We start from the raw sequence: 72,089 nt of genomic DNA, 5'->3' as shown, positions 1-72,089 counted from the left end.
CGCTAAAGGATTTCATCAAAGACCTGGCATTGATTTTGCTGAGACATTCAGTCCCGTAGTAAAACCAGTCACTGTTCGATTAATTTTGACAATTGCTATCACTAACGGTTGGCCTCTACGTCAGCTAGATGTCAATAATGCTTTTTTGCAGGGAACTCTTACAGATGATGTTTATATGGCACAACCTCCTGGCTTTGTCAATTCCCAATTTCCATCTCATGTATGCAAACTTCGGAAAGCAATTTATGGTCTTCGACAAGCACCACGAGCTTGGTACACTGAGTTACGTAATTTTTTACTTCAGACCAGATTCAACAATTCCATCTGTGATTCGTCCTTATTTATTCGACGGCAGTCGGGCCATACTATCTATCTACTTGTCTATGTTGATGACATTATAGTCACTGGGTCCTCCTCAAGTGAAGTACATAAGTTTATCACAAGTCTTGCTCACAGATTTTCCATCAAAGATCTTGGCCAGCTCTCTTATTTTCTTGGGGTTGAAGCATGTTCCTTTGCCAATGGTCTTCATCTTTCTCAGCAAAAATATATCAGTGATCTTCTTCACAAGACCAACATGTATGATGCCAAACCTGTTTCTACGCCACTTTCCACTTCCGAAACATTAAAACTCAATGACGGCAGTGCTCCAACTGATGCTACCCAATATCGTCAAGTTCTTGGCTCCCTTCAATATCTATCCTTGACTCGTCCAGATGTTTCTTTTGCCATTAACAAGCTGTCCCAGTTTATGCACAGACCCACGGTCACTCATTGGAATGCTACTAAGCGTGTTCTCCGATATCTTAAAGGCACTCTTAATTATGGCCTTTTAATTAAAAGACAGTCCCAAATTCCACTCCATGCCTTTGCCGATGCAGACTGGGCAAGTGACCCCGATGACAGACGCTCTACCACAGCATACATTGTCTTCCTTGGTTCTACTCCTATAAGTTGGAGCTCTAAGAAACAGAATACAGTCGCTCGCTCCTCCACTGAAGCCGAATATAGAGCCATTGCTTCATCTGCTGCTGAACTTACTTGGATTCGTCAACTTCTTTCTGAGCTTCATGTTCAGACGTCCACCGCTCCAGTTATCTTCTGTGACAATGTTGGTGCTACATATGTTTGTGCCAATCCCATCTTTCATAGTCGGATGAAGCATGTAGCTATTGATTTTTTCTTTGTCCGAGATCAAGTAGCGAGAAATCAGCTTCGAGTTTCTCATATTCATACTAAAGACCAGCTAGCAGACTCACTGACCAAAGCTCTTTCTCGTCAGCAGTTTCACAATCTTCGATTCAAGATAGGCATTCGAGAACGATGCTCTATCTTGCGGGGGAATGATAACCATTATAGGAAAGAATCCCACTAATTCAGCCATACACCAAGGAATAGAAATCACAGTCAACTACCTTATGTATTCAGTATAGCAACGGCTAGATATTTCCTCTTTCACATTTTGTAATATCTGTATATATACATGTTAAACAATGGAATATAATTATCTCTTTACAGCCATAAATTCTTCATGCTCAACATTTGTCATATGAATTGTTGTTATGCTCTACCGTGCAATTCTATTTTCAGTTGCTTCCCTAGAGGCAGCTTCACTCTTTGGGAATTGGATCCATTTCATTGGTTAAAATGTATGAGGTACTATTATTTTATCACACGTTTTATTTACCGATACTCAAAATATGACTAAACTAATGAAATAGAACCTTTCTTTAAGTGAATTGATTTGTTCTTGCCAGAAGCATAAGTGAAGTTCACAAACCGATAATTAAATGACGCCATTTAGATGAACACAAGCTCATATCTACAAATAAGAAAGATCATTAAATTATATTTTTGATACCATCGACATGCAGATGCACAAAAATTACCCTTGACTATTTTGCCAGATTAAGTACCTTTTAGAATGGTTTCATCAGTATTAGTATCATAATAAAGACTTAAAAATTCATCGATAATGGAGATGAATGAATGACGAGTAACATCCAATAAACTTAATTAGTTGGGAAAAAATTAACTTTTAAAATTAATGAATTTGATTTTTTTGTTCTAAATTTAAAATAAATTAATTTTTTTACCAATAGAATCAAACTAAACAACAGTTTTTTATAATTTCAAATTTAATTAAATCAAATTAAAGAGTTTCATTTTGTTAATCAATTTTGACATTGTAACCTCCATGTAAAATCAAATAAAAATATTATACGATATTTGATATTTGTAACACTTATGATGCAATTGAATAACCTATTTGTATATAAGGAAGTTAACTGCTTGGAATTTTCAAGAATTCTCAACTTACATAAAATATTAATTTATTTAGATTGTTGTTACTAGATAATCATTGATATATATAATATATGAATTTGATAATTTATATAAGGCAGATTTAAAGAGTATTTTCATGAGTTTTCAATTTAGAAAAATATTTATTTAATTTAATAAAGTTATTATTAATAGATAATTATTATTAGCTTACAATAATAAAGTTTATTTTGCTCGTCTAAAAGATCAATTTATTTAAGTATTTTTTAAATAATAAATAATTAATAAGTGTTTAATTTTAGTAGGATTACAATTTAAATAAAAGTTAGTTGAATAAGGAAGAGTTTCATAAAATATGTAATTGTTCAAAGTTCAAACTATAAAATTATATAGTTTTACAATCTTTTTTTAATTCTATTCTAATCCTTATTTTCTCCACATAAATGCAGATCATGTATAAAAATCACTATAATATTATGCACACACAATAATTATTATTAGAATGGTATAATTACTTAAAGCATATTAATTAGACACATAATATAATATAGGTATACTACACAATTATTGTGTCTGAATGTGATAGCTTTTCAATATACTAGGTTCATCACAATTAACATATAGCATAAAGCAACATAACAGATAATGTCGTGAAAATGGGTCAAAGGTTTTGGTTAATTTGAATCAATTGATAAAATATTTTGATTCGATTAAGTGGTTAAACTTTTTTTAAAAAAATTGATCAAATTATGGATATCAATTTTAAATATATTTATTTTTATTTATTAACTTTTTAATGATCACCCAATAGTTTTTATCTTTAGGGACTAAAATTTCTACTATGAGTCATTTATTTTGTCTTGAATGTGTCTAATGAATATGAATTTTTAGATTGCAAAACTTATCATTGTTTAATTTCTTTTACATTAATTGTTTTTTATAATTAAATTTAAGTATATACTATTTATTTATAAAACATATCATAATAGTAAAGTAAATTTATTTATGTATCTATATCTATATACTTATGTAATTAAAAGAATCAAACGAGCATTTTCATGAGTTATCAATTTAAATAAAACACTTATTTAATTTTTTAAAGTTGTGATTTATAGATAATTCTAATTAGTTTCCAATTTGAATAATACTAAATAAGTATTTTTTTTAAATTTAAATTTAGATAAAATGTTTATTTTCTTTTAAAAAAATTATGATTACTAAGTAATTGTCATTAGTTTTTTAAAAGTGAATAAAATATTTATGTATTATTTTATAAGTTATAAAATACTGAATTTAAGTCATTTTATATGAATAAATTTTTAAAATATTAATACTAATTTGTTCCGTGCAAATGCACGGGCTTACGACTAGTGTTACTAATAATAATAAAGAAAATTCGGCAATATCCTTCGATCAAAAATTAATTTTAAGTCTGTAACTTTTAGCAGTAATTAGTAATTAAAACTGACTGTATATTCTATCCCAAAAGAAAAAACTTTAATCATGGACTACATATTTTAAAAATTAGATATCAGATTCTATATAATCTAAAAAAAATATTTTTGAATTAGAAAAAATTATTGTTTTATGACAAGGGTTTTATCATTTATTGAAAATTTCAAAAACAATTACTAAACTACAGTTAAAGAAAGATAAAAAAAATGATTGATTTATTTTTATAAGAAAAAAATGATTGATTGAATACATCATTGATAATGAAAACGTTTTTTGATTAATATATTTTATAGCTTAATTTTTCCAATAAATACTTAAATTTATATTTAACATTTAATTTACTTTTATTAAATATGAATTAATTAAAAAAAATGCGATTAATTGCTAAATGTATCAAAATATATTTTTTTTTTTGAAATTCAACAAACAACTATATTTTATCCTGGCACTAGTACTCTCTTCATTCCATTTAATAAGTCTTATTGTCATTTTTATAATATTATAATTAAAAGATTATAATTTAATGTTTTGATATTTTTTTTATATTTGAATACAACTCACAAAATAATAATAAACAGAACTTAAATAATTAATAAAAATAAATTTATTTATATTTAAAAGTTATGTGTGAAATAAAATGAGATTTTAAATGAAATGAAGGAACATATTAGGGTAAATTACTAAAAATCCCATGTGTTTTAGTGGATTCACTAAGACACCTCTCATGTTCAAATATATTCTACTATCACACCCATCTGGTAACTTTTCCATTAGTCAATTCGGTCAAAGGGTTAGATTTAACCCTTAATTATTTATTGTCCAGTTTCATCGGAAAATTATCAATTTTATTTTTAAAAAATTAAACTAATCATTTATTTTTTATTAATCAAAATATTTTGTAAAATTTCAATAAAAACATATTTGTATATTTGTTAAAAAAAATTCTAAAAAAATTCTAAAAACATTATAGAACATGTCAATAAATAAATTATCAACTAAGTATATTGATATTGAAAATATTAATTTTTCTATAAGGATCGTTTATTAATTATATTTATATATAAAAATCGTTAAAATATGATGATTTATATAATATATTCATGTTCAATAAGATTTATTAACAATCACATTTTAATATTTATAATTTTTAAATATATCGTTATTTTAGAAAAATGAATAAATAATTAATTTTAGTTTTTTGACAAATTTTGGATAAAACTGGATAAAAAAATAAGTCTAATGGTTAAATTTAACTCCTTAATTAGGTTGACTAATGAAAAAATTATCATGTGAGCGTGATAATACAATAAATCTAAACATGAGAAATGTCATAGTGAATTTATAAAAAGTAAAGGATAAGTTAATATATTCCACTAAAACAAAAGAGGGGTTCTAATAATTTACCTAGAGTTGGCCACGGTTCATAATCCGCCGGTTCTGTTTCGGAACCGCCAAGTTGTGGTTCAAGAAAAAATAGAACCGGTCAGGACCCGTCTAAGTGACGGTTTCGGGCCGGTTCGAACCCGTCCGGTTCCGGGTTTAGGGCAGTTCGAAAAAAATTAAATTTAAAATAAAAATTAAAATTAAAATTTAATTACTAAAAACTAAAAAGTATAATTTAAAAATAAAATAACATGCAGAGATAATATTACAAAAAAATAATAAAATAAAATAAATTTCTTAAATATTATATTGACCAGAAAAATAATTAAGAATTATTTTAATTATATAATTCCAAAATAATATATATATATATATATATATATATATATATATATATATATATATATATATATATATATATATATATTATAATTTTATATAGCAATAAAACAATGTTTAAAATATAGAGATTTTAAAAATAAGAAAGCATATATAATTTGACTGAAACTTTATAACAAATAGATTATTATTGTGTTAAAAATAATACTCTAATTTTTATAACATACTAACTTCAATATATTTCTCATTTGTAGATACATTAACTTAATATTATACATAATAAATAATATAATAATATATATTTATATAAATATAAAATATAATATAAAATATAATATAATATGATATATACATATATATATACATATATATATATATATATATATATATATATATATATATATATATATATATATATATATATTAAAATTAAATAACTTTTATCGATGAGTTCGACCTTTGAATCGCGGTTCCGATCCGGAAACGCTGGTTTACGGTTCAAAAAATTTAAAACCGTCTTTCGACAGTTCCGAGGTGGTTTTAGTCCGGATCCGGATTTAACCGGTTTCAAGCCGAGTTTGACCGGACCGATATATATATATATATATATATTAAAATTAAATAACTTTTATCGATGAGTTCGACCTTTGAATCGCGGTTCCGATCCGGAAACGCTGGTTTACGGTTCAAAAAATTTGAAACCGTCTTTCGACAGTTCCGGGGTGGTTTTAGTCCGGATCCGGATTTATCCGGTTTCAAGCCGAATTTGACCGGACCGATATACAGGTTGATCCGGCCGATGGCCAGCTCTAAATTTACCCAACAAATTATTATAGGATAGAGACAAAAAAATAATATGGAAAAAGCATTAAGCATGTAGGCCATGCATCGATCATTGATCGATATGAACATAGCATTAAAGATTTTGACCTAAACAATGAAAATACAGCTAAGCAAAGCGACTTTGTTTAAAAAAAATGTAGGTATCAAATAATCTCTCTAGGGCAAATATATGATTTTAAAAAGTTAAAAAATAATAATTAAATTAACTAATATTTTTAATTAATTTTAAATATATAGTTATTTAAATTATTAATTACATATCTTAAAAATATGAATTACTTTTCGAAATTAAAAATAAACTTTAAAATTAAAAATTAAATATAATATTGTTTGTAATATTTTTAATTTTTATATTAAATAAATTAATAACTAATGTTGATCAAGATAATAAAATTAAAACAATTGAATTAATAAAGGATAAAAATAATATTTTAATGTCATTATTTAAACTAAAACAAATTAAATAATAATTTATTTGTAGTTGTGGTAAAAGGAGGGTAATAAACTTACTTGAAACTTTTCAAGTTTTACTTATTTTGTGTTGATTTTAGAGTTTTACCTTCTCTCTAGAGTTAAAGAGAGAAAAATTCATAAAGAGCCAAAGTTTGGATTTTTTTTTCCGATTTGGAACATAGGAGATGGTGATTTTTAATTTTTATCTGAAAATCATTGTCGCTTAACTTGTTTTTTGCTATTTTTGTGTTATTTTCAATAAATTTCTCAGTTTCTTGGAGAATTATGTGTTTTTGTGGGTGTTTTTGTTCAGTTTCAGTTTTGTTTTTATAGATTTTGACTCGTTCAAAACTTTTCGGCGTTGTTCAAATTTTAGCTCCTCATTCTTGAAGATTTTAGGTTATCTTATTATCATTCGAAGTACCTTAATAGTAGAACAAATGGTTTGTAAAAATTATGGGATACAATTAGTGTCATGAAATTTTTTACACTTAAATTCATTCTGTTTTTAGTCATTTGTCAAATGTGTATCTTTGAATCTCTATTATTGTTTCATTTTTTTTATTGTAAGTCGATTATAGGGTTCTGTTGTTTTTAATTTTTTATAATTTTAATCTATAATATATCTTGATGATAGGGTGTAACTTGTTAATTTTATCAATATTACTACTTTCGACAAAGAAATACTTGCTTGAAATATATTAAAAAAAACAAAATAAAGCTTTCTTAAAATTGAAATTCCATAGCTTGCCGTTGAAGGGAAGACGACTTTATCCACTGCACCATACATGGGACTCTTATAAGAGTAGGTGTGATTATTATTTTTTTAACAAGTGAAATCACCACTGTAGACCTAAACTAGAAGGTTAAGGCGTCCTCAAATACATTAAAAAGTTACGGATTCGATCACTACCTCTGTTATTAACAACTAATAAATTGAAACTTTAAGAGTCGTGTTCTATTTTTGGCAAAAATAAAATAAAAGCAGTACTGCAGTATTAAGCTTATTATTCTAAAAAAAGAAAATAAAAATAAATTAAAAAAAGAAAACCCACCAACTTGTTTTTAAATTTTAGAGATATTTCCATTTTTATGTTTGCTGTTTTGTCGGCCACTACCACATAAGTCACTTTCAGCAACACATGCAAGGCAACACTTTCAATACTGTTGCAATAGTATGTATAAGGCAACAGAAAGGTTACAGTTAAAAACTGTTGCAAAGAAATTAACAAAAATCACGAATTTGCAACATAAGGTAACAAATATAGGTAACTGCTGCATTAGCATAAGCAAATGCAACAGTTGGACTGAATCTAGCAACACTTTTAAACTGTTGTCTTTTATTACATCATATCAAATACATTTTTAACTATATTATAAGTCTTAATAAACAATAAACAACTCAAAATTACAGTAAAAGTTTAAAATCAGTAAATAACTTGATGAGACCATAAAAAAATTATAGAAGTTCATTTCATTTAAAAAAATTAGTTAATAACTTAATGTTTGGTTTCATTTCACTTAAAGCTTTTATTCTCTATATACACATACTTACAACAATAGCCTTCCTTCTACAAAATTTAGTTTTTAAATACTTGTACAGATAATCGAGACCAGCCAAGTCGAACTCAATTTTAGACATCCGATTTTCAAGTTTCGTATTTTAGAGACAGTCGAGTTCAACCTTAACGGCTCGACTAAACTCAATTACACCCCCTGAGGTCACTAAAGAAGCAACGTTACAGCAAAGTTCTCTATATTATAACCTGTCACAAGTATAGTATTAATAATTTAATGTTTGGTTTCATTTCACTTAAAGCTTTTATCTAAATTTGGTTTCATTTTAGTTAAAGTTTCATTATTGTCTAATTTTGATTTTTCATTTCAGTTAAAGTTTCATTATTGTCTGATTTTGGATTTGAAAACCCACACTCAGACATGTGAGGAGTTGAAGATTGCAAAGGAGTATAGGTAGTGCACTCCGCTTGTTTGATACAATGCCACACTCAGAATTTCGAAGTCCGGTAAGTTATAGGCTTCAATGTTAACTTCACTTAATTGCTGCTTTGTTTTCTTTGCAATTTGTGTTTGAATTGTGTTGTAAAAAAATTTGTTTAGCTCTTCAAGTTATTGTATTAATTTGTTAGATTGATTTAAAAGTACCCAAGTCCATGATTTTCTCTCAAAGATTGTGCCGAATGTAGATCATAGGGCTGCTTCCTTGTGATTTTTGAATTTAGTTGAACAATAAACATGAAAAATGGCAAACTGATTAGGAATATCTGATTCTTGAATTTGTATGTTTCAGTTTTCTTTACTGTGAGAGTATGAAATATAACCAATCATTGTTAGCTCTTACCTAGGGAAGATATGAGAACCAAAGTGAGAAGAAATTGCCACTTTGCCATGTGATGCAATAATTTTTGATGTCGAATATAATAGACGAGAGGCGTTCTTTTTTCTGTGATTATATAAGGGAGTGAAGAAGTTGCATATTTGTAGATGGAGGTTCAACAAATCACCTTATATAGCGTAGTAATTAGTTAGATTCTAAGTTTGTTACAAATTTGTGTTTTGACATGTGTATCATTGTTAAGAATAGACAGGTAACCTCAGCTCTAACATTTTAGACTTATCTATGATAGAATTTCTCAAAATGGTCTAATCATTCCTGTGAAATTGCAGCTTCTGAGGAACATGATTTTGTTGCTATCTTCTGTTTGTATCTAATTAGGGATTTTGGTTGATTTGTTTTTTTAATGATTTTATCTGGTTAAAAAGTTGCACAAAATTAGTTAGTTAAAATTTCTTTGGAGCTAATAATAAGTCAAGATTCTTTGTTGATGAGAACTTTTAGGTAGATTTGTTATGTTTTAACTAGTTTCTAATTTTCCTCAAGTTTTATCATGTCTATTGAGTACAATGACACAGCAGGTTGGGTAACTACTGAAACATTTACCCTGAACAAAAACTACTTCCTAAATCACTTACATAACATGTTCACCTTCACCTTGATGTTTTTGAGACTGATCTTGATGTTTTTCTTCCTAACATGTTCACCTTCTTTCAAAACAGATTGCTGCAAATATAAGTGTTGATGACAAAAGTTGGATGGCTCTCCCCCATTCAAGTCTAGAGTTTTCTACCGGAGTAGAATATTTTTTAGACAAAGCATTTGAAAGAGCAGCTCAAGGAGATGAGATTCTTTGTCCTTGCATAAAATGTAAGAATCGTTATTGGGCAATAAGAAGCGTGGTGAATGGCCATTTAGTTTATCATGGTTTTGTTAAAGGATATACACAATGGGTTTTTCATGGGGAAGGCTTCACACCCGAAGTGCCAAAAGTGACTGAAGATATAAGTATGGATGATGGAGATGACATTGAAAATTTGTTACAGGATACTTTTAGAAATATGTCAGATGGTCCGACAGCCGATGCAATAAAGTTTTTTATGTTAGTTAAAGAAGGGCAACAAGAGCTTTATCCCGGGTGTAAGAATTTCACAACTCTTTCTTTCACTATTCGGTTATATCTCTTCAAGTGCTTGAATGGATTAAGTAATAAAGCTTTTGGTGATCTCTTGGAGTTGTTAAAAGAGGCCTTTCCTGATGCAAAATTTCCAGATTCTTTTAATGCAGCAAGAAAAATTATAAGGAATTTGGGTCTCGACTATGAAAAAATACATGCATGTCCTAATGATTGTATGCTATTTTGGGATCAACACAAAGATGTTAGTCATTGTTTGACTTGTGGGGCATCTAGGTGGAAACTTGATAAGAATGTCCAAGGCGATAATACTGATTCTTCTTCTGCTAGCCAATATCAAGTTCCAGCTAAAGTCTTGAGATACTTTCCTTTAAAACCGAGGCTTCAGAGGTTGTACATGTGTTCTGAAACGGCCACTGCAATGAGATGGCATGCGATTGAGCGTCCTAAAGATGGAAAACTGAGGCATCCTGCTGATGGCCAAGTTTGGAAAGATTTTGATTCTCTGCATTCTACGTTTGCACAAGATCACAGGAATGTCAGATTAGGTTTAACTAGTGATGGGTTTAATCCATTTCGGACTATGAGCATTTCTCATAGCACATGGCCGGTGGTTTTAATCAATTACAACTTAGCACCATGGATTTGTATGAAACCAGAATATTTCTTTTTGTCCTTACTTATTCCAGGTCCAAGTTCCCCTGGAAAGGATATTGATGTTTATATGCAGCCCTTGATCAAGGAATTGAAAGAATTGTGGGAGGATGGAGTTGAAACATATGATGTAAGTGTGAACCAGGCCTTTTTCTTGCGTGCAGCCTTGACGTGGACCATTAGTGATTTTCCAGCATATGCAATGTTGTCAGGTTGGAGCACTAAAGGTAAATCAGCATGTCCTTCTTGTAACCATGAAACTTCTTCTCAATATCTCAAGTATAGTAGGAAGACTTGTTATATGGGTCATCGGAGATTTTTAGATGCTAACCATATATGGCGATTTGATGATAAGTCTTTTGATGGTCATGTTGAGTTAAGAGGTGCACCTTCTAGTTTGTCAGGAACCGAAGTTGTAAGAGAACTATCAGATTTTGAAAATGTATTTGGAAAAAATCAAAAGAAGAAAGCAAATGATGGCCCTTGGAGAAAGAGATCAATATTTTTTGAATTGTCGTATTGGGAACATAATACTTTGCGACACAATTTAAATGTCATGCACATTGAGAAAAATATATGTGATAGTATTTTGGGCATATTGTTGGATATTTCAGGAAAGACAAAAGATCACTTGAATTCTCGCTTTGATTTGAAAGAAATGGGAATAAGAGAAGAGCTTCAACCTATTTTCTTACATTACTGTTTAAAAAAAAAAACATTTGGGTGTATATCAATGAATTCTCTTTTAGTAATTTTCTTATAATAATCCTATTTATTTTCGCAAATTTATTTTATTTTTGTGATACAAAAATAATAAAATTGCATTACCACTTGATGTAAACATATTTTGAGTAAATAAGAGTTCATTACCGAATAAGAAAAAAATGTGAATTGGGACCTAATAGATAATAACGAATACAATAAAAATGTTTTATATTTAGGGCTAGCTGTGTACAAAATTCAAACCTTTTAGAATTTTTGAAAATATATTCAAACTTTTTGAAAGTAACCAAATTTGATAAATTTTTGTAAACGTATCTATTTTTCCAAAAATTAATATATTTATGCTTACAATTGCAATTGAATGTGTGAAATTTTTTAAAATTGAAAAGAAAAATTGTTAAGACATAAGATTCAAATAAATCAATTTTGAAAAATATCAAATCGATTTTGAAAAATTAGATAGATTTCTAACGAATTAGTCTTGGAATATATTTACTACTTTCAAAAAAATTGGATATATTTTCAAAAAGTCAACACGGTTTGACTTTTTAATACCATTAAGCCTTATATTTACTATAAATATAATAATTTTTTTATCTAAACAGAGAGATTTAGTCTCTTTTGAATTCAATGTATCCGTAAATTCTCATAAAAGTAAAATTATCAATGAAATTATTCTCCAATTGATATTTGCATTATTTTTCTTCCATATATATAGTCAAATCACAATTATATGACCCACCACGGGTTAGCTCAGTTGATTTTAAGTGTGGACAATAATAGGAAACTAAGAGTCAGGTTGCTGGTTTGATTCCCACATCTCACAGAATTTATTGGACGCATTTGGACGAGTTGTTAAAGACCCATATTAAGTGGGAGGTTTGGACGGTGTAATGTCGGAACTAGTCTCTCTGAAGGTTTATCCAGGTGGTCGGACTTCGCCCGGAGTTTTCTTGTTAAAAAAAAATCACAATCATGTGTATTTTTAGAAAGATAATTAGGTGTAAAATAAGATATCTTCATTCCATCAACATTTTAATTTAACATCAATTTTTTTTGGGTTTTAATATTCGCCGCCTTTTTTACTTGACACCGCCCCTACATAAGTCATTTTTACCCTTCTACCAAAACCATAACAAAAAAAAGCTCTCAACTCATTCGAACACATACATAAAAAGTCGATTAAAATAACGGACAACGATTATAATTCATCGGGTAACGAGTATCGACGTTCCGAAACAAGTTTTTCCGAGGTAAAAAAACAAAAAAAAAATTATTCTGTTCGGATCTGGGCCGACATCCCCAGATGGCATCGGCCCAGAAGACGGACGCCCTGGGCCGGCGTCTGCCTTCTGGGGCGACGCCAACTGGGCTAGTCGGCCCAGAAGGAGGGACATCCCTTTGGGACCTCTCTCCAGAAGAGAGACGTCTCAGTGGGAACGTCCTTCCTTCTGGAGGGATGTCCCACTGGGACGTCCCTCCTGTTCTGCCGACGGCGAACAGAATATCGCCGCTGACAGTATATTTATTTAAAAAAAATTGTCGTATTTTTTTTAATTGTTAAACGTAATTATTTATATTGTGCAAGTTCATTTATAAGATTTTGACGGTGACATAATTGATTACAGCGATCAGTTTTTTGATTTATTTATATAAATATATCATTAAGTTATTTAATATTTCTAAAAAATGATATTCAAATTATTACGTATTAAATGGATGCAGGTACTGGGTGAATTGTTCCCTATTGCTACTCTCTTCAATGCAGCTGTTATTTACATACAAGGCGGGACGCTCGCACAGACGCAGTGGGCTTCTTGTACTTTCTGCCTTTGCATTCCTCTGAGGTCCACTCACGACCATTGAGAGAGATAGTAATACTGAATATTGGTCGACGCGCTCACTTTGTTCGGTTGAATTTACAGGATAATTTCACTGTCCCACCAATTCCAACCTTGTGGTTCGACCACCGGGATCATACTGTTGCGTCTTGACATACTTTATACGCTAGTAGGAGAGATCAATGAGATAGATTGATAGATGCGGCAGATTGAGTTGATTGTAACATTTTGATTCAGGGCCTTATTTCATTACGTGTGTTTTATTATTAAACGTCTAATATTTTTGAAACGCACATCACATCTAACAAAATTAAACATACATAATATTTAATAAAATGTCTGAAAAATTGCATAATTAAAAATATAAGAAAATGTAATGGGAAAAAAACATACTCATAAAATTAAAATACAACATATCTTAATAGTACTCATTCAACCTTACGCCAAGCGGCCATGACTCTCTTTAAAGTAGCGCCAGCCTCCTCCATACGCTGCTCCAACTCCAAAATGCCCTTAAACTCGCAGTGCTGCCTATGCTGGGTAGTAATCGAGCTGACATCTCTGAGGAAATGCTCAAACTCGCTAGTCAGCATCGTCATCCACTGTAATACCATAAGTAGACAAGTTATGTTAATATGATAAATATATACAATATTCACTAATTTTGAGAATAAAAACTTACATATTGTTGTTGGAGCGAGGAGGATGTGCTCGTGGAAGTTCTACGTCAGGAAGGACACGCGGATGCGAATGTTGTTCGTACCACTCCATGTATGCTGGATGACATCCTCCAGCAATAACATGGGCTGCCTCAAAGTGCGTCAACGGCAGCATGCAAACCGTCAAAAAACCAGTCCAGACGTCAAACGCAATCTTTGAACTCTTCTCCACGGAATATTTCATTGATCTCGAGGACCTAACAACCTCTATTGGCCAAAAAATTGGCACATATATAGTCTGCACATAATCCAACTGTCGTAGCATCCTAGCAGACATGTATGGCTCAACAATGTCCTGGTACGCTATCCAGCCCATATATGCAGTATGCTGAACGCTGGCAACAGGGTCGCCACCAAAAGGGAGCCACGTGATCTGTTCAAAATCAAAATAACAAAATCAAAATCTACAGATTGTAATAAAATCAAGTTTAACTAACAAATTAACAAATTTACGTACCTCCTCAGCAGTCAAATGGTCTAACGAGCTCGCAATGAATGAAGTCGGATGTTTGAACACTCTGACGCAGTAGCACTCCAACTGGAAGCTCGAGGTACGTGAGCCTCGATCAGCATCCGCTCTCGCTGGGGTCCAAAGCATGGAAAATACTCATAAATCCATGCCTGTAGCAGTGTCAGACACCCAGTCAAACCCGAGCAATCTCCTCTCGATGCGATTCCAAGCTGGCGATATAGGTAAGCAAGTGCAGCTGAGCCCTAGGAAAAAGTACTCGCATCTGTAACTCCATCCCGCACCTCCCATATGCATGCAGGTCTAATCTGATGGCCACTCTTATCAACGAATAAAGTGCAACCTAACGTCAACAAGATCTAGGCTATCGCCTCCACCTTTGGAGTATGGTCCCGCCTACATAAACTGATGATCGACTCAATCAACACACCTCAACACACCTCCCTGGGCAAAATGCTTGGTCGTCTTATCTACCAGCTCCTCTGGGAGGATGTCTAAAATCTGTACACAGTAAGCCTGCAGCTGAGCCCTATGCGGCTGACCTGAAACCATAATTTAGCAATTTAAGTTAATTTATTTCAGGAATTAATGTTAACACAAAATATTAATGTGAAATATAACAAAATAATGCACCTGAAATTATAACTCCATCAACTGGAATACGGAGAATATGCAACATGTCATGTAGTGTGATGGTCATCTCCCCGAATGGCAAGGTAAAAAGAGTTTGTATCTGGCTGCCATCACTCTACAAATGCAGAAAGGAGCGGGATATCCAGATGATCAAACATGATATCCGGGAGATCTGATAACTCAGTCCCGTCTATCAGCACCCTGACATCGTCTGAGGTCGTCTCATACCACTCTCTCAGCTTCCGAAAAGCTCCATGTCTACTCTGACACTTCAGCACGCCTCTCTCCGCCCCATCCCATAGCCGAGAAGCGACATGTCCGAAAAAAATAGGAATAACACTGTCGTTGTTGTGTCCACCAGGTATCGGACCAGTAACAGTCCACACGTCAACCTCTTTAGGTCGTTTGTTTGACCCTGAAAGTAAGATTATAATAATTAACTTATGTTTAATTTTTAGCAATATTGTTAAATTAATTAAAATCGTTTAATTATATTTACTTGATGACGAGTCGCCAACGAACTGGGCACCTGCACCCTTCATGCGTCGAGAAATGTAAACTTTTTCACTTGACTCGTCCTCCGAGCTATCAAAATCACCAGGCTCTATAAGATCATCAACAGACATGTGTGTCTGTCTATTAGCAGCAGAAGTATGCGTCTGTTGTCTCTGTCGTCGAGCTGAGGCAAAAAATTTACGCGAAATAACATGACGGGCTCCAGACCCCTCAAAATCTGTGGGTACATTATGCTTGCCTCTACGCTGTCTGCTCTGCGATTGTAAATTTAAATAGAAGTTACAGAAATAATATTTAATAAATATTAAATCGAATAAATTTCTACAATCACTAAAATTATTATAAAATAAAATGTTTTTTATTTCTAATGTTTTTTTTAAAAAACTAACCGGCTGCGACGTTTCCGATCGCAGCCGGAAACAGCCCCTTGAAGGGGGACGTAGGCGTTTCACGTCCGTCGCAGAAGGCGGACGCCGGACGCCGGCGTCTACCCTCTGCGGCGGACGTAAACCGGGGGCGTCCCCCTTAAAAACAGAAAAAAAAAAAAATTCGAAAAACCGAAACTAAAACTTAAAATCGAAAACTTACCGGCGTTTGCTGACCTCCATTTCGTCCGGAATCCGACATTACCGTAGAATATGAGTAGAATATGGTTTAGGGTTTAATGAATTGAGAGGATTTGGTTTTTTATTAAAATAGAGAAAAGGGCAAAAAGGTAATGTGTGGGGGCGGTAGGTAGTAAAAAGGGACGGTGTTTAGTAATCCAGATTTATTTTCCTTCTCAAAGTCAGGAAATGTTTTAGAGCTCACAAATTTAGAAAAATCTTGTTGAAAAAAAACACCATAAATCTAGAATTTAACATGTTATTTTAAGAAAATATAACACAAATACAAACTCCGTCTTTTCTCTCTATTAAACCCTAGCCGCCTAATTTTTTTTTCTTAGTTCTTCTCCAGCAACCGTTAATGGCTTAATTTTTCTTTTAACGGTAGCCACCCCTTTATTTATGTTATTTTAATTTCATAGAATATAATAAATAGTCAATTCTTTTTCATTTTTTGATGGATTAAAATTTATCACGAATCGCAGTTCAATTATCAACAACCGAAGATAGATTGAAGATCTTACATCAACAAAATGGATTCGTCTATGAGCTATACTAGTTTTATTTATTTTTTATTGTTTGTCTTTTTTATATGAATGTTTTATTTTTTTTTTCCTTTCTTTATGAAAGATTGTTGTCATTTCTCTGTGAAAGGTTTGCTGTCTCTTTTTTTGAAGGAGTTATGATCAAGTATTGATTGAATCGGATGATGTGATTTTGCGGGTTTTTGGAGAAGTTTGAACGAAGAGCGATTGAAGATTGCACTTAATTCGCGAAACAGTTAGTAATTTATTTTTATTTTTGTAAGTAAGATCTGCGAATCATGCAGCATGTTGTCTAATCCATGTCAGGTCATCGGGTTTAATTTTTAAATTATGCCGAATTTCTTACAAATGTAATTGTTTGATATTCAATTTAATGAGATCCTATGAATTCGAAAAAACAAAAAAACAAAAAATGAGCGTGGGACATGCACATATAATATGTTGCTTGTAACATGTTAGTATAATGTCAAAGCATACGCATATTAATTTGAATAGAGGTGGTCCTAATTTTTCTCACTTGTTTTTTTTTGAAGATGACTTAGTTTTGTTTGGAAAAGCAAAGGATGGACAAGCCCATGTCATTAAATCCAATCTTGATGAGTTTTCTAACGCTTCTGGTCTCCATGTTAGTCTCAACAAAACTAAGATTTTTTTCTCGCCTAATGTTAAGACTCGTCAAGCAAATAGCATCAGTTCCGTTATGGGTTTTCAGAAGGCTTAAATTCTTGGAAACTACCTTGGTGTTCCTTTGTTGCATTCCCATATCTTTAAAGGAACATATGCTTACATTTTGGATAAGATTCAAAGCAATATTTCAGGGTGGAATGCTAAACTTTTATTCGTTAATGGTCGCCTTACTCTAGTTAAGTCGGTTTTGATGACGATTTCGGGTTACACTATGCAAACTACCTCTCTTCCGAAAGGGCTTTGTGATCAAATCAACTACCTTGTTCGGAACTTTGTCTGGGGCATGAAGGAGGGTGCTAACAAACCCAACCTTATTAAATGGACTGAGATGTGTACTCCTTGTGTTAATGGTGGTAGCAGGATTCACAATCTCAAAAAGAAAAATGATGCATTTCTCATGAAACTCAGGTTTACTATTCTTTCTGAACCTGATTTATTATAGGTTCAAGTGTTGAGGAATAAATATGGTTGGTCTGCCAATGGTAACTCTTGCAAGGCTAATAGTTGTGGTTCCCGTCTTTTGAGAAACATCTCCCACCTTTAGGACTACATCTCACTTGGAACTCATTAATCCCTCAGCGATGCTTTTAGTATTAATTTTTAGAAGGATAACTGGCTCGGAGATTGTGGTTCTCTTTATTTGTTATCCTTCTCTCCTTCGAGTGAGAATGATTTGACTATAAAAATTAAAGATGTTGTCGTTGATGGATCCTAGGATTGGAGTTATTTGTCCAATTTGTTACCTTCGTCTATTTTACTCAGCCTTGCGGCTGTCAAGCCTCCAACAAATTCTGAAGATAAGGATTAGCTATATTGGGGGTTAAGTAGTTCCGGAAATTTCAGTGTAAGCTCAGCTTACGAACTTCTGGATTCTGATCTTTGGAAAGAAGAGCATACTCTCTGGAAACTGATTTGGAGTTGTTATGGAGTGCAACGAATTCGATCCTTTCTTTGGCTCGCAGCTAAAAATGCTCACTAAATAGGAAAAAGCAAGGAAACATATGTGTATCGACACTATTTGTTCTATTTGTGGAGATCCAACTGAAGATAGGGAGCTTGTGCTTCGGCATTGCATTATTGTAAGGGAAGTGTAGTGTAACCTAATACATCCTAACCAGTATTTTGCCTTCTTTAACTCTACATTTTCTGATTGATTTATGGGTAATTTTCAAGTACATCACCAAGATTCCAAGGATAATTGGAGAATTATTTTCGGCATCACCTGTTGGAACTTGTGGCAGAAGAGGAATAACTTCATTTTTTACAGCAAAACTCGCAGCTCCGAGGAGATTGTTCATTCTATCAACTGTATGGTTAGATATACAACTAAAGCTTAAGAGTAAGTTCTCCTCAACAACCCAGGACTGGGGCCAAAAAGGGAGCTACTAATCAGTTGGACTCCTCCTCCTATGAACTGGATTAAAATCAACATGGACGGCGCAGTCCGTTCTCCCTCAAACAATGTAGCCTCGGGTGGCGTAGCTCAAAACAACAATGGAGATTAACTTTTTCTATCGTCTTAAGAAATAAAAATTAAGTCCTATTGCTTTTAAAATTTCATTTTGCAGCATGCAAACTTGTTTAGTAAATCCTATGTATTTATCCATTAATTGAAATAAATTAGATTGCTTGTCTTGTAACATATTTTTTACATCATTGCATTCATAGGTATGTGTAGTTGATGATCATTGGAGATCAACAAATTCCGATGTGCACCGTAGAAAAGGCGATCCTAAAAAGAGGTGAGAATCAATTAATGTATTGTGTGGAAGCTAGATTTGTAAGATAAAGTTTTTGAATTGAGTCCATTGTTGGCATTAATTCTAAGTGATATGTATTCTCTTATGTCTATTCTAGTTTCTAAACTTCTAGTTGCCTTTGTATTTCCAACCAATTTATATTTTCTTTCAATTAAAAAAAAGGTTCAGTTAACTGAAAAATGTGGCATGCATGCTTGTTTCAATGGCATGTTTTATATTGGATTATGAAAAGGCCAAACCCATTTTGAAGCCCCTGTATTTTCATTTTTTTTGTTTATTTGGTTCTTTTTCAAAGTGTTGTTTTTATTATGTTCTTATATTTCAGAAATTTTATTTAAAAGGTCCTTTTTGGATGGAATCACAATGTGTGTGTTCACTTGTCGTTACCGTTACCACGTGGAAAAATAATTAAGTGCTATTTTTTTTATTCAATAGGTCTCTTTACTTTTGATATTTTGTTCATCATATCCTTATACTTTTAAATTTTTGTTTATCTAATACTTGTACTTTTAAATTTTTGTTTATCCGGCTCCTCTTCAAATTCGGCCTCATGCGTGTTTCATGACGAGTGTAGTCTATGCTTCTTTTTCAGTAAAATGAAACATGAATTATGATTAAATGAAGGTTTAATTGCATCAAAAATCAACAACTTTCGCGTGTTTTTTGTATTTAACATAATCTTTTTTTCTTGGCGTATTTAATATAATCTTTCTTTCTTGGTATATTTAAAATCAACTTTCATTTTTTGGCATATTTGTCCACGAGACTATTTTCTTTGAAACTTTTTGTTGTTTCGGGTGTGAAACGGTGCATTGTTTTTGCATATTTGTTCACGATACCATTTTCTTTGAAAAGTTTTGTTGTTTTGGGTGCAAAACGGTGCTGTTGTACACCAAAAACAGCGCCGTTTTTCCTCCAAAACGGTCTCATGGACAAATATGCCAAAAAATAAAAGTTAATGTTAAATACGCCAAGGAAAAAAAGATTATGTTAAATACCAAAAACACGCGAAGTTTGTGATTTTTGGTGCAATTAAGCCTTGAATAAATAAATTATATTAGTAATTTTACAAATTATTTAAAATACTTTGATATATTTATTTTGAATCAATTATAAGTCATGTAATAACAATCAAAATTTTAGTTTTGATAAATCAAGCATAAAGTACAATCGGAATATCGAGAAATAAACTATACTTTGAGATCTAAAGCTCGAGTATGATAAGATATGGATATAGTCATACACCGTTTGATTAATTAAGAAAATTAAAAATTAAATTTTATCGCCAAAAAAATTATGAAGATGCTTGCACTCATTTATTTAGAACTCGCAGCTCCGAGGAGATTGTTCATTCTATCAACTATATGGTTAGATATACAACTAAAGCTTAAGAGTATGTTCTCCTCAACAACCCAAGACTGGGGCCGAAAAAGGAGCTACTAATCAGTTGGACTCCTCCTCCTATGAACTAGATTGAAATCAACACAGATGGCGCGGTGCGTTCTCCCTCAAACAATGTAGCCTCAGGTGGCGTAGCTCGAAACAACAATGGAGATTTACTTTTTGGTTTTAGCATATATATTAGGCGTTGTATTGTCCTTCAAGCCGAGCTTTGGGGCGTCTTGGATGGTTTGGAAATCGCTTGAAACAGAGGCTACAAACAACTTTATCTTAAAAATGGATAGCAAACTAGCTGTTGAAGCCCTCCTCAAGCACGATGGAAATTTCAATGCTAATACTTACCTACTGAGTAGTATTAGGAATTGTTTGAAGAGAAATTGGTGTGTTGATATTCGTCATACGTACAGAGAAAGGAATCGGTGTACAGATTGAATGGCAAACCTAGGCTTTTCTCATGATCTTGGCCCTGTAACTTATGATTCTATTTTTGATTATATCTCTAGGCTCATCTCGGAAGACATTCTGGGAGTTGCTCTTCCTTGAATGAGCGGAAACTTTTAGTCCTCTGTCCTTAGCCAGCTCTTTTTATTCAAAAAAAAAAAGCATGCACCTATTATTTATTTCTTAATTCTATGTGTATTTAATACTGTCACGGCCCGAATTTCACCCTAATCCAAGTCACGACCGGCACTAGGGAATGGGAATGGTTGTTCCGAAACCCGTAGCAAGCCTAGAACCTCTAGAAATTTTTTGCAAATATTATTAGTGGATCGCACCTCGCGTACGATTCGTTTTCAGAAAACACCGTTAAAACCTTTCTCGTTTAACGCAAACACATTTCTGAAATTATACATATAAGCGAAACCTGGTTTTCAGAAGTACTGGTTGGATAACCTCGTTATCTCAACCCTCGCTGCCTTCTGAAAATCTGGCGTGGTGATTACTGGAAATCAGGGACTTATCTTTCGCTTGCCTTAACACATAGGCATCCATGTTCGCAACCACACGCCACCGTTAATGTGTTTAATAAAATAAGGCGGACATCTTGCGTCTCGCAACGGTGGTATTAAACATATTAAAATATACAGCGGACCGGTTACACATAGCTGGCGTATATAAAAAAACATACTGTTTTTGACCCTCACAAAAACTCACGAGGCCGACTCGGTAACTAGATACAATATGCCACTAAGCAGCCACCCAAAAGATATACACACGTGCACTAGGTCCTATCAGAGTATCTAAACAGATGACTAGTGGCACGGCTGCTGACATATAACACTTATACTATTGCAGCATACTAAGAGTACAAAATCCTAGGTACATTACCAAAGAAGAGCTTTCCTGAAGAAGGGATGTGGAAGCTCGACTGACTGCAAAGCTAGTTTCCTGAAAATGGGGAAACAACAACGGGGTAAGAAATATAAATATTTCTGAGTGAGTAAACAATTTACAGATAAATACCAAAATCGCATAATATATATATAACAGTTATATATATATAAAATATTACCAATACGTTGATCCATATGAAACCCTAGTCCACAATTTGCCTTACAGACACACTCTTATCACGAGCTTATAGACAACATAATAAAGACCGTGACCCGAGTCACTGCCGTCCAATTCTGTATCTATGGTACCTGGACCGTAATCATGAAACTGCCATCGCGGTATTACCCGCGACCGTAATTGTATTACTATCGTCTCAGGGTTTACCCGTGAAGTCAGGGCATCTACTTTTCCAATGACTTACACGACAGACATACCTCTATACCTCGACAGAAGTACATCTAGAAATCGGTGTTGGTGATCACGCAACCCTATTGCCGCCCAATAGGTAGCTCGTTCCAATGGACCTTTCTTGGCTAAATTATACTACTGCGATTTATTGGATTTAAAATAATTGAATACTGATATTCAAAAGTAAACACGTAAACTCACAGTACTACTAAGTTACTACTTAGCACCGTCGCAGGTGTGACAAACTCCCTGGAGTCCTTGTCTGACTGCTGGACAGCTAGTCGGATCAAACATACAAAATACACAAGACAAACATCAATACCTATTCTGGTATAAACATCTAGGTCCTGAAACTTAGATTCACACAAAACATTTAATTCATATAACACATAACACTTATGGTCTCTTTATTTTAAAAAACCATATAAACCGTTTTCACCTCGAGAAAACGTTTAGACTCTAAAAGTCATTTTAGGTATAACAATACCTAATTAAAATTATTTAATAGTATAGACTTGATTGTCAAAACAATTCACAGTCGTATACTAATTATTTAGCAAAATCGTTTGCTAATTCTTTTAAACCGGTTAAACATCGATTTTAACTCTTTTAAAGTCTTTTTTAAATGTTTATTTTTACTTTTAAAATATCATATTAAAAGTATTTAGATTTAACTTTAAATCTCTTTTCATTTTAATTTAGAAACAAATATCATTAACACTTTTAGTTCGACGAAATCACGTCAAACGAATAGGGCAAAAGTCCCTTCGGCGTCGGCCTGGTGCACGTCCGTGCACCCCTGGCTAGTGCACGGTCGTGCACCCTGGATGGTGCATGTTCGTGCACCTCTAGATTGGTGCACGTTCGTGCACCATATGTGCACGTCCGTGCACCAACGTGCACAGCCTCGGGGAAACTCGATTCCCGGGGCGTTTCGACGTATTCCAATTCCGTTTTTTCGCTCCTATCACATATACACAATCCAATATATCCAAATTCACATTCAAAACGTAAAAATAATAGGTATACGTTCGATTCGATACGGTAACCGTTTATAAACGAATATATATTCGAAATATATCGAAATATATCAAAATAAACGTTTAATACGGGTTTAATACCTCGATTATTTGAGTAATTGTCGAAGAAACGGAGTTATAATCGAGAAACGGATCGAACGGATCGAAATGATAATTTTCGCGCACTGTTCAAAGCTTCAGCGCCTCCATTTCATTTCTCTGAGTGGGAAAATGGGTTTCTGTACCCTATTTGCAACTTAAATGAGATATATATATATATATATATATATATATATATATATATATATATATATATATATATATATATATATATATGTATGATTGGCTAAAGTGTATTTAAGTATTAGCTCAATCATGCACTTTAAACCAACTTATTAATAAGTCGTCTGTAGCTCAAACGGAAACGACTTCCAAATTTCGTGAAAATTTACTCAAAAATCTAATAAAATATAAAAAGAATAAAAATATAATTTTTATTCTTATCCGACTTATATTTTATTCTTAATAAATCTCTGAAAATTTATTACGTCCAAATCAGTCCCACTTGATTAAACTTTCTACGTCCAAATTCTATGAAACTTTGACGATAGCTTCATCAAATTATTTCGCGAATAATGACACCAAAATTATTCGCTCGGGACTTATATATTATTTTATTTCAATTTGAAATAACGACTAATATTTAATTAATTTATAACTAAAATTAATTGAAGTAAAGAATATAAGGACTAAAGGAAATATTTTTCCTTTCCTTGGTGATCATTTATGACCGCCTCATTTATTCTTTTCTTTCTCTTTTTTTCCTTTTGTATATATATATTAACTTATATTCATTAATAACTCGTCGAGACTTTCAAATTTCGACATTTTAATTTCGGGGTTTTATCCGAAATATTAAACTCTCCGATAAGAGTGGTATATTGATATATTAATTATCAATATAATTTTATCTTACGACTCCAGTCGTATTTTTTATTCTATTAGTCTCGTTCATATCCCTTTAATAAAATTTAAATCTCCGATTTAAATTTTAAACTTCTATTATTACAATATATTTTTAGGAATACTTATAAATTAAATTTACGCTTAAATTTAATTTACGTATTCCCGGCTAATAAAAGCTTACACGTAGCTTATAAAATACGGGGTATTACATTCTCTCCCCCTTATATAAATTCGTCCTCGAATTTACATACACTTTTTCTTTTACTTATACAGCCAACAATACTTTTTCTATTTCTTAATCTATACTTTCTACAGCATAAATATTACTGATGTTGTTTGTTACATAACTGATGTCGTCTATGACACAATTGCACAGCTGTGCATTATTGTCAACTCACTACCTTTCGCCTATCAACTTTTCTATCTCTACTTTACTTGTCCTTATGTACCGTATACTTTCTCTACTAGTATACGACTTGGTATCTAAACTTTACAGTTCTTCTCTAACTGCAGCTCATATTTCTCAATCGATTTACATCTCATCTCACTGTACTTTCACTTATAGGTTCCTAACCTATAACCTTGACTTCTGTTATCAGAAATCTTGGTATTTAGTAACCTCGAGCTATTCCCTTATGTTACTTCTCTTCGAGCCTACTTCGGCTACCCGGACCGCTTATCTCGAAGCGTCCGTTTACCAAATAAATTTAATATTCTTATAGTCAGCAATACATTCTACAACTTCCGTTTAGACTTCGAGTTAAGATTCTTTCTCGAAGGTATCGGAAATTGACCTCAAAGTTGGCTCTTTGAGCTAATTTTAAAAGACTGCAAAACTGCCGTCATGGCTGTTATTGAAGCCAATGAACCAAGCATTTAAACCAGTCTTTTTTCCAAATATTATTTCATATTCTTATATTTTGACATCCAATCTACAACTTCCGTGAAGAGTCGAACTTAATCTGACCTCTTTTTGGTTTCCGAAATCGTCCTTGAAGTTGGCTACTACCCAAACTTGTATTCTTAATACATCTTATTACTTTTCCTTTTCATTGTACTTCTTTACAGACCGTACGAACTTTGAATTCACTTCTAGGATATCAACTTATTACCAAGTCTTATGATATCACCTTTGAATTCACTTTCTTTTTACTCCTTGAACTTTCTAGTTTACTGTTTATTATTGGTTCTACCTTTTATTGTACCTTTTATAATTACGATTTTTAATCTTATTATAAATTTTTCATATCTTTCACTCGTTTTAGGGTAATGTTGTTTAAGTATTTTTAATCTCTAACCTTACCCCTTCATCTGTCTGAACTCTTGTTCACAAACAGACTACTCACCTTTTACACTTCCTTATGATTCTATACTTTGTATAGAATATCCTTTTTCTCCTCATCAATCTATAGTAACTTCCTGTTACAGATTGAATAACTAGGTTCCTCTCACACTAATGATGTGGTCATCTAGGTGTAGGTGTAGGTTATAACCTAATCATCTCCCGTGAAACATCTTCTCTACTTGCTCCACAATCACCGCAAAACTGTACTCCTGTTACTAGTTTTCGGTTTTCCAAGGATAATTATACTTCTTAACCTCTTTTCTATACACATACTCTCCTTGTTCACAGCTAACAGTTATCATAACTGTACTATAGCTGTTACTATCGTGTTTAATTAACTGACTATCAACTTTAGCTCCGTTTTCAAAACATTTCACTTTGAAAACAAATGTTTATTAAACATTTTCCACTTTTAGTTGGCCATACTTTACACATTTCTGGCCTGCCATTTAAAATACATGTACATTAGATGTATATTCCGTTACCAGCCAGCCTAGACTTCACAGTCATAAGGCTCGGTTCTCTGAATTTTCATCTTTGAAACTATTGTTTCATCACAGTTTTCAAATTCATTTATATTCATATATGGAGCTTATGTTGATAATTCTAAGTTAATTAAAGTTTATACTTATCATTCTTACCACTTGCACTTTTGTCTTACCGCCAAAATTTCATGCAAGTTCCACGACAACATCTCCATAATCGAGCATCTTCTAACGCTCCGTTCAACGATCACAACGGTTAAAACTTAGATAACCGTCCTGAGAATATCATATCTCAATATCAAACCGATCTAACGGTTTGATCACAAGTTAATAGGGTCTTACTACACCTTGTCAATTTCCAGACAACATCTGAAACTCACTCCTTCAGTTCACTATCTTCATCTCCATTACACCTTGATAACATTTTTATCTTATGTTGGTTCAAGGTTTGATATACTTTTAAGTATATTATTTATTCGTTTTATGATTTATCATTTATTAATCATTTTCATTAATGAATATCTGTTAACACGACTTGACAACTACATCAGTCGTTAACATATTCACTGATCCTCTTTACTCATATCAGAACTAGTAGTGTACCTACTTGGTTCTGAGAATACTCACACTTCCTTTATCATCTTTCTTTTAGATGTTTCGTTGTTGTTTATTATTTAACTGCTGAGGTTTACTCCTCTCAGACTTATGAATTCTGGTTTATCTAACCACTCGTATGGATTCAAGAGATATGTCCATTACTGACATCTGCTCTGTCTGTAAGACTGATCTCCAATCTGTTTAATTATCGTTTAAAGATTTAGAAATCGGTTTTGCTAAATACTTAGTATATGACCGAGAATTGTTTTGACAATTAGGTCTATACTATAAATGGTTTTCTTTAGGTATATCGGTACCTAAAATAACTTCTAGAGAGAAGTTAAAACGTTTTCTCAAAACGAGAATTTATAATATGGTTTTAAAAAAAAGAGACCATAAGTGTTATATGTTTAAATGATTATATGTTTGACCTAGATCTGGATTTAAGGACCTAGAAATTTTATAGGAAACATATATTGATGTATTTTATCATGTTTGCTTTGTGTGTTTAGTCCGACTAGCTCAGGGTATCAAAGCAAAGGGTGCTAGGTAACTCGGTGGAGCTGGGCTCACGAGACCTGCTCAATTCTAGGAAACTCTCACTCATGATCAGTGTGACGAAGTGAGGCTCTCTGCCCTGGAGCGTATTTTATACGTGCTTTCATAGGTACATATGGATGTCACCCTATGGTATAGAAATGAGTCCATATCGAAAACACGCAGCTTTTCAATCATATACATATACAGTAGTTCAAATCAGAGTATATCAAAATAAGTTGAACTGCTGTAAATTAAAAGATAGACTTCCCAGTACCCGACTACTTGTAGCTCTAGAGGTATGACTGACGACTTCCGGAATTATTGTGGAAGTCCGACCTTATACTTTATAACCTGAAAGATGAATATTGGGGAGGGTCAGAAATATAAATATTTCTGAGTGAGTCTACAATTTACAATTGAATATTCAAATCGCAAATACATAAAACATTTGTTTATGTAAAATATTACCAATTAGTCGATCCAGATGAAACCCTACAAGACAGACTATTGTCTGGATCTCAACCTACACAATATAGACCTTAGACCGTGAACTGAATCACTGCCGTCTAAGCCGGGTGTCTGGACCGTAACCGTGAAACTGCCATCACAGTATTGCCTGTGACCGTAACCGTTACTGCCGTCTCAGACTGTTAAGTCAGGGTCGCTAGCACTTCCAACGCCCAATGACATTAACTGACCTCTATGTCAGACACATGCTCGTATCGAGAAACACTACTGGTGATCACACAGTTCTATTGACAACATTCAATAGGAAGCTTGTTCCAATGGATCTTTCATGGTTAAGTTATACTAGTGCGATTTGTTATTTAAAACAGTTAAAATGTAAATATTCAAAAGTAAAAACCACAAAATAAAACTCACAGTATTGTCGTGCTTGCTAGTTATAGCAAGCCGAGGCTGGCGCGGCGCGATTCATTTTGCGATTCCGACTCCGATGCTTCAACGAATCCACTAGTAATCGAGGTATTAATCTCGTATACGAAGTTTATTTCGATATATAATTATTATATTTTTGATATTAAACGGTAAACGTATCGAATCGATCGCGTACGTATCGATTCGACGTTTCAATTATAGAATTGAATTGGATTATGTAGTAGAGTGTTGAATTAATGTTTTTGAGTGTTCCGGAGCGTCGGAACTAGGTCGGAATGGCCCGGGAATCGAGATTCCCGGGGCTGCTGCACGCCCAGCGTGTTGTGCGGGCGCACAGCAACCTGTTCAGACGCACAGGAAGCTGTGCAACCGCACAGCCTGTGACCGAGGGGGAAGAAATTTGGGGTTTTTCAAACCCGACTTGGTCTAACATGTTTATGCAATCCGAAAACAACCTAAATGGACTGAATACAATTTCTAATTTTAAAAAAATGCGCATGCTATTTTTTTAAATTCCCTTGACAAGAGCGCATATTTTTATTCTAACATTTAAATTGCAATAAAAAGTCCATTCAATTTTTTTACTTCTAAGTTTTGACCACTGTCTTGAAAACCCATTAATTCAATTGAAAATTAGGATTGATTCAATTTGAAAAAAAAAAAGTCAAAATCAAAAATTTCATCAATATTTTTAATATAAGAAAAGAGAGAACAGCTTCCACACGATTACACATTTAACCGGTCTAATTAAAATTTAGATTGATCAAATTCATTAAAAAGATAAAAAAACTAAGTTTTTTTTATCGAAGATTGATGGGACCAATTAGTTATAGCCCATAAATGAATTTGATACCAATTTAAGTTAGACTTGTTTACACTATTTACTACTCCCTCCGTCCCAAATTGATAGGCAGTTTAGGACAAATATAATTATTAAGAAATTTAGTAAATATATACAAAATGAGTAATTCTAGAAAAATATATCACTGTTCGCAGGAAAATATTTTCAAACTCGAATCTTTGAATTTATAGATGGGTACTGTGTGGATCGATGCTTTAACCGGTTCGGTCCGAAAAGTTGAACAGGGTTTGATTTATCTAAATTAAAACATTAATCTGGAGGTTAAGAAACACAGGCGAGATTATTGTTTGAACTACTCCTACTCCTAAGTTAACCAACCGCGGGGGTTGGGGATAGAAAAGCGCAGGGCTTTGAAGTTTGTGTTTGATTGATAATTTGAGTTGTGTTTAATACAAACCTAAAACTAGCTATTTATAGGGGACAAACCCTAAAATAATAAACCTAGTCTAACGAGATACAATCTCTTATTAGATAAATTCTAAACTAATAATTAAGATAACTACTAACTAATAATCAAGATAATGACTAGCTAACAAATAAAAACCAAAAGAATAAATAAATGGCTTTTGGGCTCAAAAGCCCGAATTAGCCCATATGAGCTCTTTTTGGGCCGGTGTAAACAATGCCCCCCACGTCTTTTTAACTGGATGCTAAGTAAGATGAAGAGACGTAGTTTTTATCGCACGAATGATAATCATTGGAAGCCACAATAAATCAGTCGTTTAGACCGAAAAACTAAATCCAGGCCGAGTCAATTTTAGACATAATATACTCATCATGAATAGTAGTTACTCGGCCACGTAAATCGTCCAAATCAATTTTGATCATTTTTTACCATTTCATAAAGGCGATACTCAGATACTCATAATTTTTAAGTATTAATGGACATGCATCAGCCATAGCATCATCCTTGCATGAATAAGCCATCCAGAAAGAGTTTGGCCAATTAGTTTTCATGATCATGCAAACCCATGGCCAACTATGAGGATCAATCAAGCCATTTAACAATGAGATACCAAAATTATAAACCACTTGTTCAGTTCCTCATTGTAAGTAGCCGATCCAATATCTCTATCATAATTACCTTGATACATGTGAAACTCCTGTTGCATTAACCAATAATATTCTAGGCGATTACTAATTGATGGGCCGATTAAATTTGATGACAAAATTTGAGTGAGTAATCATTAATCGGCCATATACCACTTATTAGTCAATTTTATCCATTTGACTTCTTTTCCAAGTTCTCCTCACATGTTTCCCAATCAAGAAACTTTTCATAGCAGTTCATTTTTCTAAGAGTTTCGATCGCCGAATCCACTAATTTAAGCATCTTGGTGGGTCTCGTCGCTCGTGTCAGTTTTGCCGAGTTAATCTCATATTTTTCCATAATAATAATCGGCCACTATTATTCAAATACATGCCATGTCCACTTTCCTACGTCTTATCGCCACAGATACTATCCATTTTGCATTGGACGATTCATCCACCTCCAAATCTTTAAGACTTTGAATCAGTGATGCATTGAACAAGCAGATTCATATATTATTTGATCGGCCATAACTTAACTTGGGTGGCCGATACAAAACTTTATTAAATTAGTCCATCATTTTGATTGATCTCCTCTTCGCCACAATATTTAATTGAGCATCCAACACTAATTGCTTATCACCTGTTTTCTTACCAGCATGAGATCACCAATACCAAATGACATAAATATAACCAATGGATCACCCCATTTATGTACTACTGATCTCTCAATCCCTTGATCGTATTACTCGTCTTCTATTGGGGCGAATGACACTCGCCCTTTAGAGACTTCATTTTGAATGACCTCCTTTATTGAGATGTTAGAGTCTGAGGACCTGGCACTCGCCCTTTGATACTCACTATGGATGATCTCTACACTAGATCGCCCTTCCTTTGACGTGATCAATTTGAAGGGACACAAGGTGGATAGTGATTGGCCGTGCCCTCAAGAGCTGAACTCTTCCACCAAACCTCGGTTGCTTTATTTTGTACCGAAACTTGTGTTATCAACTTTGATAGGAATCGGCCGTGCCCCCCAATATCTTTGCTTATTTTAACATCACCCATCACCTTTTTTGATCACCACTATGGAATCGCCATACCCAATGATAAGATATGTATACTGGATCACAAGGACTCAATTATTATTGATCTCTCAATCCCTTGGTCCTTTTTCTACCAACATGAAATTGAAGGCCACATGTCTCGCCAAAAACTTGCACCCCAACATAATCCCCCAATGTAATTTGAAGTGAAATCATTGAAAAAACAAATTTGGGTAATTGATCTTAGGAGGTTCAACATAAAAATCACCCAACATGGCCATGATACCACCACTTCTTGATTTTAGGAGGTTCAACATAAAATCACCTTAGAATTATTCTTGCTTGCTTCTATCCCCCCGTTGGTGAACTAAAAAACTCAAGAACCGAATATGTTTTATGATGTATAACCCAATATGTTTCAGCCCAAGTGGTGTGACAATCCACACGTAACCTTCAATCGGTCGTGGGCACCGAAGGGTTATCCTATCAAAATCGCCCTCATGGATGGGAACTCGTTTATACACCAAATGTTTCCATGGTATTGGATGATCAACGTTGTCGTTGCTTTTTGATCTTAGAAAGTTCAGCATAAGAATCACCCTCTGGGAGTGGATAATACTTGTCCTCTAAAGGTAGAAGAACTCCTTTATTGAGATGCTCAATCACCTCTCCATACAAAGTAATCACCCACTAAATCACCCAATTTTCAAAGAATCAATTTAGAAGGACTCACTAAAGTGAATGACAACAGGCTATGCCCTTCGACATTTTGACTTGTTTTGGATGCCGAACTTGTTTGGATGCTGCCCTCATTAGGCTGATACCCCTTGGAATCCGAGTCTATTTGGTGTTTGGGGAAACTTTATCGGCGATATGTTACCCTAACAAGACTTTCGTCATGCCCCCAGCTCTTGACTCGCCTAAAGGTATATGGATCATCTAACAATGTGCCACCCACTTCACCAAAAGTTATATGGATCATTTGTGTACTCAAAACCTATGAACTTGTTACTCACCCTTTGACACCTATAATACTCGCCCTGAGGACATAATAATTGAGGAGTTGGTACTCGCCCTTTGTTGGTGCAACTGATACTCACCCTCTATCGACTTCATTCTGAATGATCGCCGACGTGGTTAACTTGAAAGAACCCATCAAGGTGGATAGTGACTGATCGTGCCTCAATATTTAGATTCGCCCAACGCCGAATAATTGGTGTAGTATTCAGCTTCTAAGGATTTGAAGGCTAAGGACTCGGCACCTGGAGACTTGGGGGTTGAGAACTTGGTACTCTCCTTCTTGTACCTATTATACTCGCCCCTCTATGAAAAATCGTTATAATGGCGAATCCAAATATTCACTAACCAATTTTGGATGTTTGTTGGGTTGTTACCCTTGCTCAGCCGATACCCCATGGATTTTTGAGTCCATTTGATGTTTGAGGCAACTCGGCCCTTGTATTGGCATCCTTGATGATAGGTTGCCCTGACAAGACTTTCACCAATGATTGAGATACTAGTATTCGCCTTTATCTCCATTTGAATGACCGTGTAATCACCCATCATTATTTTGGTCTCACCCACTTGATTCATCGCCCATCAAGTACCTGCCGATTTTTGGGTTATCTCATCACACTTATGAAATCGGCTCGTGACCTTGAGGGGCGAGTCAGATGTAAGTCGCGGACATAGTCATTTGTCTCCTCCTCATGTACTTGGTTTGGATGCTCGACTACGAGGTCGACGGTCTTTGTCCCAGCGGGGGGTGCGTAAGTCCCCAAGCGGCTGTAACTCGACAGTCATTGTTCTAGCGGGGGGTGCATAGGTCCCCAGGCAGCTGTAACCCTGACTTGTCACCCTTTGTCATGATCACCTCCAAGCCTGAGTTTGAATCGCCTGACGATGCGCAACCTTCTTCAAATTAGACCCTCTAGTACCCAACATACTCATCCCTATATGAAGACTCGGCATATGGGTGATTCAAATACTCATTGGCCCATTTTGGATGCCGAACCCGTTGGGTTGATGCCCTTGTTTGGCCGATACTCCCTGAACTCCAAATCTATTCGATGTTTAGGGCAACTCGGCCACTCTATTGGCAGTCTCGACGATACATTACCCCGACAAGACTTCCGCCAATGATTCCATGAACACATGTTAAGCTACCAAGATCCGCCTTTATCTCCCTTTAAATGATTGTGTGACCATTCATCACTATTTTGATGGCCTCGCCCATCTGATTAATCGCCCATCAAGTACCCGCCGATATTTTGGGCTATCTCATCACTTATGAAATCGGCGCGTGACCCTGAAGGGCGAGTGGGAGGTAGGTCGCGGACATAATCATTTGTCTCCTCCTCATATACTTGGTTCAGATGCTCGGCTACGGAGTCGACGGTCTTTGTCCCAGCGGGGGGTGCGTAAGTCCCCATGCGGCTGTAACTCGACAGTCATTGTTCTAGCGGGGGGTGCATAGGTCCCCAGGCAGCAGTAACCTTGACTTGTCACCCTTTGTCATGATCGCCTCCAAGCCTGAGTTTGAATCGCCCGACGATGCGCAACCTTCAGATTAGACCTTCTAGTACCCAACATACTCATCCCTACATGAAGATTCGGCATATGGGTGATTCAAAATACTCATTGGCCCATTTTGGACGCCGAACCTGTTGGGTTGATGCCCTTGTTTGGCTGATACCCCCTGAACTCCAAATCTATTCGATGTTTGGGGCAACTCGGCCACTCTATTGGCAGTCTCGACGATGCATCGCCCTGACAAGACTTCCGCCAATGATTCCATGAACACTTGTTAAGCTACCAAGATCCGCCTTTATCTCCCTTTGGATGGTCATGTGACCATTCATCATTGTTTTGATGGCCTCACCCATCTGATTAATCGCCCATCAAGTACCCGCCGATTTTTGAGGCTATCTCATCACTTATAAAATCGGCACGTGACCTTGAAGGGCGAGTGGGAGGTAGGTCGCGGACATAATCATTTATCTCATCCTCATGTACTTGGTTCGGATACTTGACTACGAGGTCGACAGTTTTGTTCCAGCGGGGGGTGCGTATGTCCCCATGCGGCTGTAACTCGACGGTCATTGTTCTAGCGGGGGGTGCGTAGGTCCCCAGGCAGCTGTAACCCTGACTTGTCACCCTTTGTCATGTTTCGCCACCAAGCCTGAGTTTGAATCGCCTGACAATGTGCGACCTACTTCGGATTGGACTCAGCTACGTTAACAAGTGCACCTGTAACTTTCCTTCGTCGTTCCGGTTTTTGTGCTCACCATAAACGCGTCCCCAGTGGAGTCGCCAAAAGATGTTCGCAGGAAAATATTTTCAAACTCGAATCTTTGAATTTATAGATGGGTACTGTGTGGATCGATGCTTTAACCGGTTCGGTCCGAAAAGTTGAACAGGGTTTGATTTATCTAAATTAAAACATTAATCTGGAGGTTAAGAAACCCAGGCGAGATTATTATTTGAACTACTCCTACTCCTAAGTTAACCAACCGCGGGGGTTGGGGATAGAAAAGCGCAGGGCTTTGAAGTTTGTGTTTGATTGATAATTTGAGTTGTGTTTAATACAAACCTAAAACTAGCTATTTATAGGGGACAAACCCTAAAATAATAAACCTAATCTAACGAGATACAATCTCTTATTAGATAAATTCTAAACTAATAATTAAGATAACTACTAACTAATAATCAAGATAATGACTAGCTAACAAATAAAAACCAAAAGAATAAATAAATGGCTTTTGGGCTCAAAAGCCCGAATTAGCCCATATGAGCTCTTTTTGGGCCGGTGTAAACAATCACACTTGCCCTTATTGAATGAAGTGTTTGACTTTATTTTTTTAGTGGGTTTTGCTCTCTTTTTAATGTAATATATTGTAATTGATGAGGATATATATGTAATTCAAGCATTCAAGCAATAAATTACTGCCTATAATTTGGGACAAAAAAATTCAAAATAGTGCCTATCAATTTCGGACGGAGGGAGTATTATATATCAACTTATTCTCATTGTTACGGGTCAAGTTTCATTTTTAAAGAATACAAAATTTAGTTTTTTATTTTATTTTTAACTTTTCCATTTTTCATAAATAGGATTCTTAGGTTATGCATTAACAGAATCCAACCTACTCATTCATTTTCTTTAAAATTAGAAAGTTGCGCCGTTATTCAAATTCTCCAACCCTTCGATCCAATGATTTCACCTCCGTTCTTCCACTGGTTGCTACCTCTGTTCTTCCTCCGCTGCTACAACTGCCATCCTCTTCTTCTTCATGAATCGTAACTGGAGAATGTCGAGACGAGACGAGACTCAACTTTTGCAAAATAGATGGAAGCGTCGTGGAGTTCTATTGCTGTAAATTAATGGCGTTTCTGCAAATGAAAGCATCAATGGTGGAATTGTGAAGAAATTCCACTGCCACCTCCGTTCTTCTCCGTTTCAGTTTCAGATCCGTTCTATTGTCGTCATCTGGTTTCAGTTATTTTTTATTTTTCTTTTGTGAACGACGGTGGTGATGTGGTGGTGGTTCGATTTTTTGGTGTTGCATATCCTGCACTCTTAATGTTTGAAGAAATGCTTATAAGAATATCTATTAATGTCTATAATGTTTTGGGTGTGGTTAATCAATGGTTAATATTGGGTAAACCGTTGATTAACTTGTAATAAAATTTATTTTGAATATATCATTAGTAAATTGTTAGTAAACTATTGCTGAATTTTATTTGTTGTTGTTTAACCAATGGTGTACTAATGGTACACCAATAGCCTTATATTTAGTACACTGCTAGTAGGCGTTGGGTTAACCGTTGGTAAATATGTAATAATTTTTATTTTGAATATATCATTAATAAATTGATGGTAAACCGTTGGTAAACTTGAATTGTGTATTTTAAACAAACAATACTTTTAAAAAAATTAATAATTTAATATTGTTGGTGAACCGTGAGTAAACCACTGATAAAATTATTGTTCTTTAATTTTTAGTTTATCGTTAATAATTTTTTAGTAAATTTAAATTGTGCATATACAACATAAATTATTTTCTAATATACCGTATTAACATGTTAGTAGCTGGTTAACCAAAATCGTATTTTTGAGATTAAAAAAGATATTTTTTAAAAGAACAAAAGTTATTTTTGTAAAAAAAAGTACAAATTGTATTTTTCAAAAACAAACTTTAACGCTGTATTTTTGAGAATATTTTAGCTTCTCATACGTACTTATATAAAGAGGCCTTCAAATTAAAAAGGCCTAATGCCTTAAAACAACCCGACCTTATAGCCCCTTTTCGATCCTACCATGATGTTGAAAATTTGTCAATTTTACCCTGTTTGAATTTTATCGTTTCAATTGTACCCCAATGTTTTAATTTTTGTCAACTTTTTTAATTAAATGATAAAATCATTCAATTAACCATGTTTAAAAGATAAAATTAAATTCATTTTCAATCAAAAAAAGTACAAATAAATCCTTTATTTTTAAAACTAACTAAAAACCATAATCAAAATTAAAATTAATTTAGATTCTTAATTAATTTAATTAAATCTAAATAAATTTTAAACATGTACAATTAATATATGTTATACATGGAAAACGTTTTTGAGTTTTTTTTTTTCAAATGAAAAAAATGTCAATTTAATATTTCAGAGTACAATTGAAACGATAAAATGTGAAATAGGATAAAATTGACAAGTTTTTAATGTCAGGGTAGGATTGAAAAGGGGTTATAAGGTCGGATTTTTTAAGGTATTAGGCCTTTTAAAAACTATCATTTATCATAAATGAATTAAAGTGGATATTCTATATGATAGAAGATAGTTTATCCAGTGCGCAGTAAAAATACTAAATTTTATATTCATATGAATAGATGTGATGAAATTTTATTGTTACACAATTAAAAGATAATGGCTTAATTATTTAAAAAATTCTCACCTTAAACTTTTTTTTTTGTTTATACCCTAACTTTGTAAAAAAGTCATTTGTCCCAATTTTGGATTTTTAGATTTCATCTCTACAGTACTAAAATTGCCTCTTTTCACTTGAAAAAAAGTTTAAAATAATTCTTTAATTTATGTTTATATACTAATTAGACGTATGATATAACCTTTTATTTAGTTATTTTTAATTTTTTTCATTCTTTAATTCAATAAATTGTCAATTATATATTTGTATTGGGTAGAGATGAAACTTAAAAATCCAAAATTGGGTATAAATGATTTTTTTACAAGATCAGGGTCTAAACTAATTAGGCCAAAGATAATCATATCATTTTTAAGTTGTTATAATTACCAAAACTTAATCTTGTAATTCTTAAGCAATCCTGAAATGGATTGTTTTGTTTTGTATGGTAAAAGGTCAAATTGCAGGTGTTTGCATCTAACAAAAGGTTCTTTTCTACTGTCATTTTCATTCAGTAAAAACTTTATTTATTCTTTTGAATACTTTAATCTAAGTTTGTGTTTATATATGACACCCAATAACTTGTTAATATTTGATTTTTAAGCAACCATCAACAAAGAACACCAAAATTTCATCAACATAATTAATTAAGTTATGGCAGACATCTTATGATTTTGGGAAATATCGAAACTTAAGTAACAATTTACCCCCTAAACTTACACATTATGAGCATTTAACCCTAAAACTAAATTTTCTATGAATTCGTTCCTTTAACTTTTGATTTTGATCAGTTAGACCAAATATTAACCAAAAAGCTGGATTAATTGATAAAAGTAAATAAATTCAGGGAATCAATTGACAGAAAAGTTCATATCAACACTTTATTTATCTTGGCACAATTATGATTTTCAATGTCAAAATGATTCTCAAACTTTGCTGATTTACCTAACATAGTGGAGGATCTCACATCTGTCATCAAGGACATTATGCCTTCTCTTTCTGTTTCTTCATCATCCGAATCATCACTTAATCTATCCGTAGAATCTGATTCACTTTCGGATAAGTTTTCGTCTTCTATTTCTGATAGTTCATTATCTGTGGAATCATCAACACCTGGAGGAAGTACGCGAAAAGACGCCTCATAATTGCTTTTCTTTTGAAGTACCTCAGATTCCTTGAAATCTTCTGTTGGATTGTCCAAAATGGAAAGCGGATTCCTATCAGTTGGATCACCATAAAGAGCAATGTGTCGATAGTAGAGCTCTAATTCCTTTTCTGCAATTGCAATGAAATGCCTCACAGATTCGAGTGATTGCTCGTACTTTGATTTTTCCCATGCCTGCGTGGCGAACGAGGAAAAAGAGTTAACCCCTTAGCCAAGGCATATAAGTTTGCACCATTATAATAAATCATATCTTCCATAATGGTGTCATTATCAAAGCAATATCAGGTAGGAAAACATCCCATTATGGAACAATAGTAATGTTATAGTTGAATATGAAAAGAAAAAGTAAGCTTAATGATCCACAAATAATTAAATGTTTATGCTTTTATCAATTTTAATCAAAACTTTTAATTTTTTCAATTATAAGCCTAACTTGAATGATTTAATTTTCATTGTAGTTAATTCCGCTCAACTGAATCAATTGAGACTAGTTTTGCTCATATGGTGGACAACCATTGAATGGTGGTTCTTTTTTGTATTTGTCTTTTCTTGATTCAATTTGATGGATTTGGCTACAATAGCCAGTCATTCGATGACTTTAACATGAGAAAGATCATGTTCAATTGATTCAGTTTGACGGATTTAGCGACAAGTAAAACAAAATACTTAAGGTTAGGCAATAATTGATAATATTCAAAGTTTTGGTTAGTATTGATAAAAGCGGCAAATATTCGACTTTTTGAGATCATTAAACCATAAAAAGTAAAGCTATTGCATATATAAATCTATCAAGATTATATGTAAAAGGCGATTTCAACTTACAGTGCATATGTTCTTATTCCTCATAACAATCAATAACTACTAATCAATTGATACACATAGGCTGACAGTAAATAGAGAAAAGGGAAAAAAAGTGGAGAATTTGATGCTATAAATCAAGTCATGCAGTTCATTTTTCCACAAAATGATAAAGTTGTGAAGTAAACTAAAAAGAATTTGATAATGTCATAATCGACCAAGTACTTTCTTGCTTTTCTTAACACGTTTCATGATATCTTATACTCCCTCCGTCCCAATAGAGTTGTCCACTTTGAGAAATTTTTTTGTCCCAAAATACTTGTCCACTTTCAAAAAGTAACTAACTTTTACACTCAATTTTCCTATATCACCCCTATTTAAAATTCACTAATGGGTAAATTGAAAGTGGACCCTATATTAAATAGGGGTATGACAAGAAAAGTAAGGAAAATTTTGCAAAATCCATGAACAATAATTGCTTTTCTTAAACTGTGTGATAAAGGCAAAGTGGACAACTCTATTGGGACAGAAGGAGTATCCCGTTTGACAGAATAAATGATACCTAGACCTGAGCTAGGTTACAAGGTACTTCACTTCATAGGTGTATCATCAATACCATTGCATCTAGAAAAGGACAATAATTCATTAGGGGTGGGCATGGACCGGTTAACCGGTCCACGAGGGTAATATGTAAACCGGTCCATAGTAGTTCAGTTTTTAAAATTAAAAACCTAAACTCATGCCTTATTATGCAAGACATGTGATTTTTTAAATCATATTATAGATTTAGATGGAAACCTGTCAAATAACTAACTCAACTAAAAGTTTATGTTATTAGGTGAGGTGAAGCTCCAACTTTAGTATTATCTATTAGGTGAGGTGAAGCTCCAACTTTAGTATTATCTCTAACCATCCTCCGCACACGAATGCTCATTAGACTTGAACTATAAACAAGCTAGGCTCATTTTACTTTATCAAATGGGGGCTGTCAAAGATCAAGTTTTAGATTATTCGATAATAGAGTCTGCTACCATGTCTGTTATGAACCGCAGTTTTATTATAGCTGTAATAACAGAGTTCCTATTTTATTAGCTAAAACCTAGACTTTTAATTAGGAAGTATTTTGTTTTCTATTATTTAGGAAGTATTTTTTATGCTTATTAGAAATCCTTCTTAAATATAAATTCTTTTCCTTTTGTAGTTAAATTTTTCTCTATTTAAAGGAGAAGATTATATTCAATAAAGTAATTGATTATTCAGTCAAAAATAAAGAAAAGAAGAGTTGGTGATCTCTTGAACACATCACCAAATTAACATCTCAAAAATAGGTTTATCGAAGAACAGGAAAAACAAGGGAAATCAACGAGATTTTCCGAGTAATAGAACCAATTGACTCAAAAGGTTGAGCTGTTAGGTGAGGCTCCAACTATAGTATTATTTCTAACAAGACCAACACTAACCAACAATTATTGATTGCTAAGTCAAGTATTTCAATGGCAGTTAAAGTATATACTCATGAACTATCATTTTTGTAAACTCAGCACTAAAAGTTAACGTATTAGTGGGTCAAGTTCTGTTTCAATCTTCAAGAACAAGTTTATGCGTGCAGCCTGCTAATTATTACAAAAATGATATGGGCTAGAGAACCAGTTGAAATTTTAGTCAGGTGGTCCAAAACTACAGAAAATATAAAGATAGACAGTTGAAAACAACAAACTTTCTTGTTTTTTTTGCAAGATTCAATTATATTTCCGAACCAGCCGAGTTCCTGAAACAATCTTGGATGCTAGCTGCATTCTTTAGTAGTTCAACTCAAATATTTTAAGTGCTTACAAGTTACAACATGTAAAATTCAATTTAAAATAAAAGAGGGAGCAAATTCAATAGATGTTCATGTATTCATGGAGGAGCTAGCAAAACACTTGTGCCAGGTAGTCATCTGATTACCATTAGAGAGTATCATAAAAAGCAAAAAAGCATCGAAAATTTGGACTCTGGAATAAAGTAGTAACTAATGACAGAATCAGATCAGTGCAACTGATACCACAAATATCTATGCAACCGTCTTCATGACAGCAACATGACGTTAAGCTACGTTTCGGATTCCTTTACTAGAAACCTTTCTGAAAATTTAGAACTTCCTATTTATAATTAAATTATTATAACAAATGTCGTTTTTCCAGTGTTTTTTTGTTTCAGTGCAACATAGACGGTAAATTGACAATGATAAATTATTGATGCAATTCTATTTCTTTTGACATTTCTAAAAAACAAATGCACGTTTCACGATATTTTACCGCATAACATGACATGAAAAACATAAGCCATGTAAGACCAAGAATTGCTAGACAATCAATAATGTTGAAAGCAGAAGACTTACCCTTTTTCTGGACAATGTATCTATTGGAGACATAACTTTTGGCTGCACATAGTTCTTCCCTCGATAAAATATAATGGTGTCATCTCCGACAATCTGTATAGGTAACCCACCACTCAATCTGGCAATTTCCTCAGCATATTCATGTACTTGTCCAGGTTTGCAGGAATTGCAAATTACTTTTACAGTTTCATGCTTCTTCCAATGCATATGCATGTTCAGGATAACACCTCCAAACACCCCTCTTCTTCCAAGTGGAACATAATTCAACTTTTTCTGAGCCATCTTTTTCATAAAAAATCTTTCCTCGCCTGTCAGATCATGAGGTTTTACCTCAGGACCCTGAGCTTTAGGAACTTCGTACCTCTTAAGTCTTTCAATTAGTAAGCCTTCCTTGATTCTGGCCTATAATAGGAAGAACAATCATGAAAATAAATCTCCAACCAAAAGAAACTTCAGAAGAAATAACTCAGCGTATCAATTTTCATCCTCCTTCAATCTCATCATTACTAGCATAGACTAATAAAGAAGAGAAAGTAGCTAATTTGCGGGATTTCATTTCCAAATTGTAAATTACATCATAATTTATCTTAACGAATTAAGATTACATTTAGTTATCGCTTTTACTTGAAACCCCAACTAAGATAATTTAGCAAATTAATAATGGCAAGTATTATTTGATGAGATACTACGTGTTGTTTTACCAACTCAAAACAGAAGGACATAAATTACTTATGAGATATTAGCCGAGCCATTACAGCAATTTCAACAGTGCAACTTGCCTTTCCTCAACCATATTAAGCACAACATAAAAAAACATTAAAGAAAAAGGTTCCAAAGTCCAAATTCACCTACTATCAACAAAATACCTAAGGAGCATGAGTTTATTTTTCAAATCTTTTTTCATCCATCATGAAGGAAATTCTTGTAAGTTTTCGTTGGTATGACACTAAAGACAATGAGTATAAGATGCATGTCTTCTAAGATTAATGAGGGCGTATACAAAGCTATAGTTTTAGACTTAGTTTAAATGAAGCCTCGACTTGGGTGAAATCCCAACTGCATGAAAATAATCTTAAAATATAAAATTGAAGAAGAATATATCTAATGTAGGACCCCACAGAATCTAATTTCAGAGCTCTATAAGCAACCACATGAAAACAAGCAAAGAATTTGGAGTTGATTATGAGAACAGAGGCTAACAGTAAACTTAATGTAGGAGACCAACACAGAAACAGTATGCTTTTGGGTACTATAACTTGTCAAGATTTATCTCTGCTTTTGACTAACTAACAGTTGAGAACCCAAAAATCTTACAAATTAGTGGCCAATAAAATAAACAATCTTTAACATATATGTTCAGATAGCCGGAAACCTACATTTTCCAAGTAAATAACAACCTAACACCTTCTGTTTTGACAATCTTACGTTCACAAAGTTATTCCTCTTCTAATGTTTTTTTTAGAAACTAATTCAATGGAAAAACAATTCATTTTAGGTCCCTGAGCGATGAAACCCCTCTTCTTCACACTTTCTCTGTCGCTAATCGATTAGGCTGGCTTCAGGATCTAGACCCATATCCATAAGTAACAACAATGACATAGGTAGCACGGATACGGACATGGGAAAACGGGACACTCAAACACGGACATAGAAAAACGGTGTTATTTTAACGTTTCCTAGGTAAAAAATGAAGTTTCGTATCCGAAATGTAAAGTGTTCAACGACACGTTGATTGAATTAAGTGCCCGTGCTACTAGATAAAAGAGATACGAATTTCTACCAATTTAATCCTTGAACTTCAAAGGAGTGATGACAGAAGGTTAAGTAACCAACTGAAGACCATATTTGACCATGAAGATTCAAGATTCCACAGAAATAATATGGAAATAGCCCCCTAAAATTAGTTGCTATTGGAAAAAAAAAGTGATATGCAAACAATAAAAACCAGGCATAGCAATTCAATATCCAACAAAAAAAGTGCAACTTTCACAAAAAAAAACAGTTAAATCAGTACACATTAACTCACCCTCTCAAGCTTATATTTGATTCTCTCTTCAACATTAGCAAACTTCTGCTTCTTTCTCTTAACCGTAAGACGACGCGGGTCTTTCCGATTAGCAGCTCTCCTCTTCTCCTTCTCCCTCTTTCTCTGCAGTTTCAGCCTCTTCTTAGTCAGCCATTTCTCCTTCTTTGGAGCATCAGCTTCATGTGTCTCAAACTTGGGTTTCCCATCTAATATCACCAGGTTTACTCTACCATGGCTCAAATTTCTGTACACCCAACACTGTGGAAACACATGCCTTAATGGAGACAATACTGTTTCTGGGTATTCAAAAATTGGCCTGTCAGTCACCCAAACATACAAAAAAACCTCAATACCCAACAATAAAGATTCAAACTTTTCAACTGAAAATTGAAGCTTTCAAAGAAACATTGGTACCTGATTGAAAAAGAGTTGAACTTGACAAGTGAAGAAGCCCTTCTCAAGCTACAAAAAAGAGCTTTTGCCATTTCATTAGAGAAACAAACCCAAATACTATTTATTTCAAACCAAAACCTATTTATACCCGACCCGACCCGAACTCACCCGACCCACTTCAAGTTGAAAATATTGTTTAGATATCTGACATTACACACGCCCTAAACTACAGCACCAAGAAACCTGCAGAGACACAGAGAAAGCATAAACTGAAAAGGTACCATTTTTATAGTTTTTTTTTTTTTACTTTTCCTGTTCTTTTTTTGGAAAAACTATTAATTTTAGTTCATTTATGGGTCATATGTTTACAGGAGATAATTGTTAGTAGTTTTAGTTATTGAAAACATGAAGAAATTTATAGCTTTAGGGTTTGAAGGTTCAGCAAACAAGATTGGAGTTGGTGTAGTAACCTTAGATGGTACAATTTTATCAAACCCTAGGCACACTTACATTACTCCACCGGGTCAAGGTTTCTTACCCCGTGAAACTGCTCAGCATCACTTACAACATGTGCTTCCACTGGTTAAATCTGCTTTAGAAACTGCCCAGTTAACTCCTGATGACATTGATTGCCTTTGTTACACTAAGGGACCCGGCATGGGAGCACCTTTGCAAGTTGCGGCCATTGTTATTCGGGTTCTTTCGCAGCTTTGGAAGAAGCCCGTTGTTGCGGTTAATCACTGTGTTGCTCATATTGAGATGGGGAGGATTGTTACAGGAGCTGATGATCCTGTTGTGTTGTATGTTAGTGGGGGGAATACTCAGGTTATTGCGTATAGTGAAGGGCGGTATCGAATCTTTGGAGAAACTATTGATATTGCTGTTGGGAATTGCTTGGATCGGTTTGCTAGAGTTTTGAATCTCTCTAATGATCCAGCTCCTGGTTATAACATTGAGCAGGTATCTTTTCTTGTTCTAATTACTATTTATATTATGGTCTCATCATTAAGGTTTGTTATTCTTGATAATTGTGAATTCTGATTCAAATTTTTGTGTGCATTAGACCTGGTGAAATTAATCTATTTTTTATTTTGGGTTTGCATTGGGATCAATCTTTTATAGCATTGGGTAATATTACACTGGGAAGGTGCAAAACTTCATTATATTAGATTGACTGCTTTAGCTAGTATTTGTATGTAGTATAACATGTGGCATAAGCTTAGTTAGGAATTAGGATGCGTCGAAATTTATCTCCTCTATCTTTTACTTCTGCCTAATTGCACTTATTTCTGAAGGAGATGACTTCTTTTTAACTGCTAAACTTGGCGCCTTTTAGAGTCAACAGTATGGTGTGGTAGGGTGGGACAGGTGGGCATAGTTTTCATTCTTTATATATACCATTTTTGTGTGAAGTTTTCAGAATTCTAGCAATGGTTGCTATTTAAAATCTTTAAGATTTACTGTATTTCTTGTCTCAATCTGCTAGTCTTTTGACCAATTCATTCCTTGTGATTAACTGTGTTGCCTCATAACCTATCTGTAAGGTTAGTCTGGGACATACCGTGAAGTCCTAAAGAGTTGTTTGACTTTAATCTTTTTTAACTTACAGCATGAAGTGATTGAAATACTATAGGGGAATGTTATGCGTACAATGAAGTATGTGTTAGGGGAACATTACATTTTGTGATTCTTTACTGTTTTCAGGCTTTATTAATCCTTCAGAAATCAAGGGTTTAGTGAATGTCTGCCTTTTCAATTTCGATCTCCTTGCATGATATTAAGTGCTTGATCTATTAGAGCCAACGTAATTTCTCTGCAACTGTGGTTTCTCTTTAAGCTCAACTTTAGATTCCAGCAAATTATTTACATCACTTGGCTGATTTTCTTATAACCAGCTTGCAAAGAAAGGAGAGCTATTTATTGAACTCCCATATGTTGTCAAAGGGATGGACGTTTCTTTTAGTGGAATACTTAGCTTTATTGAAACCACTGCAGAGGAGAAGCTTAAAAATAATGAGTGCACTCCTGCAGACTTGTGCTACTCCTTACAGGTAAATCATGTTCAAAGCTAGTATGTTTTAGAGGCAAATATCTTATTTGAATATGAAACATTTTCATATGCCAGAAGTATAAGCTGTATTAGTACTGAGTGCGTGTATGTCTTATTATGATATGTTTTAAAATGTCTATGATGCAGGAAACAGTGTTTGCTATGCTTGTAGAGATCACAGAGAGGGCAATGGCACATTGTGACAAGAAAGATGTTCTTATTGTTGGTGGTGTTGGCTGCAATGAGCGCTTGCAGGAGATGATGAGAATAATGTGCGCTGAGAGGGGTGGTGTGCTGTATGCAACTGATGACAGATATTGCATTGACAATGGTGCAATGATTGCATATACTGGTCTTCTGGCCTTTGCTCAAGGTGAAACAACTTCTCTAGAAGAATCAACTTTCACCCAGAGGTTCAGAACCGATGAAGTCCATGCAATCTGGAGAGAGAAAGAGGAATCAACCAATGTTAACTGAAGTAACATGTAGAGCCTAGGCTGTGTAACTTGAAGGCCTGAGGTATGCGTCTCTTGAAGTTATATTAATTTTAGATTCGTCTTTATGAAAGTTGATTTAGGATTCTATATTTGATTAAAGTAGCAAAGGACTTGAATACAAAAGAATTATCAACTTCTCAGAAATATGCATACACTAATTGCACTCCTCACAAGATCAATAGTTAGAGAAAAAGAGATGGCAATGAACATATCAACTAGGTGAATGGACTTATTTTGTGAATGTCATGAATATATGTGGATTTGATGGGAAAAAGAAATTGTTTGAAGGATTGACTGGATTACCTTTACAAGTTAGGTAAGAAAAGAAAAGCTCAGTCAAGTGTTTCTGGAAAGGAATTGCCATTCTGAGTTTGACGACATAATATGAGATCATTAAAAGTATTAAATATTTAAATTGCTCCTTTCTGAATGTTTCTGAATTAATATTTAATTGAAAGGAGTGCGACAATCATCATACTTCTTGGTGAAGCCTTCATAGGGAACTTTTGTTCGAGATGACTAGCAAATATGTCACTGTCTACATCTTTGTCGAACATAAACTTACAAACCCATCCCCTTCAAGCCTTTCTTTGTAGTGTTTAAATATTATCTTGTATATGAAAAGGCTTGCTTTCATTACTTTAAAAGGGGCCTATGCAAACAAAAATATCGTTGGCGGAGATTGTATATTATAGAAGTATGAGAATTTTCAGTTCATAGATTAATAGAATGAACATACAAAATCATTTGCCATTTTTTCTTTTCCTGCACTAGTTTTCTGTCTATGTACTGATATGGTTCTTGAATCATTGAGAATTCCTTTTGCTGGCTATGTTCTTGTTTGTACAAATTCCCTTGAGGCAATATTTCTAGATGAAAGGGGACAGTTTTATAGTCATTTATGACCAACTGAAGAGATGTTTTGCAAAGAAACTAGTAACTTCTTTTTCTATCGTCTCGTAAGAAACAAAAATTTAGTCCTACTGCTTTAATAATTTTGTAGCATGCGAACTTGTTTAGTAAATCCTATGTATTTATCCATTAATTGAAATAAATTAGATTGCTTGTCTTGTGACATATGTTTTACATTATTGCATTCACAGGTATGTGTAGCTGATGATCATTGGAGATCAACATATTCCGTTGTGCGCCGTAGAAAAGGCGATCATGACGAGAGGTGAAAATCAATTAGTGTATTGTGTGGAAGCTAGATTTGAAAGATAAAGTTTTAGAATTGAGATAACAAAGCACATTGCTGACATTAATTTTAAGTGATATGTATTCTCTTGTGTCTATTCTAGTTTCTAAACTTCTAGTTGCCTTTGTATTTCCAACCAACTTATATTTTCTTTCAATTAAAAAAAGGTTCAGTCAACTGAAAAATATGGCATGTATGCTTGTTTCAATGGCATGTTGTATATTGGATTATGGAAAGGCCAAACCCATCTTGAAGCCCTGTACTTTCATCTTTTTGTTTATTTGGTTCTTTTTCAAAGTTTTATATTCATTAGATCCCTTGTACTTCACGAATTTTATTTAAAAGGTCCTTTTTCGACGGAATCACAATGTGTGTGTTTAATTGCCGTTATTGTTACCACGTGAGAAAATGATTACGTGAATTTGAGTTAGTAGGTTAAATTTTTCCCTTTACTTTTGAATTTTTGTTAATCCAATTCTTAAATTTTCAAATTTTTATTTATCTAGTGCTTGTACTTTTAAATTTTTGTTATCCGGTCCCTCTTCAAATCCGGCCTCACGCGCATTTCATGGCGAGTGTCGTGCACGCTCCTTTTTCAGTGAACTGAAACATGAATTATGATTGAATAAATAAATTATATTAGTAATTTTACAAATTATTTAAATTACTTTGTTATATTTATTTTGAATCAATTATTAGTCATGTAATAACAATCAAAATTTAGTTTTGATATATCAAGCATAAAGTACAACCGGAATATCGGGAAATAAACTATACTTTGAGAGCTAAAGCTCGAGTATGATAAGATACGGGTATAGTCATACTCCATTCGATTAATTAAGCAACTTAAAAATTAAATTTTATCGCAAAGAAAAATATGAAGATTCCATTATATTAATTTATTTAGAATATACGCGCGTGTATATATATATAGATATATATATATATATTCGATTACTTTAAATTCAATTAATAATTTTTTGATTGAAATACTTTAATACTTGAATTTATCTCAACATTGAATTTGTAAATATCTTGAGATCAAACTTAAATTATTTAAATGGAGCCAATTTTAAATATTTTTCCATTCAAATTCAAGTAATTTGTGAGTTATCTCCATTTCATTACAAACACAGCCAAACTCATTTTTTAGGTCTTTACACTTTCAAAATTGTGTTCATCTAGTCCTTTTTTAAATTCGTGTTTTTTATTTAGTCCTTATACTTTATTTATTATGAATTTTTAATTTGTTTCTTGGACGAAAAAAGAGCGTGCATTTTACTCATCTGCGTGTGATGCCAACTTTAATTGTCTATCTTACTCAACACATTGGCAATATAAGTTGCATTATCAAATTTGTAGAAAGATTAGATAAATAAAAATATATAAATATAAGAGCGCGTTAAATAAAAAACATAAATAAAAAAGACCATAATATCAAAAGAGGTTGAGATAAATAAAAATTTGCAAGTAAAGAGATCTTTTGTCATTTTTAACACGAAAATTATTAACCACTTCCGCCATAAAAGACCTATTAAATAGAAAAATGAATAATATATAAATTTGAGAAAACCACAAAAATATTACTATTTAAATAAGAGTTTACAGAAATACACACCAAATCAAAATTTACATTCATGACAAAACAAGGAAAAACTTTACATTTTCTACCCAACCACTAAATAAGAGACATATGGCACACTCAAAACCAAGAAAAAAGTCAAAAACGTGTTAAAAATAGTCAAAACGCGTCAGTCACGCGTCAGCGCGTGTCATCATTTAAAAAGAAAAATATATCATCTATGTATCTGATATGTATCTAGAATGTGTCACTGCTTGATTTTCTCATATTTTTAAAAATATATATATATATATATATATATATATATATATATATATATATATATATATATATATATATATACACGTATTATTTTATGTACTATTTATGTGTATATGTATATTAAATTCAAAGATATATGTATCACATGTTTTAAAAACGCATAAATTACGTTACAAAAAATATATATATTATATATTATGTATTAAAAATATATGTATCTGTCATATATAAATTTTATATATATATATATATATATAAATAAATTGCTTTTAATATGTATTCGATATATGTATTTAAAAAACGTGTCTTCTTATTAAATCTTTGATACTTGCTCCGTCCTTTTATTTTTCCATGTTGCACGGAGTTTTTCTTTTTAGCTCAATTTATTCTTTATAAATAATGTATCTACGATGTATCGGCTATGTATTTATAGTATATTGCAAGATATAGATGATACATCGGTAATGTATTAAAATCTTATTATTAATTTTTCTCCTCTATATCTATGATGTATTAATGGTGTATTTATGATGTATCGGTAATGTATTACGATGTATCGATAATGTATCGGTCATTTTAAAATTTATTTCATTAAAATAATTCAAAAAATTTAAACATGTATCGTTAATGTATCTGCTATGTATCGGCAATGTATCATCTATATATCACTAATACACACATGTATCGATCATTTTGAAATTTATTTTGTTAAAAATAATCATTCTGAGTTGGAGATGGATTCTAAAAATTGCAATCAATGGTTTATCTACGAAATTCATTTCGTTGAAATAATAATAAAAAATGAATATGTATCTACAATGTATTAATGGTGTATTTTATGATGTGTCGACGATTTATCTACAATGTATCGGTGGTATATATATACGATATATACATCATGAATACATTATAAATATAAAAAAAAATTGAGCTAAAAATCTTTGATACTTGCTCTGTCCTTTTATTTTTTCATGTTGTACGAAGTTTTTCTTTTTAGCTCAATTTTTTCTTTATATTTATAATGTATTTATGATGTATCGGCCATGTATTTACAGTGTGTATTGCAAGATATAGATGATACATCGGTAATGTATTAAAATTTTATTATTAATTTTTCTCCTCTATATCTATGATGTATCGATGGTGTATTTATGATGTATCGGTAATGTATTACGATTTATCGATAATATATCGGTCATTTTAAAATTTATTTCATTAAAATAATCCAAAAAATTTAAACATGTATCGTCAACGTATCTGCTATGTATCTTAAGTCTTGTTTGAGTTACAAATTCAATTATTGTCTCTTGTTAATTGATTTTTCTGAAATTAATAAATAATACTCCATCATTTCAAATGCACATCAATTATAACAAATTACTTTAAAAAAGAAGTTACAGCTAATATCATAATCATAGTAGACAATAATTAACACTAATCTAAGTAGGTGATAAGGCCAGGAAAATTCCAATTATTTCATGGTTGCAGGTTCATTTTTTTTTTTTTTTTTTTTTTTCTTGTTGTAGTGTCCTTTCTCTCGGAAATATCTGAGACACATAAGTTGAAAATTAGAACACAGGTTAAATAAAACCAACAGATTTTAAATAAACAAGACTCATAGAAAGCAAAATAAACTGTACAATATCTAATTTTAAAGCGAGTAGATCTTGAAAGGTGTAAGAAGTGATTTTAACAGCTTATATTCTCAAAATCAAAATTCAACTCCATCAATACCCAAATACATGCCAATGTGGGCCTAGCCTGAATGGTTAAGGCGTCTCTAAGTGCATCGAGAGGTTGTGGGTTCGAACCACGCCTCGGTAACTAACAACTAACATGAGATTCTAAAGAGTCGATTTCCACCTTTGATAAAAAAAAAAAACTACCCAAATACATCACAAAAAATGATAAAAATCAAACTTTTTTCAACTATGGAACCTTGCTTCTGATCATACATCTCCCACCATGTCATCACGCTCACTCCCATCACTCTGGAATCATTATCCCCACCACCGTCGTTTTTCCAATTTCACCACCAACCTTATCACAACTGTTGTCTTATCCTTCCATTAACCGATGCCGCTGCCGCCATCTCTTTGCTGTAACCCAAAGCCCTCAATTCGCAATTCAAGCTCAGAGTCATCTTGAAGAGAGCTCGATGAATCATCCGATGACATAGCGGTGGTGGTTGTTGTGTTGTTTAATTTCCTTGAAGTTGCCGACATCGACCCGCTTATAAAACCGTTACAACCACCATCCAAAACACTACCTTACCTTAAATTAGCAGAAGAAGAGAATCAAATTTAATAGAATATAAGAAGAATTTTTTGTTGAAGGACCCAACCCATATGAGCAAAAAAAAGCAAGAGGAAATGACGTGAAAGAAGGAGCAGGTATGAGTGAAAAGTTAAGAGAAGAGTAATAAATGGTTATAAAATGTAATAAATATACAAATTCAGCTATTTGATGTGAAACAGACTTGTTATAGGAGAAAAGGTTGAGAATGGTTGGTATTTGAGTAAAAATGTACCGTTTTTTCAATTATTGTGTAATTTTCTCTATAAATTTTGAAAATGAATTAGATAAATAATAACACTTGAAAGCTTGGCCCAGTTGGCCAAACTCTAATGATATATGTATGAGGTTGGGGGTTCGACCCTCAAACTCACGGGCAGTGTGCCTATTTAAAAAAATGTCTAACATTAACTCCCGCTAACAATTAGAATTGGCTATCTTTGACAAAAAAAAAATTAGATAAATAAAAATCAAAAATATATGAAGCTTACGAAATCAACAAACAATAAAAATAAGGATCAAAGAGTTGTAATTTAAATGATATAAGTATTGGGCATCATCCTGGTTAGATAGTGTGTTCAATTTCATAAGCACTTTTCTCCTCAAAGTATATATATAAAATGGCCAATGTGGGCCTAACCTGAGTGGTTAAAACGTCTCTAAGTGCATCGAGAGGTTGTGGGTTCGAACCACGCCTCGGTAACTAACAACTAACATGAGACTATAAAGAGTCGATTTCCACCTTTGATAAAAAAAAGGCTAAATCTATTTTTGGGTCCATAAGTTATACAGTTTTGGATCAATAATTGCCTCAACTTTTATATGACTTTTTCAGGTCTCTAAACTTTTATTTTTTTATTTCATCAGGTCTCTCAATTTTTCTTTGGCTTCTCTGAATCCCTAAACATTCATTTTTTTTAATTTATTGGGTGCCTAAATTTTTGTTTTAGTTCATTAAGTTCTTATATGAATTTAAGGCTCTAAATAACCAACGAACAAAAATTTAGGGGTATGAAGAAGTTAAATAGAAGTTGAGCGATTTGATAAACCAAAAAAAAAAAAAGTTTAGGGACTTGAAAAAAACAAATAAAAGTTAAAAAAAGCTAATGAACTAAAATAATATAGTTTAAGGGGTTTAGCAAAAAAAAGCAAAAGATTTAAAAAAACCCTCAACTTTTTTTAAAAGTACAGGTCCATTCTTTTATTTTTTTGGGCACAACTAAACCCTTATGTTTCAAAATTAAACAATAAAACTCTCGTTGTTTTAAAATCGAACAAATAAACTTTTTTAATTTTTTTTTTTGGAGAATTACCCCCTTAATTTTTTGATAAATATTTTAGACATTAAAATTATTTTGAATTTTTTTTCACATGATTATGAAAGACATGTCAGCCATTAACGAGTATTTATAATAGTGTTAGATGAAAGAGGTTATTTATTCTATTTGAAAATAAAAAGGTTTAATTGTATCCAAATAAAGTAAAAAGGCTGATATGTACTCTTGTGAAAACTACGAGGGTACAAACTGTTCATCAGTCACAAAATCTTCAACGTGGCGAAATATGACTGGACAGTAGCAGTAATGTTAAACTAGTGTTGTATGTACATTATCATCACCCTTCGTACACTCACAAATTCAGCCTCCAACTAAAATCTGCACCACTTTGCAAACAGACTCTCTGTCTCTTCTTCACCGTTTATCAAATATTGATCACTGCAACAAAGTAAGTCACAATCTTTTTCATAATTCAACTTTTACCCCTCAATTTATATCTCTGTTGCATTTGTGTCCTTAACTTTAAATGAAGTATTTTGTGTGAATAATCATAAATGGGTCTGAAGTGTATGAATATGTTGTTTACTGGGTTTGTGAATTTAAGAATTTTCCCTCCTTTTTGTTTCTATATTTTAGGGATTGTGAGTTTTTTTTTTTTTTTTGAGGGTTTGAGTCATTTATTTCATATGTATTGTTGGCTTCAAACTAGCTGCTTTTTGTGTTCGGATCTTATTAAAATTTGCTACTTGTTTTTGTTTGATGGGTTCTTCTTTAAGTATTTGATGCTGTTTGTGTTGTGGCTATTAAGTTCTTGATTTATTGATTGCCGTGTGAAGAGAATGTTAGAATTTGTTGTTAATTTTTCGATTTTCGTGTATTTAAGCATTGCCGGGAAATAGAAACCAGAGGAAAATGGCATGAAATTGGGCGAGAAGTGATGCTATTTTGCTCTTTCAGTTTTTGTATCTGAGACATTATAAAAGAACCTAAATTGAACATATTTTCAATACTTGGTTTTATGGACCTATGAGCTCAATTTGACTACTATTATATGGGTTTTAATATAACGGAAAACAACGTTGTGTGGCAGTGGATTTAGATGAGGGAGTTTCAATATCGGAGAGCGCAGCTGGACATGGGTTGGTTATAGAGGAAGGCGATTCAATTATGGAGGAAGGAGATTTAGTTGTGCGGGAATGTGACTTGATTGGGCCAGAATGTGATTCTATTATAGAACCATATGAGGGTATGGCTTTTGAATCTGAAGATTCTGCCAAGATTTTTTATGATGAATATGCTCGCCAGATAGGATTTGTAATGCGTGTGATGTCTTGTCGTCGTTCTGAAAGAGATGGAAGAATTCTCGCACGTCGACTTGGATGTAATAAGGAAGGTTATTGTGTTAGCATCCGGGGCAAATTTGGGAATGTTCGAAAGCCACGTGCTAGTACAAGAGAAGGTTGTAAAGCAATGATTCATGTAAAGTACGATAAGTCTGGAAAGTGGGTGATAACAAAATTTGTCAAGGACCATAATCATCCTCTAGTAATTGCTCCACGTGAAGCTCGTCAAACAATGGTGAGGTCTTGCCTGTAATTTAATTGTGATATGTGTTATATGTTGCATCCATTCCATACTTTGCTTGCCACCTTGGTCGACTCTTACATTCTTTTCTATAGCTAATCTAACATATACTCTAGATCTGTAGGAGCGTGTGATTATTTTAGAAAAGGTTATGATTTATGTTCTTTGTATGTCAAACTACAAACTAATCGAATAAGATGCAGGAATCCAATTGCCATTCAGTAAGAAACAGAAAAAATAACTACTATGCAACTGTTGCATCTATAAACAGAACATTCATAATACATTTTGGCGGTAAGCTCTGCTCGAATTTGAGAAGTGAAGTTCTTGGAACAATCAGGCGCTATAATTAGAAAGCTTTTGAATCAAATACGGACTAAAAATATTACTTCAAGTCTTGCAAAAACAAGGCTTTCATATCAATCTATGATATTTATTGAAATTAGTTAAGATGCTAGGGATTGTTAGTGAGCTCGATCTATCTACTGATTAAGAGAGTGCAACCCTGATGCATTTAGATCTGTAACAAGTCAACTCTGAATTCTAAAACTACGTATTTAAAGCATCCAACATACACAGATTGATGTTTTAGTTGTCTCTTAGGATACGGGCAGACCTATGTATAGCACCCTATAAATACAAAGTTTAACCACAATAGCTTTTATGTTTTTGTTATTCGTTATGTTCAAACTACAAACTAAATGAAGTTTCAGGTCCTAGGAGATATCCGGAATAGCTAGCCTGGCGGTTATTCCATCTTCTAGTTGGGTCCTCCCAGTAGACTCCAACCAAGTCCAAGAACTAAATTTTTTGGAGTGACTAAATTTTTTAAAAAAATTAAAGTGTATCTTAAAGAAATTTTTGGAAGCCCGGTATATTTTTTAAGCATGTACCTTGATAAGCTACTAATTCTTCTGGTTTAATATTAACTAATTCATTAAGGCTAGCCATATGAGTTAGTGATTAGACTTTTCTAGTTTGAGATCGTTGAATGTTACTTAACATTGTTGAAATTGGAGTTTGTTGGTAGAACTTTTTACATGCACTAATCATGTTTCCGTTCCAAGTTTTAAAATGTTACGAGCAGTGGCAAGGGAACTCCTGAATCTCAGAAACCAGTCTTGGTTTATAAGAGATTTAAAAAGTCAATTTCTTATATTAGTTTTCTTTATATTCTTATTTAGATATTGTTATTCTCCTTATTTAGGCTGGTTAGATTTTCCTAATTAAAAGTGGGATTACTTTAGCAGGTATGCTTTCCAGATTAAGGTAGGATTAGTCTAGTCTACCTGACTTTGTTTTCTATATAAACGTTATTTCATATGGGAATAAAATAAGCATAATTTTACTAAAAGGTTGTGAACTCCTAAAGTTCAGAGATCGAAGGGTTCTCTCCAACAAGCCCTAAACTCAATTCAATATAGGTCGAAAAGGAAGAAACTCTAAACAAACAGGGTCTTCTTCCTTTGATCCTATAGTGAATCAAAGACACATAACTCGATCCGAAAAGCAGGACCATAACATAAAATTTAATGAAGAATATGAAGTTGATTGAGTAACTTGTATGCTATGCTAAATTGAGTTTGTATATGAAGGTCCAACAATCAGTTCTGATAAATGTAGCAAATTGTAATGTGTACATGGACTGCAAATCAAGTTATTCAGATCCTGTATTAGTGCTCCCTCTTTCATTTTTCATTGTAATTTAGAAGATATATATAGATTCCTTTAATATTTTTTGAGATACAAGGGGAAAAAGAACAAAAATTTAAAACAAGGCCGAGGCATGCCTTGCCACTTATTACTCTTCTTGTTGTTAGAGCTACGGTCTTAGTACAAGTTCTGGTTGCTGATGCTTTGTAGTTAAGAAATTTTTCCGGGGAAATAATAGATCTGCATATTGTCAAATGATACCAAACAGCAATTCTCTGTTGTTTAATGGTTTTTCTGTTATTTATCTTGTGCTTCTTAACCTTCAGATATGGCTTATATATTCTGCATCTTCTGATTGATGATCTTGAGAATATTGTCTTTTGTGCTGGCTATTTACAGTTGGTAGCATTACATGTTGCTTAATTTTAACTTACAGTGAATGTGAAATGTGCCCTATAATAGCTTTTTGGTTAAAACTTTGTAGGATGAAAAGGACAAGAGAATTCAAGAATTAACGATGGAGCTACGGAATAAGAAGCGGTTATGCGCCACATATCAAGAACAGTTGAGTGCATTTATGAAAATAGTTGAAGAACACAGTGAGCAACTATCCAAGAAGGTTCAAAATGTAGTAAGAAATCTTAAAGAATACGAGTCCATAGATCAACAACTTATTACGCGCCATACATAGTAACCGTCCTGCTTCAGGTCATTTTGTTGCGCGTTCTTTTACTGTTTTACTCCTTTGTTTCCATTTTTCCCACTGAGCTATTATTTGAAATGTAATTATAGAATATTTTTCCCATCCTATTTTGTAACATATGTGAGAACAACTATACAGAGAGATTGAGAAATTGAGTTCGTATACAGGTGCAAATCTTGCTGGAACTGCCATTTTATGTTGCCCTACAAATTATATCGTCCTCTCCTTTGAGATTAGGTCAAATCCCTCTATTATACGAATTGTACCCACGTACAAGAGTTAAAATTAGTACTTAAATTTTAACTTCCATCAAAAATTTAAGTTCTATTCGAGTTAATCATATCTTGACACTTCATCGATATGATTATACTGACAAATTAGTCATATCAGTTGTCATCCAACGTGGCGTCTTATATAAAATTTGTTGGCTATGTTGTCATTACACGAGTTTATTTTGATTTGAAAAATCTGAAGTACTTGTCCCCGCAACTGATAGAGACATTGTAATTTGACATGAAATTCAGATTCAAGTTTCTCGTTATTAAAAAATGAATTCTTTATCCAAAAATAAAAAAATTTAATTAAGATTAATATCTTTTGATAATAAATTATAGGATTAAAATTTAGTATCACCCATGCTTCTAAACTCAAGTATATAACCCTAATATGACTTGGAATTCTCTATAGGTATAACCAAATTGTTGACTTGTTTAGTTTATGATTGTTGAAGCGTTGAGTAAGTATGTTGATGTGGTGTTTAATACCAACTGATTTGGTTGAGATTCCTTTGACAACTAAACACGGTTTTAAATATTTTATTGTACAAATAATTGATGAAAATGCGTTTGTGGTTTGTGCATGTCTATAAAAATAGTTGAGGTCTAAAAGTATTGTAAAGCTACTTAATTTTTAAAAGTACACTCGAATTTTAACTACAATTTTTGTTATAAACTTTTAACTTAAATTTATTTACTAGTTAATAAAAACAATCCTAATTGTTTTATTAAGAAGATATTTTGATCATCAAACTGCTGGTAAAGTCAAAATAAATTTTAAATTTATTAATATGATTTGTCATTTTATATTCATATAACCATGCTAATATAAAAAAAATAAAAACTTAAGCAAATATGATATTTATTTGAGGAAATTAGATACAACACCACAAAAGTACAACATATTCTCACGCGTACGACCACACTTTTTTTTATTGCAAAAACACTATTCAAAGTGAATTTATTCCATATTTCTAACTTTTTCTTCTCTTCATATCTATCTCTTCACTTCCATCATTATGGATGCAATCTGTCAGATTTTTCTCCCTCAGTTATCCATAATAATCCCAAACAAATCTTCAATCCCACTCAACTCAAATACAAATCTATTTTCCTAATCAACAGTTTTTACTTCACGTCTTTTTAATTTAATTTGCCTTTGAGAATTGAAGGAAATAGATCCCAATAACCCACACAAACTACAGCCATAACAAATGGAGAACGAGGACAAGAAATCGGCGGTTTCCATATGTAGGAGCGTAGGACATGAACATCGTCAGTTCCGTTGAGGAGTTAGACGACGGTGATGAAAAAGGTATGCAATTTCGGAGATGCAGTCGAGATGTTCGACGAAATGCCTGACAGAGGATTGCAAATGCTAATATTCAGTGTATTATTTATAATCATTTATGTTCCGTTTTCTAAATGCTAATATTATGTGTTATTATTTATCATGAAGCTATTAAGCTATTAGCTTTGTGAATTTGGTTATCATTTCAGGTATGCACAGTTCTTCATTGGACCACAGTTGTCGGCCGATGCAACTATGAGAGAAATTAAAGCTGTTTACTTGAATGAGTTGAAGGCTGAATTTTGTTAATACTGTGAGGTCTGGAGACATTTTTCTCATTTAGATGTGTGCATATGAGAATTGGAGTACTTTTTATAGCATAATCTGATTTTGTTGAAATTGTTATATCACATCAGAAATATAATCACTTTTATCATAATTGAGAATGGTATATAATAGTAAATTTATTTTTATTTGTTTAAGAAGTTGGTGGTGTTTTTAGTTTTTTATCTATAATTTATTTGGTATATTTTGACTACTTTTTATACAATTGATAAATCCATTAGTAAACATGAAGATGATTGTCTATTATTTTGTTTGTATTTTATATTTTTTGTATGAAATTAATAGTTTGCTATACGTTTTCTAATGGTGTTTTTTCTGTTTACCAGATTTAACGGTTTGCTATAGATTTTCTAATGGTGTTTTTATGTTTATCAGATTCTATATTTTTTTCTCATATGTCTGTCATTTTAATTCTACTTTGTGCTTGTTTTTCTTCAAAATCTTACTTACAGGTGCAACTTAATTTTTTGAATAATTTCAATTGCAGTCATGGAGAAACATCTTTTTATTTTTATTATATGTATTTTATTAAATAATTTTTAACATTTCACTAAAAGGTTACTAATTTTATATATTTTCGTTGATCAACAATGGAAGCGTATTGCATTTTCTTTTGTATCAATATGAGAACATGAAGATGGCTGAAAATATTGAGAGTGACGAAGAGGTTGAAGTTAAGAAGACGAATGTGGAAGCGAGAAAAGAAAAAATGAAGAAAAAGTTTTAATACTTTAATTGTCTAGTATATGATGTAATAATTTTGCTGTTGGTTTACCAATAGTTTACTAATAGTATACCAATAAATTTAATTTTAATAATATTATTAGTAAACCTTGAGTTAACCATTGGTAAATTTATAATTATTTTTTGATGATGCTTTTGATTTTGTATGTATTTTTTTTCACTTGTGTATTTGTAATGGTTTTATTGTTGGTTATCCAATTGTTTACTAATGTAACACCTATAAATTTAGTAAATTAAGTAATAATTCATTTTAATTTTAGTAAAATAAAAAATAGTAATTTGATTTAAGTAAATTGATAATAGATTGTTAGTAAACCGTTAGTGAACTTATAATTATCAAACATTTAGTAAACTGTTAGTGAACTAGTTAGATTATGAAATTAGTTAAAATTTATAAAGTAAGTTGTTGAGTAGTATTTTTTGTAGCGGAGGAAGGAAAGCCCAGAGGAGGAGGAGGATTGTGGAGGCAACAACTAGTTGTAATGGCATTTTTAAGTAAAAATTTATGTATTGTATTTGTTCATAGAGAAAAAAAATTTAGTTTTTTAAACATATATTTTAAAATAATTTTTTTTTATAAACTAGACTTCGATAGCTGACTGTTAGTAAACTCTTAGTGAACTTATAGTAAACTAAGTAATATTTTATTTTAATAGTTTATAATTTAAAAATAAAAAAATAGTAATTTTTAGTTAGTTTACTAAAAAAATAAATTAATTTATCTTTTAGCGAACCGATAGTAAATCTTTAGTAAATTTATATTTTAAGTTAACCGATAGTAAATTGTTTTTTTAGTAATTTAAAAGTAAAGAAAGAAACTAATTTGGTAAATGTTTATAATACTGGTAGTAGACCGATAGTAAATTAAGTAATAATTTACTTTAACAATTTATAATTTAAAAATAAACAATAGTAAATTGGTATTTTTAAGTAAACCGATAGTCTACTAAATAATATTTTACTTTAAAATTTTATAATTTAAAAATAAACAATAGTTAATTGATCTTTTTAAGTAAATCGGTAGTAGACAGTTAGCAAACCGATGATAGACTTATCTTTTAGTAACTGAAAGTGAGAAAATGTTACAATAATCACCCAAAAATGTTACATTAATTGTGCTCACATATTTGTACATATATAATTCTATTATTGTTGTCACATACAAATCATGGTATGAAGCTAATTAATTAACAAACCATCAAAAATCTTACACTCAGTTCAATCTAAAGATTAAACATTAAGAAAGCCAAATTAAGATAAAGAAATTTGTAAAAAAGATAAAGAAGTAAGAACGCCATCTTGTAGCACATTCAAACAAGGTTTTAGCAGTAACAGATCCACTTTCAAAAACTTAATTTCCATGGAATTAATTTATGAAATGGTTCAAAAGACATTCAGCTTCAATAAAATTAGCAGCACCAGCAACACCAAGTCGCTGTCTTTATCATCATCCCCGAGACCGAGTCGTCGTCTTTGCAAAAAAGTGGATAGAATGAAATACGTACATTCGTTGATTTGAATCTCACCGGCGACATCAATCATGTAAAAATTTAAGAATATCATCAGATGTGCCGTCCTCTCCAACTGAACCAGCAGCAGCTCCGTCGTAAGCGCCAACCGACTCCAAGTAAGCAGACATACCCCGTTCAAGCTCACCATCACCATCCTCATCTTGACCGTCCACTATACTGCTCACTGTATTCTTCTTCTTCCTCCGCCGTTTGCGGCTGATTTAAAAAGAAGACACTAATCCGACACCAGCAGTATCGTCGCCGCCGTCGTCTAAACAATCTCCACTGTTTGATTCAGAGTGAGAGCACAACAGATTTTGATTAGCTATGGTCTCGATTGATTGAAAGTTTATTTTTGCAAAGTTATATTAGTCAAACCGTAAAATTCAATTAATTTTAGTCAATAGGTGCTCTTGAGATTATTTAGGTATTTTGGGGGTATTTGTCTAAAAAACTCTATTTATTTTTGTCTTTTTCGTATACTCGTAACTGAAAAATGAATAAAGACACTTGTACTTTTAAAAAGTTGAAATTCATAAGAAATAGTACAATCTTAATAGGTTCTAACAAGTTCATACACCAATGGTATTGTTTTGGCTTAAATGGACAAAAAATTATCAACTTTCGCGTGTTTTTGGTATTTAACACGAATTTTTAATTTGGGCATATAAATACACAAACTATCAATGTTTTGCATATATGACCAAGTTTCCGTTTTAGGTGAAAAACGGTGCCGTTTTAGGTATAAAACGTCGCCGTTTTAGGTATAAAACGTCGCCGTTTTAGGTATAAAACGTCGCCGTTTTAGGTCAAAAACGGTGCCGTTTTATGTCAAAAACGGTGCCCGTGTTATATATGCAAAAAATTGATAGTTCGTATATTTATATGCCAAAATTAAAAATTCGTGTCAAATACCATAAACACGCGAAAGTTTGTGTTTTTTGGAGCAATTAAGCCTATTGTTTTTCCTAAAACAAGTAAACTGATAATAGTGAGGAACAAACAAATGATTATAAGGAATTAAAGAGTAGTAGTAATTAAGAAGAAATGTATTAATACTGAGATATCAGAAACAATCAGTAACCCACTAAGCTATTCCTACAAAGTTTAAAAAACACAAACACACCCTCAAAAAATAAATTTAATCAATTTTGGTGCCACTAATTTCCAATTCTTCCCAAATTGTCCCAGATGCATCCCATCCTCCATGTCAGAAACTAACAACGCTGACATGGCTATACATAGATGTGTTCGACACGTGTCAACGACCCAATGGCCAAGCCTCATCCACCAAAACAATTGAGTGTCCAATGCAAGATATCCACGTGGCAAAATGACTGCAGTCCGATGAATCCAAAAATATTTACAAAAGCTAGAGTAAAAAACTAAGAAGCAGCAGTAAAAACACCAGCTTTCATCATCTCCTTAAACTCCACAAAATCAACGAGACCATTGCCATCAGCATCAACTTTCATGATCATCTTCTTACAATCCTCAGCACATCCGCCTTGTCTAAGACCAAGAGAATCCAAAACAGATCTCAACTCATCGCCACTGATAAACCCATCACCATTCTTATCAAACACATTGAAAGCTTCTCTCATTTCATCGTCTTCTTCATCATTTTTCTGCTCGTCCCTTATTACAGACCGATACAACCCGCTAAACTCTTCGATATCAACACACCCGTCGCCATTCGCGTCGATATTGTCTATCATCTGACACAGTTCTTTATCCGGAATGAAAATTCCAAGATTCTCTAAGGAATCGTTGAGCTCGCTCTTCGTTATTCGACCATCCCCGTTCCTGTCGAACATCTGAAATACCCTTTTTAGCTCTTTATTAGTGGATGGAGACTCCATTGTGACAGAATTTGAAGCAGAGGGTGGTTGAATTTGCTCATGCTCTTGTTCTTGGTGGGTGGTGGTGAAATTATTACAGGGGTTAGAGGGGAAGAGGAAGGTGAAAAGCTTGTTCTTGGGGAGTAAAGAGAAGATGAAAGAATTGAGAAGGTTATAAAGAATGGAAATTCTTAGCAAAATTGTTGGCATATTGATCAGATAGTTTTAGAGAGAGAAAGTTGTAGAGAGAGAAGTTAGTGTTTGAAGAAGAGAGTAAATATGGGGTAAGATTTATAGAGAAGAAAGCTAGGTGTGATTATAAAGAAGTTTAATTTGTTCTTTGATTTCTGCTTATAACGCGTTCAGGTTCTTTGATTTGGTAATTACTTGTTTATTTAACAAAAACATCTATGTAATTTTTTTTTAATTTTTGTCAATAACGCGTTGCCATTATTGTTGCTCTTGCCTATGACACACAATCTTTTAGATTCCTGTCTGTTTCTTTTAATAAAATATCTAAAAAATTATTAGGTACACTCGATCTGTCACGTCACAAGCGGACTAAACCTTATTACATTATAAATCATCATTAAAATAGTGGCACTATCGTAATATTACTATTCAAATGTGTAAAAAAAGTAACCGTACCATAAAAATAAAAATAAATCATAATTTTATAAATTATTAAAAATATTATTTATGGTTAAATATAAAATTATCATATTTAATGCTCATATTCTTCTTGTCAAAATATTAATGCTCATATAATAAATTATAACAATAATTTAATAATTTAATTTTTAACTAACATTAAATATGATAATATTTTTCAGTTTTTATTCAATATTAAATTTTTATTTTTATTTTTATAAGACAGGAGAAGTATTAAGTTGTATTTATAGTAATAGACATATGCTAGAAGAAATAACATACTCCCTCCGTCCCGTTTAAGAAGGGACAAATGACTTTTTCACATAGATTAAGAAAGCATTAATTATTATAGTGTTTTTTTATTTTACCCCTATTTATGATAGTGTTGTATTTTGTGTATAAACTAATAGTCATTAATTATGGAAAGAGAAAAGGGGGTAAAAAAGGAAAATTCATATAAATTGGCACAGAAAACACGATATGGCCTTCTTAAGTGGGACAAATAAAAATGAGATATGTCCCTTCTTAAATGGAACGGAGGGAGTATATAGTAGCCTAAATCTTTTACTTTTATTTTTTTAAAATCTAAAACAAAACCAAATTATTAATTTTTAATAAATAAATTAAACCAGTTATTTTTAATTTAATTGAGCTAATGTTTATTCGATTGGTTTGATTTGGCAGACACCCCTGCCGAACAAAGGATCATTTTACCCCCTCAATTTGTAACCAGGTATCAAAAAATACTACAAATTAGCAAATTAGTATCACTCTTACCCTGAATTTGTAAAAGTCGGATGAAAACACTTCTCCCCACTCTCACCTCAAAGAGTGAGACACACTCTTCGATTTTTTATAGTAAAAAGGTTTAAAATGGTCCTAAATATTTTTACTTTTTAAATTAACACATTATAAATTTAAAAAAAAAATCCTTTTTTACTTTAAAACTCTTTATATCAAATTAATATTAACTAAAAACATTGAGGATCTTTATGTACTTTTTACAAAAAAAAATTCATTCTCCGGCGAGTAGTTTCGCTTGACCGGAGCAGCAGTTCCTCGTTGATCAACAAAAGCGAGGAGCGATCTGCTCATCGTTGAAGAACAACAGACCGAGATAGTGCCCGATGGTGGGTTTAGGGCAGTGGTGGAGAAGGAGGGACAGTGGTGGTGGACGAAAATAAAATTTTGATTGAAGTTAAATTTTTATTAGATTAGTTTAATGATAGTTTATTATAATTAATTAGAATAAATTGTAATTTTTCTAAACTCCATTCTCTAATTAAGATGCCACATCAATATAGGAGGGTTTTTGATACGGTTTTGACAAGTTCGGAGTATAAGTGATACGGTTTTGTTAATTTGGACATTTTAATACTCTATTATAAGTTGAGGGCGGTAAAATGATTTTTCTTTCCATCCCTGCCCTACTGTAAAGCAAAATGGCTTATTAGAAGGGGGAACTTTTTAATGTCGTTTAGAAATATGACCGTTATTAACGGATCTGTGAATGAAGAAGACGTTGGAATTGTCAAGCATCAAGGAAAAAGGTAGACTTAATAACGGCTATCTTATTATTATGGTATCGCGTGATTGGTGGGGTGGAAACACGTGTCTTCTCTCAGTGAAATTGCCGGTTTGCTTGCCATGGTCGCTAAACTGTTACTCTTCCTTTATCAATTATAATAACTACTAGACGGAAGTCTTGCGTATTCACACGAAACCAAATTAATAACTTATTAAAATAATAAATTTAATAAAAAATATGAAAAAAAAATTATAATATACAAATTAATAAAATAAAAATTAATAAAATAAAAATTTATTTTAATATTAATAATAAAATATTTTAAAATATTGATAATAACTTTTTTTATAATAACTTTTATATTAGATAAAAATATAATATAATATAATATTAAAATAATAAAAGTTAAATTAATTTTTCTATAATATGCGACAAAATTCTATGTCAATTTTATCTTTTAAAGATTAATATTTAATAAAAAAATGATTTGTTGAAATTAGAAGTTAATATATACTATTAAACACCATAAAATGTAGACATTAGAAGTTAATATAGATTAGAACACTATAATGTGTAGACATTAGGAGTTAATAAATATAATTTTAATAAGTAATCTATACTATATATAAAAGCACAGATGGGGGCAGGCAAATTTACTGAATAATTCTTTTCAGTTTATTACTAAATTAAAGTTTTATAGTCATTAACTAATTAGTTATTTAATTAATCACTAAACATATATCGTAAATTAAAGCCCTAATTAGAATATATAGCTAAATTATCTCCAATTTAGTTTTTAGTATGTAAAAAATAACTAATTTTTCTCCAAATTAGTAGGAATATCTATCTTTTAGTTTGATTGAACTATAAAGTTAAAATACTGCAGTTGGTCGATATATTATCATTTAAATTTCTATCTGATTATTTTTAAAGATATTAAGTTAATTATTTAATTATGGTTATTATAAAACCAAAAGAAGAATAAATTTTACTAATATGTACATTGACGAGTCATGTTACGAGTCACATGCGTAGCACGTACTGCGAAACTAGTTTAAAAAAAGTGCGAAATGATAAGAATGCTCTATTTATTGAGAATTAATGAGAAAAATTTTATTTGGTGAGAATCAATAAGAAGTCTCCGTTGGTCCTCTTAATTATATAAATATATAATTATATCGACTACATCTTTATAAAAAAATAAATTTGTGACTAAATTTATCAACTATTATAATTAAATTAAATCCAACTTTAATTCTCGGGAATCAACAATTTTGACACAATCAACCATAGAGTCAGAAATAATAGCACTAGCTGTTACTAGTGAAAAAATAGTTTGCCCAAAAATCCTTTTAGTTAGAATTTTTTGTAAAAAAAAAGATACAAGTTGTGTTGATCTATTATACTGCAGTTGTTGTAAAAATTGAGAACCCTTACTATAACGATAAAAAAAGACTATTACGTCGTAAGCACAAAATTACCAGAGAACTCATCTTAACAGAGGATGTTATAGCAGACATTAATAATTTACCATATTATTTGATGAAATGACTAGCTAGAAAAAAATAGTCTATAAAACTTCTAAAAAAATGAGACTGTGACCTAAAAAATGAATCATTCAAAATGGTAAACAGATCTAAATGACCAAAAATTTCAAAAAATAGATTTAATGGATAATAACAAATTATGACATAATATGACGCTGAACATGCTAAGTTGAAGCATGATTCCTGAAGTGATTAGAGAGAAAGTTGATATTATTTTTTAATGTGTATATACTCCAAATTAGATGAAGTACATATCTATAGGCATATTCTTAATAGCTTCACCTATGTTCATGTTGAAATGGGTCGTCTCATGTGAAATTTTGGCCAAAATTTCTAAATCATTCACTATATAGGGATAGACGTGTAGGGTCATAAATTCACAGGCTTCAAATACTTTATTAAAAGGTTGTGTGTGATTTGATATCTCAGATAGAGTTTAAGACTATTAATTACTCCCGTTTAATCGGAATTTTACTTACTGAGAAAAAGTTCAAGACAAAAGATACCTTTATTTATGCATAATCTTATTGATATAGAAATTGCTCGAGAAAATATTTTTAAAATTTCAAGTAGAGAATTGTTGGGTTAAGTGAAATTTGAATAAAAGTGTCTTATATTAATAGAACTTTCATATTGATGGGTATGGGTGAGCATGGTTCGGGAGAATCCGGAGATCGGAATCTTCGGAGCCAAATCAAAAACCGGAATATTAAAAATGGAATCTTCGGATCCGTATCAACAATCGGTTCAGTTCGGTCCGTTGATTTTATTTTTCGATACGGTTCGGTACGGAAATTTGGTTCTAACGATTCGGTACGGACATCGTTAGAACCATGAATATTAATTTATCTATAATATAATTTTTTCTATTCTTTTATACAATTTCAACACCAATTTTTATGATCTTAAATGGATTAAGAATATTAATGTTATTAATAATTGATGGACACCGAATCCTACAGTAAATATAATGGAGCCGAGTCACAGGAGATCCACTCTCAGGTGATACCGGACTCCCCCTGAAGGTCCGAAGATATGAAGGAGACGCCGAATCCCTTAAGATTCGGTGATATGCCAATTGATACCGAATCCCTTAAGATTCGGTGATATGCCAATTGATACCGAATCCCTTGAGATTCGGTGATACGCCAATAAAGACCGAATCCCACATGATCCGCCCAAAGCGCGTTAGGTCCGGGATTCGGGTAATCGACCAAGAATGGAAGTATTGTCCTATTCGGACACAAACACTATATATGGAAGGATAAGCTCTACTTTAGGAAGATAAGACTATTTAGGAAGACGTTCCTAAATAGGACTCTTATCAGATTAAGGTAGATCTCGACAAATCAGGAGAATCCCTATGATATTGCCGAATCCCTACAAAGTAGGATTCACCTGCCTATTACGACTCTACAAGGTATTCGACTATTATAAAAGGAGCACGAGGTATGCCTAGAATCACAATTACATTCATATACACAAAACGCTGCTCAAAGCTCTAAACTGACTTTAGCATCGGAGAGTTAATCGGACAACCACCGTCCGGTTAGCTTCTACCTTGTTTTGCAGGTCTTACTCACCGGTTCAGAAAGCAGACTCCATCAATTGGCGCCGTCTGTGGGAAAAGCTTAACTAAACTTCAAAAAGAAGGAGCTTTTCTGAACTCAAAAACAATTTCATTGAAGAAGATGACTTCTGAAAGAGTGAACCTGAAAGACAAACAACCAATGGACCCAAAAAACACTCCGGATATAATCAACGTGACGGAAGACGGGCTTCACAACTCTGGGGAGAAAAGAAATACCGGAGGGCCCTCTTTTTCAACACCTCAATACCAAACTAATCCGATGAGGGGAAGCAACCCAATTGCTTTCAATCTGAACACTGAAGAACAACAAGCACCGAGCGTAGCAGCACAAGATTCGTACAACGAAATGCTGAAAAAGGTACTAGAATCGGTCCAAGCAAATCTGGACAGATTGGCTAGCGAAGCCAAAAGAACGAATGATAGGCACGAAGAAACCATGAAAATCCTGAGGGAAAATTTCAGCCCTACAGCTCCCAGAAGAAGAGGAAGAACAGAAAACGCAAACCCAAGCCGACGAGAGACGAGAGCAGAAAACAATAAAAGCAAGGAACCCCAAACCAGAGGGAATGGAGAAAGAAACGAAGCAAGAAACCAACGAGAGAATAGAACAAGCAATGAGGAAAGTCCGAATAGAGACAAATCCAACGAGGAATCACCAGAGACACCCAGAAACGAGCATAACCAGGAGGACGCCCGAAGTGGTTTGAATTCAAAGAGAGACGAACGAAGAGACAAGGAAAAAGAAGACGCCCCACCAAAGAGCAAGCGACAGGAAAGAGATGCAGGGAAAGAACAAACTAAGAAAAAACACCAAGAAGGAGAGGGCGAATCGTCAGAAACACCCCAAAAAAGCAAGGCCACATATGTAGTAGAAGAAGATTTGGAAGAAAAGATCGCCAAAGCACTCAAAAAACTGAAATCTGAAGAGTTGGACATAGACGATCTCAGGTTGAAAGGATCCCCCCTCTCGCCCGAGATCATGGAGGAAACCATCCCACACAGCATGAAGCTGCCGATTCTGCCAACTTTCAATGGGGAAGGAGACCCCCGAGATCATACATCTAGATTCACAGCGACTATGGGGCTACTCAGCGTATCAGACGCCATCCTATGCAGGGTCTTCCCTACCACACTCACGGGCACGGCCCAGAGATGGTATACCAAATTAAAACCAGGCTCAATCAAGAGCTTCGCTTCGCTCTCAACAGAATTCCTCAATAGATACCTCACAAACATCCCAGCAAAAACCACTACTAGCATCCTAAGATCCTGCATCCAAGAAGAAGGAGAAACCTTACGAAGCTACATTGAACGATTCAACAAGCAAGCTATGAAGATTGACAACCTGAACGTCGACATGGCGACAGAAGCATTGCGAGAAGGGACGCGATTCGGAAAACTGGTGGACAAGCTACTAGTCAACAAGCCCACGACTTTCTCGAACTTGATGGGCATAGCCCAGAAATACTTCGAGCTAGACGAAGGGCGAAGGGCGATTCGTGGAAAGGAAGCAAAAGGAAAAGAGTCAAAAGAGAAATCCGGAGAAAAGACCAAATCCAAACCTGATGATAGGAGAAGAAGGCCAGAAGAGAACAGATGATTCGCCCCCAGACAAGATATGATCCCAGAGATGACGAGAATAACTTCACTCCGCTAAACACCAGCCGAACTAATGTCCTCATGTGGATCAAAGAAAATGTCAAAAACGTGGTATGGCCACCAAAGATGAAAGCAGAGATAAGAGACACCAGAAAATACTGCAAATTTCACGACGATTACGGACATGAAACGGATAGCTGCAGAGACGTAAAGGTCGAGATCGAAAGGATGATCGACACAGGCGAGCTGAGGAAATTTATGGCCCGAAAAGAGAAGAGCAATGACAAAGGAGAAAAAAGAAGCAGAGAAGACAAGCCAAAAGAGAAAGAAGACGAACGCCCATCCAAAATACTGGGAACCATACACATGATCAATGGAGGAGGACATAGCAGCTCCACGATCAGGAGAAAGCAGAGGAAAGAAGTGATGAACATCAGAGAAACTCACATGCCGCCGATGATCTTTGATGTAGAAGACTATGAATACGTCAAAGCACCCCACAACGATGCTTTGGTAGTAACTACTATCATTGAAAATTGGAACATGGAGCGAATCCTAATCGACGAAGGAAGCGCGGTAAACCTTATGACAAACGCAGCGTACAAAATGCTTGGAGGAACGGCGTCAAGGCTACGTCGAGTCCCAATTCCGCTATCAGGACTCGGTGGCCCCTCCATCAATCCACTGGGAGCAGTCACCTTGGAAGTAATAATCGGCCCAGAAAGAGGAATCAACAAGAAAGTCATGTCACTATTTAACATAGTAGACATGGAATTAACATACAATGCCATCCTAGGAAGACCTTTCCTCCATGATTCGGCGGCAGTGACTAGCATAAGAGCGTTGGCAATGAAAATACCAACTGAAAAAGGAGTAGTGACGCTGAGAGGAGACCAAGGAATAGCCAAGAAATGCTATGACGAGTCAGTAGTAGATCTTCAAGAGAACAAGACCGAAAAGAAGGAAGAATAGGAAAGGAAAATGACCCATCATCGGTAACGATTTTATGTCTTACCAGATGGCGTCAAATCTATCTTTAATATTTTGTATGCAGTCTTTTTATCAATAAAAGTTCAATTTCCCTACTATATGATTAGCCAGACGAATCAATAAAGAAATAAAAATCAAGAACAGCCACGAATGATTAAATCAAAGATGAAAGATGAAAAAATGAGTTAAAGATCAAACTCAGGAAAGGCAAAATCACCAAACAAGGCGAATCAACACAAAAAGGCTGATAGCCAAGAAAAATGAGTTTAAATTAACTCAAGGCAAAATCGCCAAACAAGGCGAATCGCCACAAAAGGCGGATTGCTAAGAAAAACGAGTTTAAATTAACTCAAGGCAAAATCGCCGAACAAGGCAAATCGCCACAAAAGGCGGATAGCCAAGAAAAACGAGTTTAAATTAACTCAGAAAAGGCAAATCGCCAAAAAGGAGTTTAGATTAACTCAAAGCACAGAATATAAAGAGTTTAGATTAACTCGAAATAAAAACAAAAATAAAAGAGTTTAGATTAACTCTATAAAAAAAAGGCCAAGAAAAGGGTTTAGAATAACCCTCGAGGCAAGACCAGTACATAAATGAAAAACTGATATAAAGCAAAAGCGCACTTTTGAAGAAGCACGAAGAAAATATATTCATAAATCGCGAATTACAAAAGAACAAAATTCGTACATTATGAAATACAATCAAAAGAAAAACTACTGGACACGGTCCTTAGATATCTTGACAAGATGGTCACGAGCGATGGCCTGGGGATCCAACCCATTAACTCCAGAAAGATCAATATTAGAATTCTGCTCCAGAAGTTTCCTCCCAATCGCAAGGCGATACTCGCTTATCAAAGCAGAATAAAAAGCCTTCGTATCAAGTAAACGGATGTGAAGACCTTCAACCTTCGACCTTAGCTTATCCCTCTCCCCACCAACAAGGGTATTGATTCGAATAAGCTCCTCAATCTCTTGAGTCAAGTCATTGGTTTTCTTCTCGATCACTTTGACTTGGCGATCGTTAATCGCATCCTGCGCCTTAAGTTGCGCCAATAGGGAATCATGC

At 33.2% G+C, this 72,089-nt stretch overlaps 6 protein-coding genes and 1 long non-coding RNA gene across 7 annotated transcripts; 5 read left to right on the top strand and 2 right to left on the bottom strand.

Moving 5' to 3' along the window:
* Window positions 1-9,662: 9,662 nt before the first annotated feature.
* On the top strand, window positions 9,663-12,515 carry LOC126671107 (uncharacterized). The gene is made up of 3 exons (XM_050364821.1): window positions 9,663-9,695; window positions 9,832-11,646; window positions 12,405-12,515. Exons 1-3 carry the CDS (start codon window positions 9,663-9,665, stop codon window positions 12,513-12,515), a joined length of 1,959 nt encoding a protein of 652 aa, XP_050220778.1.
* Window positions 12,516-38,049: 25,534 nt separating this feature from the next.
* On the bottom strand, window positions 38,050-44,111 carry LOC126656055 (uncharacterized CRM domain-containing protein At3g25440, chloroplastic). The gene is made up of 4 exons (XM_050350516.1): window positions 44,030-44,111; window positions 43,616-43,931; window positions 41,590-41,991; window positions 38,050-38,585 (listed from the first exon to the last, which is right to left on the bottom strand). Exons 1-4 carry the CDS (start codon window positions 44,098-44,100, stop codon window positions 38,115-38,117), a joined length of 1,260 nt encoding a protein of 419 aa, XP_050206473.1. The 5' UTR covers window positions 44,101-44,111; the 3' UTR covers window positions 38,050-38,114.
* A 56-nt stretch (window positions 44,112-44,167) lies between these two features.
* Window positions 44,168-47,850, top strand: LOC126656063 (uncharacterized). The gene is made up of 5 exons (XM_050350528.2): window positions 44,168-44,285; window positions 44,380-44,968; window positions 45,904-46,059; window positions 46,206-46,577; window positions 47,659-47,850. The coding sequence occupies exons 2-4, from the start codon at window positions 44,414-44,416 to the stop codon at window positions 46,533-46,535; spliced, it is 1,041 nt and encodes a 346-aa protein (XP_050206485.1). The 5' UTR covers window positions 44,168-44,285; window positions 44,380-44,413; the 3' UTR covers window positions 46,536-46,577; window positions 47,659-47,850.
* A 5,658-nt stretch (window positions 47,851-53,508) lies between these two features.
* On the top strand, window positions 53,509-57,257 carry LOC126667922 (protein FAR1-RELATED SEQUENCE 5-like). Its single transcript, XM_050361067.2, has 3 exons — window positions 53,509-53,616; window positions 54,259-54,746; window positions 56,890-57,257. Coding segments are annotated over exons 1-3 (696 nt in total). The 5' UTR covers window positions 53,509-53,615; the 3' UTR covers window positions 57,097-57,257.
* A 1,076-nt stretch (window positions 57,258-58,333) lies between these two features.
* On the top strand, window positions 58,334-59,159 carry LOC126665882 (uncharacterized). The gene is made up of 2 exons (XR_007637713.2): window positions 58,334-58,698; window positions 58,884-59,159. It is a non-coding gene; the product is annotated as an uncharacterized LOC126665882 (long non-coding RNA).
* Window positions 59,160-62,305: 3,146 nt separating this feature from the next.
* On the bottom strand, window positions 62,306-63,433 carry LOC126666227 (calmodulin-like protein 3). The gene has a single exon (XM_050359234.2). It carries the CDS (start codon window positions 63,323-63,325, stop codon window positions 62,660-62,662), a length of 666 nt encoding a protein of 221 aa, XP_050215191.1. The 5' UTR covers window positions 63,326-63,433; the 3' UTR covers window positions 62,306-62,659.
* A 5,138-nt stretch (window positions 63,434-68,571) lies between these two features.
* On the top strand, window positions 68,572-69,385 carry LOC126671096 (pre-mRNA-splicing factor CWC25-like). Its single transcript, XM_050364812.1, has 2 exons — window positions 68,572-69,193; window positions 69,381-69,385. The coding sequence occupies exons 1-2, from the start codon at window positions 68,572-68,574 to the stop codon at window positions 69,383-69,385; spliced, it is 627 nt and encodes a 208-aa protein (XP_050220769.1).
* Window positions 69,386-72,089: the final 2,704 nt, after the last annotated feature.

This window comes from Mercurialis annua, linkage group LG1-X (assembly GCF_937616625.2).
Source record: "Mercurialis annua linkage group LG1-X, ddMerAnnu1.2, whole genome shotgun sequence".
Lineage (NCBI taxonomy): Eukaryota > Viridiplantae > Streptophyta > Magnoliopsida > Malpighiales > Euphorbiaceae > Mercurialis > Mercurialis annua.
This window is presented reverse-complemented; position numbering and strand designations above follow the sequence as displayed.

What these genes read in the sequence shown, in the direction of transcription:
- LOC126671107 (XM_050364821.1), top strand. Translation starts at nt 9,663, where the DNA reads ATGTCTATTGAGTACAATGACACAGCAGGTTGG. An exon ending in ACAATGACACAGCAGGTTGG is followed by an intron (nt 9,696 to 9,831) that starts GTAACTACTGAA and finishes CTTTCAAAACAG; the next exon opens with ATTGCTGCAAATATAAGTGT. An exon ending in TATCAATGAATTCTCTTTTA is followed by an intron (nt 11,647 to 12,404) that starts GTAATTTTCTTA and finishes GGACAATAATAG; the next exon opens with GAAACTAAGAGTCAGGTTGC.
- LOC126666227 (XM_050359234.2), bottom strand. Translation starts at nt 63,325, where the DNA reads ATGCCAACAATTTTGCTAAGAATTTCCATTCTTTATAACCTTCTCAAT.
- LOC126656055 (XM_050350516.1), bottom strand. Translation starts at nt 44,100, where the DNA reads ATGGCAAAAGCTCTTTTTTGTAGCTTGAGAAGGGCTTCTTCACTTGTC. An exon ending in TTCAACTCTTTTTCAATCAG is followed by an intron (nt 43,932 to 44,029) that starts GTACCAATGTTT and finishes GGTGACTGACAG; the next exon opens with GCCAATTTTTGAATACCCAG. An exon ending in ATACATTGTCCAGAAAAAGG is followed by an intron (nt 38,586 to 41,589) that starts GTAAGTCTTCTG and finishes TTCGCCACGCAG; the next exon opens with GCATGGGAAAAATCAAAGTA.
- LOC126667922 (XM_050361067.2), top strand. An exon ending in GTGAAGCTCGTCAAACAATG is followed by an intron (nt 54,747 to 56,889) that starts GTGAGGTCTTGC and finishes AAAACTTTGTAG; the next exon opens with GATGAAAAGGACAAGAGAAT.
- LOC126671096 (XM_050364812.1), top strand. Translation starts at nt 68,572, where the DNA reads ATGGACCCAAAAAACACTCCGGATATAATCAACGTGACGGAAGACGGG.
- LOC126656063 (XM_050350528.2), top strand. Translation starts at nt 44,414, where the DNA reads ATGAAGAAATTTATAGCTTTAGGGTTTGAAGGTTCAGCAAACAAGATT. An exon ending in CTGGTTATAACATTGAGCAG is followed by an intron (nt 44,969 to 45,903) that starts GTATCTTTTCTT and finishes TCTTATAACCAG; the next exon opens with CTTGCAAAGAAAGGAGAGCT. An exon ending in ACTTGTGCTACTCCTTACAG is followed by an intron (nt 46,060 to 46,205) that starts GTAAATCATGTT and finishes TCTATGATGCAG; the next exon opens with GAAACAGTGTTTGCTATGCT.